Source organism: Diabrotica virgifera, chromosome 7 (assembly GCF_917563875.1).
Source record: "Diabrotica virgifera virgifera chromosome 7, PGI_DIABVI_V3a".
In the NCBI taxonomy this organism is placed as follows: Eukaryota; Metazoa; Arthropoda; class Insecta; order Coleoptera; family Chrysomelidae; genus Diabrotica; species Diabrotica virgifera.
This window is the reverse complement of record NC_065449.1, coordinates 86,374,534-86,433,487: the sequence shown is the minus strand read 5'-3', so window position 1 is coordinate 86,433,487 and position 58,954 is coordinate 86,374,534. Positions and strand designations below refer to the sequence as shown.

The following is a 58,954-nucleotide window of genomic DNA, read 5'->3' as shown; positions in this document are numbered from 1 at the left end:
CATTTGACACCTCATTTGCCTTCTACCTAGTATAATGACGGATGAGTTATATTCGCGGTCGGACTGACAGACAGCCTAGGTCAAATATCTCACCTTTAGTACCATCCTTGGATTATAAGCTTTCATTTGATACCTTATTTGTCATTCTAGCTGGTATATTGACTATTGACGGATCAGTTGTGATCACAGACAGACAGACGGACGTGAGTAATTCAGTTTTCACATTTTTTCAAAATTGGGTGAAAACGAAAACAATACTTTTACTTACAGTAGTACAGTACAGCTGCGTATATTACACTTTCTTTCCACTCTTATTTTAAATTTAAATTGGAAATTTTTGTTTCTCTTTTTGGTCAAAAATGTTGGTCTCTGGCGTCAGATATTTACCGACAAACGGTTGCGATATCGTTTGTCGATAAGCGGATTATAATCAGTGATCATATCCATAATTCATCACCCGCCACAGTGGATCAGTTAAGACCCTACTGAAGACAAATATAACAATTTTAGCTAGGTAAGCTGTAAAAAATCTTAGAAACTAATTTCATTGCACATAAGTGCTGACATCTGGTGAGCAAAAGCTCAAACTTGACAGGTAAAGAATTATGTTTGATCATTTAGGATTATGAACCTATTAGAGGCTATTATTCTGTTGGGTACATGTTAAATATTATTTTATGATTAGATTAGAGCATTGATTGATAAAGATACAAAATAATGCATACGCTTTCGCATCTTCTCTGTATATTTATCAATCAATGATTAGAGGGCGTCCCAAGGAAATTTGTAGGCTCCTACTTCTCTAAAACTGGACAAATTAATGTCTAGTTTTATATCGAAAGATATCAATTTTTTTGCGAAATTCCTTCAAAAGATTCAGACACAATAGTCACATATTAATTATGGTAGGGGCATTAATTATGGTAGTGTAGTCACATATCCCCAAGCGGGGATTTTTGCAGTTACTCGAGCGCGTCAGATTATCATATGGGAGAAACCTGGTACCCTGCAGATGTACTTCTAATACCATATTATTAGCTCTTAACACAGGGAAGTTCGTTAAAAGGGACCCAAAAAAATCTATCCTTAAAAATACTCGAAATTGTCAGATTAAGATAAGGTAAGTTAAGTACATGCAAAAGAGTGTATATTTAAAAAATCTGACGATTTGAGCGGGGCGTAAGAAAATGGGTGAGTCAAAAAGTTTAAAAAAAAGCGAATATTTCGCGAAATGAACGTCAGATCGAAAAACTAAAAAAATACGTCTTCAATATTTTTCAAAAATCTATCGAATGGTACTAAACATGACCCGTCACGGAGAGGGGTGGGGGGTAAATATAAAATTTTAAATACAAATTCCGCGATATTTCGCAAAATAAACATCAGATCGAAAAACTGCAAAATACACTTTCAAAATGTTTTTGAAAAATCTATCGAATGGTATACCAAACACGACCCCCACGCAGGTGGGTGGGGGTTACTTTAAAATCTTAAATGGGACCCCCAAATTTTTATTGCAGATTTGGATTCTTTACGTAAAAATAAGCAACTTTTATTCGAGACATTTTTTCGAATTATGGATAGATGGCGCTATATTCGGAAAAAACGATTATTGGAAATGGAAAATTAAATTAAATAATGGAAAGCGCCCCCCAAAAATGGAAAATTTTACTTAACTCTTTTTGATTTTAGGACCTAATACCCACATAACAATTTCATGTTCTTAGTAGATTCATAGAATATACTTTTCAGAAAAAGTATATACTGAGAATATGCGTAATTACCATTGCGAATGTGCACAGCACATACTGAGTATATACTACATTACAGTACTTAAACGTTCTATGTATATACTTAGAATGTACTACCGCACTTCTTTATTCAGTATATACCAAGAATGTTCTTTTTAGAACATTCCAAGGACGTGCTATAAACCTTCTATGTGTATACTTAGAACATACTACCGCACATCTTTTTAGTTTATACCAAGAAGGTACTTTTTAGAATATTCCAAGGAAGTGCTATAAACCTTCTATTTATATACTTAGAACGTACCTACTGCCGCACATCTTTGTATGGGAAGAATATATATTTTTAAGAATATTCTAAAAAAGTGCTATATTGCTTAGAAGTATGTTTTCAGCATCACCTAATCTCATCTTAGGTTCTACCAAATACTTATTATATTTACGTATTTTAATTGCAAATGAGAATGTAGTTAGTACCTACATTCTACAATATTACTTAAAAAGTAAGTACATATTTATAAATTTTAGTCATTTATATAACTCATTATATATTTAGCTAAACTAACCTATGCATAAGTAACTAAAATTTATATAATACTTATATGTACTTACCTATTTAATGAGTTACCAAAATAGATTATATTTTATGTATTTTGAAGCACCGCAAACAAAATAAAGATATTGTATGTATGTTCTTTAGTCCTAGTACCTACTACATCATTCGTCTTCATCCTCAACACTGCATAGATCCATAGATGATACAAATAATGAAATAATGCCTGTTTTCTTTTTCATATTTTACGGTTTTTTCCTATCCCTGATCCATTCAGGTAAGAAATGGTCAGATGGGGGATATGAATGTATGTATTGTGGAATAACATCGGTGGTCAGTGTTGCCAAACGGAGAGAAATTTCCCTTTTTGCGGGAATTTTCAACATAAAAGGCGATAAAAGGAAAAAGTTAACTCAAAAGGTAACTTATCCATTCCAAATTGTAAAATATTAAGAAAAAATCAAAATATTTGAAAATAATTAAACATATCTTCTCAGATTTTGTAAACAGGAGGGAAGTTTTTTTTATAAAAGTGGGAATTTTTAAGGTAAGTTGACGGAAAAAGCTTACTCGACGGTTGGCAACGCCAAAGCCTTTGGTTGTGCAGTTTGGCACGTTTTGGTTCTGCGAAATGTACCTAAATTCAAATTCCAAGGATATAAAAATACTCATGATTCATGATAAACTCGAAATGGTAAAGTCATTTCAATTATGAAAACGAATTTTTAATAGTATCTATGTAAACGTTAATACAATTAATGTTTAAACTTTTTTACCATACAACAATTTTGAAATGAAATTCGTCCAATACTACCTACATACATAAATTTTATTAATTATTCTAAAATATAACGAAGTTGATAAACTTCCTATACTATACATACATATTATTTTTAAGATATTTTAAAAGTATCTACTTATAAGTATGTGTTAAGAATGTACTTATAAGTATGTGCTAAGAATATTCGATAAAGGTATATTCTAAGAATAGTATCTACTTATAAGTATGTGTTAAGAATGTACTTATAAGTATGTGCTAAGAATATTCGATAAAGGTATATTCTAAGAATAAACTTTTACGAATATACCGAGTTACTACGTACACGAATGTACTCAGTATATTCGGTACGAGAATATACTTTAAAGTATATGCAAAGAACATGAAATTTAGAATGTTTTTTAAGGTACATGCTATGCTTGTACTACGCATATATTAAACAGAATATACTCCGACGAATGTTGGTAGTATATGCTTAGAACATGATACGAACATCATTGTTATGTGGGTAATCACAACCTAATAGGTCCCCATAACGCTCGAGTGACTGCTCCCCTACTATTATAATCCAGTCGAGTTCGACGAAAAAACGCCTGTTTTTTCGTCTATGTACATTTTTGTTTAGGTCCAAGTATGTCGTAAAGCTAATAATAAACGAGATAATTCAATAATTATACTTCCCCTCCCTTTCCATTATTTTCCCCCTTAAGTCTGAAAATAATGACCTCACAAAAAAAATTGTGAAAAATAAATTGTAGGAAATCGCATTTTCAACAATTTCAGTTGCTATCATTTTTGTTGAAAATTGCCGAGATATTTGTCAACAACGGTTGTCCTTTAAAAACAAAATGGCGGCTAACGCAACGGCGCAATTTTAAATTTACCCTACTATTGACCCCCATAAGGGCTAGAATGATAAAATTGGGGCAGATTCAATTCAATAATTTTATACTCACCCCCTTTTTATCATTTTTGCACTTAACACGGAAACCACACCAAAATAAATGTTAAAAAAGAATTTGTAGAAAATCATAAGTATTCGGAACAATTTTCATTTTCTACCATTTTTGTCAAATAGTTGAAAGTGGCTGAGATAATTAAGTCAAACTTTAAAATCAAGATGGCGGCTAACGCAATGGAGGAATTCAGTTAAGATTTTAAATTTATACTACTATTCCTCCCCACCCGCAAAGATTAGAAAAATCAAATTTTGGGCAGCTAGGTTAAATGCTATCCTGACTGGAGTATTATACAAGAGTTTTTTAGCGATGGACAAGTTAAAAGTTAACGACAAAACGTGTTTCAAATTTCAAAGTTTAAAAAACAATTAAATAATTCCCTAATAGCACAAGGACGTCCATAGGACGTCCTTCACGGACTTTAAGGACGTCCCTTGGACGTCCGTTTTCGTCCGAGGAACGTCCTTTATACGTCCTATTTTGGTCCAAATGTCGCGCTACCGAACGTCCATCTAAGGTCCGAGGGGACGTAAATTGGACCTTAATCGGACGTAAATTGGACCTTAATCGGACGTCCTAGGGGACGTAAATTGGACCTTAACAGGACGTCCTAGTTTGGTCCAAAGCCACATTGCCAAATGTCCAATGGACGTTCACCTAACGTCCGAGAGGACCTAAATTGGACCTTAATCGGACTTAAATTGGACGTTAATCGAACGTAAATTGGACCTTAATCGGACGTAAATTGGACCTTAATCGGACGTCCTAGGGGACGTAAATTGGACCTTAACAGGACGTCCTAGTTTGGTCCAAATGCCTCGTTGCCAAACGTCCAATGGACGTCCATCTAACGTCCAATGGACGTCCACCTAAAGTCCGAGGGGACGTTTGGTGGACGTCAATTGGACCTTCATAGGACGTCCCAGTTTGGTCCAATGTCGTACTGCCGAACGTCCATCTAACGTCCTGAGAGGACGTTCGGTGGACGTCTAGCGACGATATTTAGACCTGTGGAGAATGTATTGTGGGAAATAAAAAATACATTTTTTAAGGAACTTATATTACATCTTATATTAAATTACAATTATTGGATATTACATAATTTACATTAAATTACAATTACACTTCTCCAAGAAATTAACGCACCACCTTAAAAATGATGCATTTTTGATGTCTCGAATTTCCTAAACCTGTTGTCCAATCTCAGTGATTTTTTTTTATAATATTATAGCCTAGGCTACAGGTTACCTCCTTAAGCTTGTCATGAACGGGGAGCTATACTGTAATATATTATGTATATTATATCATATCATTCCCTATAGTAATGAGTGAGCCTGGAGACACGGAACTAATGGTTCCGTGCGTGCAGGCTCACTCATTACTATAGAGAGCGATGTGATATAATATACAGGGTGTAACAAAAATACAGGTCATAAATTAAATCACATATTCTGGGACCAAAAATAGTTCCAATGAACCTAACTTATCTTAGTACAAATATGCACAGAAAAAAAGTTATAGCCCTTTAAATTTACAAAATAAAAATCGATTTTTTCGAATATATCGAAAACTATTAGAGATTTTTCATCGAAAATGGATACGTGGCATTCTTATGACAGGAGCATCTTAAAGAAAAATTATAGTGCAATTTGTGCTCCCCATAAAAATTTTATGGGGGTTTTGTTCCCTTAAACCCCCCCAAACTTTTCTGTACGTTCCATTTAAATTATTATTGTGATACCATTAGTTAAATTCAACATTTTTAAAACTTTTTTGGCTCTTAGTATTTTTTCGATAAGGCAGTTTTTATCGAGTTGCAGTTTTTTTTAATATGTTTACATAAAAATTTTATGGGGGTTTTGTTCCTTTAAACCCCCCAAATGTTTGTGTACGCTCCAATTAAACTATTACTGCGATACCATTAGTTAAACAAAATGTTTTTAAAACTTTTTTGCCTCTTTGTATTTTTTCGAGAAGGCACCTTTTATCGAGATATGGCTTCTTTTTTAATACGGTTCAAAATATACCAAAAAATGTAAATCGTACATAAATTTTCATATTATTACCAAGTCTCCATAATCGTACTTAACCATATACAAATATGTGGTGGATTTGACAAATATTCAAAATATCTCGATAAAAACTGACTTTTCGAAAAAGTACTAAGAGCCAAAAAAGTTTTAGAAATATTGTGTTTAAGTAATGGTACTACAATAATAATTTAATTGGAACGTACACAAAAGTTTGGGGGGTTTAAAGGAACTAAACCCCCATAAAATTTTTATAGGGTGTCCAAATTTCCCTATAATTTTTTTTAAGAGGCTACTGTCATAAGAATGTTATATATCCATTTTCAATAAAAAAACTTTAATAGTTTTCGATATATTGAAAAAAATCGATTTTCATTTTGTAACTTCAAAGGGTTGTAACTTTTTTTATATGCACATTTGTACTAAGGTAAGTTAGGTTCAATCAAACTACTTTTGGTCTCAGAATATGTGGTTAAATTTATGACCTGTATTTTCGTTACACCCTGTATATTACAGTATATAGCTCCCCGTGCATGGCAAGCTTAAGGAGGTAACCTATAGCCTAGGCTATAATATTATATAAAAAATCACTTAGATGGGACAACTGGTTTAGGAAATTCGAGACATCAAAAATGCTCAATTTTGAAGGTGGTGCGTAATGGGCTGTTAATTTCTTAAAAAGAAGATATTCTATCTATGTATACTTATTATATAATGTAAAATTATATTATAATATTATAATAATCATTCAACTTTTGTCTAATTTTTTTTCATCCGCCTTCGCTTTCTGTCTTTAGATAATTCAATATTATAAATAGATTATAAAATACTGAGATAAATACTTTTTGCTTACTAGGTACAATAACCAACCCAATCTGTTTGACAAAAGAACCGTTATGGGTAGAGGTAATAAGTTAAGACGAACAAAAGGCGACCGCGGTAGCGAAACTTCCCTTTAACAATTGTAATTCAAAATTCAAGGAAATCTATACTTTATAGAAAATCAAAAAGATTGGCTAGAATACAAATATGTACTTATACAGAGTGTTTGGTAAAGAATAGGCCATAGATGAACCTTAGATTTCGGAGGGTAAAATAGGTCGATTTAAGTTAACTTACGTTAGTACTAAAGTTGATAATAACCGAAATACAAGGTGTCAAATTTAAACTTTTATTTTATTTATTCTTGAATATTTCCTAACAAGCATGGGATAATATCACGAAATTTGGTAAGCGGGCTTTTTTTGGGACAAGAAATCTAAATTCAACACCAAAAATGATGTATTGCCCAGGAAATAATCAAGAATAAAATAAAAGTTTAAATTTGACACCCTGTATTTCGGTTATTATCATCTTTCGTACTAAAGTAAGTTAGCTTAAATCGACCTATTTTAAGCTCAGTAATCCAAGGTTAAGCTATGGCCCATTTTTTACCAAACACCCATAAGATTGAAAAATATACCAGAAAGAATAAGAAATATATATCAAAGAGCATGAAAAAATATGTAAATGTAATAAAAAACGTAAATAATACCAATGTTTGGATACCAGTTGTCCTGGCTGGTGGTTTTGTCCATCATTCTCGGTGAGTTTGTCCTCTAGGCCATCAGGGATCGATAGGCTATGTCCAGACGGTGGTAGCAGCAGAGTCTGAATGCTTCCTCTTTGGCGTTCACTTACCAAGAAGTGACTGGCTGCAACGTGGAGCTCCAGTAGCTCTCTGTGGTTGATGGCTCCGAAAACTCCTCATCTGATCGAGGAATCAGGAACATAGACTGTTTCGGCACTTCAGAAAAACTCCAGGAGCAGGAATCCTCAGGGTGGTAGATTAAAATGTTGTGCGCCTATGTCAAAGGGGCACATAATAATCCATTGGATGGGCTTATGCATTGATGCTCTAAATGGTTCGATGAGGCGGTCGGACTCTGTGTTATGTTGTGAAACAGCGTCTTCATAGTTTTACGTAATATATAGTATATGTATAAGTATATTATACTTTAATTCGTATATAATATAATTTCTTACATTATGAAAATCAGTGGTTAATGAATAAAACTCTACGCGGGAGCCCTAACGACGACAACGACTGAGAGATCAACTCTCCAACTTCGAACTGATATCGGTGGGTGAATCGAAAATCTATCGCCTATCGTTATAGTTTTGTGAACAGAGGAACCAAGTAGTGGGGGTGATTTTCAGACGTCCACAAAAAGTCCGTATTTCGTCCAGTACGGACGTCCAAAGGACGTTCGTATTTATTCCACCATCGGAAGTCCGAAGGACGTACATATTTAGTCCACCGTATTCATATTTATTTCACCCGAAGTACGTCCAACGTCGGACGTCCAAAGGACATCCATTTATAGTCCATAGACATTAGGACTAAGACTGGACCTATTTTGGGCACGGCCACGTATATTCAACTTCAAAAAGATGCTCTTAAGATTCATTTTTAGTACAGATACATCGATAAAAATTATATTTTTGCTTACTAGAATTAATTAGCAAACTTATGTCATCTTGGTAACTAGAATAATAAAACATTGTAACAAATAATTTACAAATAAGATTTTCACACTTTACAAAAAAAAAACAAAAACATATTTAGAATATTAAACTGTGCAATTTTGAATTAAATATAATTATCTTTTCGATGTAAACTATTTTATTAACATAATTAAGTTAATATTTTATTGAATTATTTTGCTATTTTATCCCGTAATTCGTATAATATGTCCAATATGGACGATCAGCAAACGTTCGTATTTCGTCCAGTACGGACGTCCAAAGGACGTTCATATTTATTCCATCCGAAGGACGTCCAACATCGGACGTCCTAAGGACGTACATATTTAGTCCACCGAAGGACGTCCAACGCCGGACGTCCAAAGGACGTCCATTTATAGTCCATGGACGTTAGGACCAAAAATGGACCTATTTTGGACGTCCAGAGGACGTCGTGTGCTATTAGGGTTAGAATACCAAAATGAAACAAAACAACACCTGAACGCAGTGACGTAACTGTAGGGTGGCAGGACTAGCAGCAAAATGCCACGAGCCTGAGGGGGCCCCGCCCGAGCTCAGAAGTAAGCTAATATTGTTAACAAAATTTAGTAAAAATATAAATTTGGTCATGGACTAGTAGAAATAACAGAGATGAAAATACTTCGACGAATATCAGGGAAAAGTCGGTATCAGGGAAAAATCAAAGGAAAAAATTCATGAAAAGGAATTAAAATGGACTGGGCACTTATTTAGAATGAACGACGACAGACAGGTTAAAATGACATAAGAAGCGAGGCCGATAGGGAAAAACAGGAAAGGCCGACCAAGGAAAACTTGGAATACCAGTGTGATGGAAATATTGCAGAATAGAGCAAAATCATGGCAGGAAGCCAGAGAATTATGTAGCTAGGGACCGAAAAAAGTGGCGTAAGTTCGCAGAGAATAATGAGTAAAGAAGGTACCTCTACACCTTACGGTATAAAAGTATCATCGATTATGTTATGTTACAAAGTGGGCGGTTAATTGTGCCGGTGAGTGTATCTCCTTAAATGTAGTCTTTAAACATCGACTGTGTTTTTATGTTAATTAATTATAATACTGTAATCATGTAATTTAAAGATCTTTTCGCCTATTTTGTGGCTAGTTTCACTTACTAATGCTTAGATGTTCTTACTGATTGATGTTATCTGATGAGACCGAAAACGTTATGAATTTTGATCATTTCAAAAAATTAACACAAATTATATGTAAGTAGGTATACCCTTTTACATTCGACGTTTTTACTTCATCTTAAGTTTTTATAACTATGGTATACAGCCAACTACGGGAATTTCCCTTTTACATTAAAAAAAAAATCATCGATACAGTAATTTCTTAGAAATAGACCTATTATTAAAACAAAAACATCGAAATCTTGTCAACGGTTCAGAAGAAAAATCGCTTCAATCTTAAGGTACTTATTAATATAGCACTCTCGACAATCGGCTAGAAAATTGAAACCGAATATAACAAAATTCCGTTTGGTAACATTGTGTGAATACCAAGTTTTTTAGGATATCAACAGAACCGTAATTTAGTCCAGACCAAATAATATATTTACCAACAAAAATAAAATGTGTTTAACCCAATTATAACGTTTCAAATATGACGTGCAACATAATTTTGAATTCGATTCCGCTAATGAACTTGCTTTTTTGTCCTTAAAAGTAGAAAAACGTTCATATCTCTTGCGTAATATTTATTGTCTAATTATTTATTTTTACAGTACTAATATTCAAATGTTTACTCATAAGTTCTAAAATGACTAATTTACAATGATTAATTATTAAAATATTTTATTTTTAAAGCGGCTTCTCGAATTTCTTAAACATATCGAGTTTCATATACCAAACATTAATACCGCCACTTTGTTGCGCATTTTGACCGATTTCCGTTTGACTACACGGTAATTTCGGGGAGCAATATATTTTTTAAATACCTTCATTTCGATCGAACTTAGACTTTTTCAGTAATGCCTAATAAAAAAAACTATAACTTTTGTTATTAGAGTTTTCTTTTTAAAAAATTGTTCCTTCCTACTCATCTTTTTAAAAACTTAATTTCGAACAAGTAAAATTAGCATTAAGCCGGCCCTGACAAATTTTGTTGTAAATAGACGAACAAAAACATTCGTCAAATTACAGAAATAAATATTCGTCTATTGTGATTAATTTACAATAATTTAGTAAAATGAGTACTCCGTTAAAAAAGGTGACAAAACTTTTGTCCCCGAGATTTATATCTCCTGTATCACCAAAGTTTTTGAATCTATTTAATAATCAACATATTTCTAATGTAGAAAAGTAAGTATTAAGATTATTTATCATTTTATTATTTCTAAGTATCAGCCCTTTATACATATGAACATACATGCAAGCTATACGCTCCCGAGGAAGCTAAATCTGTTTTCACTTGAAGATCCTTTTTGTAGAGGATCATCCCATTCTGAGTTTCGTTTTACAGTTGCTGGTGTGACTTCGCTGTTTCCACTACTTTTCTCCATTCTTCTCTCTCTTTGATTTTCCTACCTACATTTCTAATTTTCATACTTCTTAAGCCTTCTTCCACTTGTTGTCTCCATCTCAGTTTAGATCTGGCTCTGGTTCTTTTACCTGGTGGTTTCGGTTCCATTATATGTCTTAACGCATTGTTCTTCTCTTTTCTCATTATGTGTCCATACCATCTAATTATCTGTGCTTTTATTGTTCTATGTTCTCTTGACCCATCCATTCTTGTATTTCGTGATTCATCCATTGTCTTGCATTCTCATCGTTTTGCCTGTTTGGTCCCAGTATTTTTCTTATAATTTTTTCTCAAAAACTTCCAGCTGTTCTTCTTCTCTTGCTGTTAATGTGAATGTCTCCAAAGCATATAGCACTGTTGGTCTTATGGTCGTTTTGTAGATTTTCATTTTTATGTTTCGGCTTATCTTCTTATCTCTAAACATTTTTTATTTCTGAAGATTGCTTTATTTACCGCTTGAATTCTTCTTTTCATATCTACACTTTCATTTCTTCTGTTGACTAATACCCACAAATATTCGAACATTTCAACCTCCTCTAAGCTGCGTGCGAAGCTATTGTGATCTTTGTCATTTTTATCTTCTTTTTCTTGCTTACATTCATGTATTTTGTTTTATTTTCATTTATTTCCAGTCCTCTCAGTTTGGTTTCGTTTTTTATTTCTTGAAAGGTATTCTTTAATGCCCTTTTATCTTTTGCTACTATGGTTATATCGTCCGCATATCCTATTATTTTTACTGCATTTTGATTTATAGTTACTGCATTTGACAGCTTTTTTATTAACTTGTCTAGTGATAAAATAAATAGTACCGTTGAGAGCGCATATTCTTGTCTTACTCCATTTTTTATTTTTATTATTTTTGTTCTCTCTCTTCAGGTGTCTATTATTGCTTCTGCTTCTGAATCTCGCATTATCATTTCTATCATTCTCATAATTTTATTTGGTATTTTGGTGGTTTAATTATCAACATATTTCTAATGTAGAAAAGTAATATAAGTATTCTATATTATTTATAATACTGTTTCTAAGTATCAGTCCTTTAGTTATTTTAATTTTTAGTACAAAGCAAAAAATACCAAAGCGAATAAACTTTCAAGATAATGAAAAGATAACATCAGTATCTCCTATTAAAATTCGTATAACTCAAGCTTCAGAAGATTTACTTCCTGAGGTTAAAAATGATGTTTTAATTAATACACCAAATAAACTGAAAATCACAAAGCATGGCATAGAAGACGACAAACATTTTAATATTATGGGGAAAGGTAGTTTTGGTAAAGTTTTTAAGGCACAATATAAAGGTACGTAACCAGATTATTTTATATCATCTTCTTTAGGCGTATTCAGACGTTGGCAGTCATGAATGGCTTCTGCGCGAAGTAATTCTTCTATTGTGGAACCATACCATTGTCTAATACTTATTACGCAACCATGGAAGTTTCTTTCGACTAATCCATCTCTTTCCATCCACTTTTCCTTGTATTATAAGGCGAAGTAGAGTAGATGGTATTTAGGTCCTTTATTCTGTTCTTCTCCTCTTTATCATCTTTATAAGCAGACGTTCTGAATTCATTATTTGAAAAACATCTTCATTGGAAGTGTGCGAAACTCACGATGCTTTAGGATTCGCCGATAGCACCACAATACGGATGCTTCTAATTTATTTTGTATTTAGCATTATGGTTGTTAACGTCCATGTCTCACAACCATACAATAAGATAGACCACACGTAACATTTCAAGATATTCTTGCGAATATTCATCGACAAGTTTATGTTACATATACAACTGGTTTCCAGGTCATAAAAGCCTTACACGTGATATTGTGATATTTCAATCATGCTTACTATCTCTTCATCACAGTCACAATTTACATTTAACCAGCTGCCAAGGTATTTAAAATTGTTTACCCGTTATACAGGGTGTCTCGAAAAGATTGGTCATAAATTATACCACACATTCTGGGGTCAAAAATAGTTCGATTGAACCTAACTTACCTTAGTACAAATGTGCTCATAAAAAAAGTTACAGCTCTTTGAAGTTACAAAGTGAAAATCGATTTTCAATATATCGAAAACTATTAGAGATTTTTTATTGAAAATGGACATGCATCAGTCTTATGGCAGGAACATTTTAAAACAAAATTAAAGTGAAATTTGTCCACCACATAAAGATTTTATGGGGGTTTTGTTCCCTTAAACCCCTCCAAACTTTTGTGTACGTTCTAATTAATTCATTATTGTGGTACCATTAGTTAAACACAATATTTTTAAACCTTTTTTGCCTCTTAGTACTTTTTCGATAAGCCAGTTTTTATCGAGATGCGGCTTCTTTTTTAATCTATTTACATAAAAATTTTATGGGGATTTTTTTCCTTTAAACCCCCCAAATGCTTGTGTATATTCCAATTAAACTATTATTGTGGTACCATTAGTTAAACACAGTGCTTTTAAAACTGTTTTGCTTCTTAGTCTTTTTTTGATAAGTCACATTTTATCGAGATGCGGCTTCTCTTTCAAAATGTACCTAAAAATGTAAATTATAAATAAATTTTCAGATTATTAACAGGTCTAAAATCGTACTTAACCATATACAAAATATGTGGTGGATTCGACAAATATTCAAAATATCTCGATAAAAACTGGCTTATCGAAAAAGTACTAAAAGACAAAAAAGTTTTAAAAATATTGTGTTTAACTAATGGTGCCACAATAATACTTTAATTGGAACGTACACAGAAGTTTGGTGGGGATGAAGGGAACAAAACCTCTATAAAATTTTTATGGGGTGCACAAATTTCACTTTAATTGTTTTTTAAGATTTTCCTGCCATAAGAATGCCACATATCAATTTTCAAAAAAAAATCTCTAAGAGTTTTCGATGTATGAAAAAACATCCATTTTCATTTTGTAACTTCAAAGGGCTGGAACATTTTTTGGTAGAGAACAAAGTTTCTGGTGAAATCTGCCAAGTTTCGGCGGATATAACATCATTAGAACATAAAGTTTTTAGTGAGATTTCGAAAGTTTCGGGTGATATTTCATCCCTTGAAAGCAAGATGACTAACGAGATCTCTAAAGTCACTTCTGATTTTGACAAAATATCGTCCCTAAAATCTACTTTTGAAGAAAAGATCAAAGAAATGAAAAAGAAAAAGGTTACTTTGTAAACATCTTCGGCGTCTGTTTGTCAGGGAGCTAAAAACAGTCGGGTGACATAATTATGTCACATTGCCCCCTCCTTAAAAGAAGGTTCCTACTGGAACCTTGTCGGGACTCGAACTGGATGCACTATTGTATATAGGTACAGTCGGAAAAATGAAGGAATACCCATGAACGATCACATCAATCAATGATTTTGTATTTGCTGTCTTCTTCTATAACAAACGTTTGTTATTTATAGAAAAAGACAGCAAATACAAAATAAGTGATTAATGTGATCGTTCATGGGTATTCTTTCATTTTTCCGACTGTAAGTGAGGTTCAATCAATTTATTTTTGACCCCAGAATCTGTGGTATAATTTATGACCAATCTTTTCGGGACACCCTGTATATCTCTCCATTAGCGAAAGGCCACACGGGCTATAATTTACGGCGCCGTAAGAGCAGTAAACCCATTGGTTGACTCCACCAATTGTAGATGAAATAGGAGTTAGTCAACCAATGCCTCGTCAGGTTTACTGCTGTTACGGCGCCGTAAATTATCGCCCGTGTGGCCTTAGCCTTAATAGAAAGCGGACCTTGATCTATATTAATGTTTCCAACTACCGTAGAGCGGCATGATACCTGGCCTAATAAGCCAAAGCGCTCGGGTTCGATCCCCGGCACAGACAATCCATTTTTATTTCTATAAATGATACGAGCTGTTCACCGTGCCTCGGAGAGTACGTTAAGCCGTCGGTCCCTCTGGGCTAGTCTACATCGACACTATACTAAATTTAAAATCAAGATGCAGTAGAAATAAACAAACTAAGACACGTTAAATGCTACTAGGAGCACTCCCGAATCATAATTTACAATGTATTGCTATGATCTACTTTCTCTTACTTTTATATTAATTAGTATTTATTTAATTAATTATTCAGTTGACGCAAATCATACATAAAAAAAATTAAGAAAAATCTCAGGGTGCCTTTTTGTCAAAAAAAAATAACTAAATTATCTTAGGTTATACTTATCCTTTCTCGTGGCTTCAGTATCTCTTGGTTGATCCTTATCGGGATAAAATAGGAAAAGGAAATAAATAGAAATACCATAAATAAGCACATACAAATACCTTTATTATCAAAAGCAATGCTCTGAAAATTTATCAATTAAATCCTGTGGGCATCACTGTCCAAATGAAACTTTTACCATATAATTAATGTAATTCAAACAAATATTTATCGCTTTGTTCTTGATACCATTAATAAAACAAGCTAAACAAACAGATTTAGGTATTCGCAAAACTACTTATACTTCCTATTAAATTTTTGAAATGTTGGAATCTTAATTCATATGCTTTTACGCAAAAAAAAATTACTTCTGATTATAAAGAAAATCTATCACATAAGTTATTGACTGACCTTTTTGACTCACACACAATGATGTCTCCTCTTGACCCAAACAGCTCTTCCTTGTTGATTATGTTAGGCTACCAATCAAAGCCCTTTCCGTTCTCAGCATCAATCCAGCAGCATACCAGCAACTATTTCTCCAAAACACGAGCCAGGCCTCTTTTGACCAGTACTCGTTCAATGAACTCCAAAACTCTCTCCTCTCTTTCTCACAATAATAATCTCCTGAGACCCAAGTATCTTTTTACTTGGTATCACAAATAATTTTAATAACTATAGTTCTTGTAACTTACTCTCTTGGACTTTACAGAATCAAAGAGGTATTTCTTCTCAATTTGATTTGTCTCTCGTTCCACATTTCAGCTATTCTTCACTATTAAACAACCACTAGTACTTGCTTCTGAACTACTCACGAAAACTTTTGACTGCTCTTCTCAGATGCCGGTCACATAATAATCTCCTTTTCCAAACTGTCTGAGCATTCAAACTTCTCTCTCCCCATTCCAAATTGTCAAGCCAATCAGAAACATTTCTCTCTCCACATGCCTCTTTTTTCATTTGAAAAAACCCATGCATTCTTTCAACAAATACTTCTACTCCTGATAATTGCTTTTCGGGAATTCTACAAATATTCTTGGGCTTAAACAAAAGGTTTTAAAATTCCAAATTTCTCTACCATATTTTTTCTAAAAACTAATAATTACAATTACCTGTGGATTTTGCCTTTTTTTTTATTTTATTATCAGCATCAACCACTTTGGGTTATTAGCTGTACTGTCATTAATACATGGTTACTTAAATCTAATAACATTTTGGCTATTACATAAGTTCACATTTAGGTAACAATATAATTTACAAATTAAGAATTATAAAATGTTAACAGTGGTTACAGTTTGCTTAAAACATTAATGTCTTTCAAATAATTAAACAAATGTGTAAGCTTACAGTGTGATCCTAAGACTGCTTTTATATTGAGAGGTATGGAGTGTTTTTGTCTTTCATTAAGATATTTAGGACACTCTATTAATATATGTGTTACATTGATGTCGCAATTACACAGGTCACAAATAGGGCGATTTGACTTAAAGATTAGGTAGCTGTGAGTAAGTCTGCTATGCCCTATGCGTAAACGATTTAGCTTCACAAACAGCTGGCGATTTAGGTCTATCTCACACCAAGATTCAATTGAGGGCTTTATTGTGTGTAGAGATGATTGTGAAAGATTCCATTCGTTTTCCCATTTGTTTAACACTTTTTCTTTAAGGAATGGTTTGTAATCGGAAACAGGCACTAAGTTCACTAACACTGAAGACGCACTGTGTATTGCTTCTCTGGCATGGAAATCTGCTTTTTCGTTTCCTTGAAGTCCAATGTGTGATGGAACCCATATAAAGCTTACTTGCTGCATCATGTTCTTCAGTAAATGTAATTGTTCTTTTATTAAAATACTTATAGGATTACTTGTATATAACTGTTCTATCGTATGTAATGCACTGAGTGAGTCGGTAATTATGACAGATTTTGGAATTTTTTGAGTACGAATGTGAATGAGGGCTTGCAGAATTGAATATAGTTCTCCAGAGTAAATACTGCAAGTGGAAGATAATTTAAATTGTAATATAGTGTTTGAATCTACAACTGCCGATCCCACACCATCAGCAGTCTTAGATGAATCTGTATAAATATAACAATGATCTGGGAAAGAAGCAAGTATGTTGAGAAAAGATTGATTAATTGTTGCATGGGGGGTATCAAGCTTATTGTATTTAGAAAGAGTTAGATCACATATTGCAGGAAGGAAGGTCCAGGGCGGAGGAGTAACTGTATTTGTCTGATTAAAAAATTTTGGGAATTGAATATTATTGAGAGAGAGATATTTTCTGATTCTCTCGTAAAAGGGGGGGTTAGTTCTTTTTTTATTTACATAAGTTTCTTTGAAACGTTCTGCAATAGTGTTGTGGAAAGTGGGATGCGATTCTATTGCATATATGGATGATGCGTAGGCTAATGACAAGTACATTCTTCGGAAATTTAAAGGTGGTTCTCCGGTTAAACATTGTAAACTATTAATGGGGCTAGTACAGAATGCTCCTGTGGCTATTCTTAATGCTGTATTTTGTATGACTTCTAGTTGAGCAAGAAGTGTCTTCTTTGCAGATGAGTATACAATTGATCCATAATCGAGTTTGGATCGTACTAGAGATTTGTAAATAAGAATCAAACTTTTACAATCTGAACCCCAATTACGATTACACAGTGTACGCATTAAATTGAGACCAGATTGACAGGATTGTTTAATGTGCATAATGTGGTACTTCCAAGATAGTTTTTTATCAAAGATCATTCCTAGAAATTTTAAGTGTTCCACATAAGTTAAGTTGTTTCCATATAACTGAAGATCTGGAGTTGTAGACTGCCGTTTTTTTGAAAATAAAATACATTTAGTTTTGGTTGTAGAGAATTGCAATCCTACAGCTTTCGACCAGTTTTCAAGGTGATTTAATGCACATTGTAAATTTTTCTGTATAGAAAGAATATTTTTTCCTCTTGAATATATAACTAAATCGTCAGCGTATAATCTCGCTTTAACAAGTTGTGGAAAGTTTTCTAAGATTTTGTTTATTGCTACTAAGAATAGTGTTGAACTAATAACAGATCCTTGAGGTGTTCCATTTGTTTGGTCTTTAGTGCTGGATAGTGTACCATTTATCTTAACCTTAAATTGTCTCTTACTAAGAAAATTTTGAATGAAATATAGCATGTTACCTTTGACGCCCCACTGACTTAGTGTGTTAAGAATGTCGTATCTCCAAGCCATGTCAAACGCTTTTGTTATATCGAAAAAAACCGCAAGACATTCCTGTCCAATTGCAAACGATTCATTTATCTCGGATTCTAGGTCAATTAAATTATCTATAGTGGATCTGTTCCTGCGAAAGCCGCTTTGTTCATTGATTATTAATTTATTATTTTCCAAAAACCACCTTAGTCTATTATTCACCATTTTTTCCAAGATTTTACACATTGTGTTGGTAAGCGAAATTGGCCTATAGGATTCGGGATCAGTTCGTGGTTTATTTGGTTTTAGTAATGGAACTATTATCGCCTGCGTCCATTTTGTGGGAAACTCATTATTAGTCCAAATTCTGTTGTATAGGTTAAGAAGATATTGTTTTCCATTATCTGGTAGATTTTGTAAGAAACTAACAGGAATATCGTCTGGTCCTGGCGCCGATTTTTTGCTGGTACTTAAAGAGTGATTAAGCTCTTCCATGGTAAATGTTATATTAAGAGGATTATCTTCAATGCAATTAAAATCTATTAATTTATTTTCCGAAATCATCTTGGTATTGATAAATTCTTTAGAAAAGTTGTTATTGCTGGAGTTCATTTCAAATTGTTTTGCTAATAAATCTGCTATTTCGTTATTAGATGTTACTATCTGTTTGTTATTGCATAGAAATGGAATCTTTTTATAGGTATTACTTCCAGATATTTTTCTAACTTTTTCCCATACGGTGCTTATAGGCATAGTGGAATTAATAGAGGACATAAATTCTTGCCAAGATTTTTTTCTGTTCTTTTTAGTTATATATCTAGCTTGAGCCCGTAACTTCTTATATTCTATAGTATTTTCAAGTGTTTTGTGACGTTTCAATTTGTTAAAGGATTTTTTATATTTCTTTATTATATCAGTACACTCTGCGTTCCACCATGGTAATGAATTTCTTTTATGTAGAGTTTGTGTTTTACCTATATGATTTTCACCGGCAAGATGGATTAATGATATAAACGAATTCAAAAGTTCATCTATATGATGATTTTCGGTGACTTCTTTTAAGCTATGGCAGTTCTGTTGAATATACTTTTTGAATAAATACCAATCGGCTTTCTTTAGATTCCATTTTGGAATTGGGGTTGTATTAGTATCTTCATAATTACTGTTAAAAGAGACTTTAATAGGATAATGATCACTTCCAAATAAAAACGGAATTACATCCCATGAAAACTTTGCTGACAGTGCAGGATCACATAATGACAGGTCGATAGCTGATGAAGTACCTGTATGAATATTATATCTTGTTGATTGTCCATCATTTAGTACGTTTAGGTTTTTTGAGGTAATTATGTTTTCTAAAATTTTGCCCTTGGAATTTATTCCAAGAGATCCCTATATTGGATTATGGCTGTTAAAATCACCAACGATTATTCTGGGAGTGGGAATCTGATCTAATACATCTGAAATATCTGCTTCTGTGATAGGTAAGTCAGGTGGAATATAAATATTACAGATATTCATTTTTTGTGGAAAGGACACTGATACTCCTACTACTTCTAAATTACTATTGATTACTAATGCTTCTGATTCATATTTTTTGTTAACATACGTAACAACTCCTCCACTAGCGATATTTGCGTTGTCTCGGTTTTTATGGAAACAAGAATAATTCTTCATGTCATAACTATGATATCCTTTAAAGTTTGTTTCTTGTAAACATATTATTGATGGTGAGATTATTGAACATAAATGTTTAAGCATTTCTAAACGGGGATAAAACCCGTTAACATTCCATTGTAGTATCGGTTCGAAGATTTTAGTTTATTTCTGGAGCTGAATTTGTCGAACAATCACTATCTTGATAAGCGGGATCGTCTAGCATTTTTTCGATTTTGTTTATTAATTTAGTGCATTTAGTTTTCATGCTTTTTTCTGTAAAATATGGCTTAATTGTTGTTAACATGTAAATAAAGTTGGGTATATCCGTTGTGTATGTTTGTAATAAACTAATGGGATCAGTCGAGCTAGTATAATTTTCAAAAAAGTCAAGTGTTTCTTCATATGTTAAGTTAAAATTATTTGACGTATCGTGAAATACTGTTTTTGTTGGCATCATTATTTCCTGAATTGATCTGGTAGATTCAGTTTGCTTTTTTTGTTTCTTTTTGGTTTGTGTTGGTACTTTAAATTCTTTATTTAATTCTTCAGTGGGAGATGGAGTAGTATTAATTTCCGAAATTGTTCTCTTATTGGTCGTTGACTGATCCTTAGATATACAGTGGAACCTCGATAACCCGGATTAATCGGGACCGCGGCCGATCCGGGTTATCGAAAATCCGGGTTAGCCGGAGAATATAGTAAAAATTAATAAATAACCTCCATTATAATTACAAAAACATGAAACACATATGCACAGTACACATCTAAATTACGTATAGTTGTATAGAGTGTAGAGTTTTGTTCATTTCTTGGTAAAAAACTCAGTCATACTGTAGAGATGTACCGACACCATAATATGGTAGGTCTGGATCCCGCGTACGAAAAAAAAGTTGATAAATAGCAAGCTGAAAATTTGTTATTAGCTTAAGGGTGTCTAGTCGGACAAACATTAATATATGGGAACACTGGAACAGGGGAAGTTTTAACTGTGGAACAGGCTAAAAATTTGGAACGGTCAGACCACGAAAACGGCACATGTATTTTGTCCGACAGAACAGACTTAAACTCTCCGAACAGAGATTAAACTCTCATGCAAAAATCAGACTGCTATTTATCACCAAATTGGCGTTTTAATGAGTGGAACATGTAGAATATGTCAAATGACAGGAATTATGACAGGTGATAAATAGCAGTCTGATTTTTGCATGAGAGTTTAATCTCTGTTCGGACAGTTTATGTCTGTTCTGTCGGACAAAACAAATGTGCCATTTTCGTGTTCTGACCGTTCCAGATTTTTTACCTGTTCCACAATTAAAACTGCCCCTGTTCCAGTGTTCTCATATATCAAAGTTTATCCGACTAGACACCCTTAAGCTATTAACAAATTTTTAGCTTGCTATTAATCAACTTTTTTTTCATACGCGGGATCCAGACCTATGGTATCATAATATCATATTATGATGCTGCAATAAATTTATTTTAAAGATTCGCCTTTATCAATCCTACCTAATGTTTCTAGTTTCTTTTCCATTGTCACAACATTTTTACGTTTTGTTAACATTACAGTTTTGTTACCATTACGTAGACAAAAATCAGGCAAACACAATCTGAAGCACGATTACAGAACGGAAGTGATTAAAACAATGTTGTTATTTAAGAACAGACTAAGGCCATTGTTTTAAAAAAGAATTTTTAAATAGTCACGTCTATTTTAAACAATGCTAAGACAGTTTGACATAAATAACGGAAAAGGAATACAGACAGGTGCCTGTTCTTTCCGATAAGCTGAGACGGTCGCTCTGCCTGCCGCCGTGTGCATGAATCATTTTTACTGTTGTACTTATATGTGTTCAAATTACACAAATACACATTATCTCTCAAATATTATTTGACCTACATACATTTTTATTTGATAAAATTGTTAAATTGTTTATTTGTTAAATTTTTGTCTGATGAAAATCGGTCCGGGTTAGCCGGACTTCCGGGTTATCGGGGGCCGACTTATCGGGGTTCCACTGTACAATTAGTTTCGATAATTAATACGGGGGGCATTAAATTAGTATCTGTTTGTTGGTTAAGTGAAGGTTCGGCACTAGAATTACTGACTGGATGATTTGGTTCCATTTCTAGGGGTGATGGAATAGACTTGGGGGATTCTTGTGGTTGTTGTTGTATTGGTTGTTGTTGTATTGGTTGTGGTTGTATTGGTTGTTGTTGTATTGGTTGTTGTTGTTGTATTGGTTGTTGTTGTATTGGTTGTTGTTGCATTGGTTGTTGTTGTATTGGTTGTTGTTGTATTGGTTGTTGTTGTATTGGTTGTTGCGGTTGGTGTTGGATATGAGAGGAATCATTTTGTTGATTATGATTTGAACAATTTGCTGCAACGTGACCTGTGTTCTTACAGATAAAACATGAAGGTTTATCTAAACTTAAATATATGCGATACGAAGTTTGATCATATGTCATTAAGAAAGAAGAGGGAAGGTCTATATCTACAAGTGGTTGAATATAAGTTTGCCTTCTAAAACTGAGGACGTGTTGAAATTCTGGAAGTTGACTACCGATTCTAAGGAAGGTTAAAGGTGACATTAATTTAAGACCAAATTTGGTTAACTCATTCTCTATTAGAATATGTGGAATAGAAGGGCAAACACCCGATAGTAACAGTCTTTCGTTTGGAGTTATCAATTTTCGTGCTTTTAGATTTTCGCCTTTAATTGTTATTTCTGCTGGACCGGACATAAATTTTTCCACCAGGGATTCGCTGGAGAGATAAATACATATTCTGTTATTTGATAGCCTTGATGAAAATAAAATATTCCGTGGATGAACAACTTCACCAAGTGCTATTAAGTACTCTTCTATTTTAGTATCAGGTAGCGAATTAAATAAAATTGCTTGCAGCTTTGAAGGAAATTGAATAGAAGAAGCATTGTTAAGCACAGTTGAATATGAGGTTTTGTTTTGAGGTTGTTGATGATCTTCAGTCATGATTGTTGACAAATTAGTTAGGTCGGATCTGGTATCATTTGGTATACTCATTAGTAATTATAAACCAGTTTCAGAACCAGAACTAGTTCCGAGAACTGGCCTTTCGGCCGTCACTTAACCTTACAAACGGTATGCTTTGTAATGTTTTGAATAAATAAATAATAAAAACTCACTGGTTTATTCCGTAAGGTAACTGCACTATATACTATTACTTTTTGCTTATTTTCAAGTTTATTTGGATATAAACTACTTGAAAGAAGATGATTTTTTGGGACTGAAATGTAAACACAGTTTGTGTTACCATGTTCAGGACCGGACTCCGATTTTGCCTTTCCCGTAACAAAACAATCTTTTTAAAATTATAATCCGAAATAAATTGTCTTTTCAGTTCACCTTATTTACAAATGTCTTTAATTCTTCAGGGAAAAACTCATTAAGGATAAACCCACTGCGTAAAAGATACCTTCTAATAAATAGTTACAAATCAATATACAGGGTGAATCAAATTTATGTGCCCACGTTATATTAAAAAAAATAAAGTTTTTATTCTGTCTTTGATTGCCAAAATTTAAATAGTATAGTTACTTGAAACAGGGTTAAAGATATAATTGGCGCCGGAACAATCCGAAAGGATCTCCCCGGCAAAAATGCCATACGATATTATTATTATTATTATCCAACTGCCATCCACTTTGTCTTTGAAATATTGATTTTAAGGCCTCTCCGATAACTTGCTTCACTGATTAGATTTACTAATGTCTGGAGATCTTGTAAATTTTCTGCAAGTATGGCTGTATCGTCAGCGTATCTGATATTGTTGATTACTTCTTCACCTAGTCTTAATGCCTCCGGTCTGCCATCCAAAGCCTCCCTAAAGATTTCTTCAGAGTATAAATTAAAAAGACTGGGTGACAAAACAGAACTCTATCGTATTCCACGTTTCATGGGTAGTTTTTCAGTATAGTATGACTATCTCCAACTTGGATAGAGGCTACTTAATTATACAGGGTGTTTCATTAATAATTGTCCATATAATAACTGGAGAAAGCTTAGCACAAAATACGAAGATTTAACCTAAAACACTTAAATCAAATTTGGTTCCTTACTGAGTTAGTTACAATCTAAAAATTTAAAAATATTTTTGCTCAGAATTTTAAAACTATTCGACGTATCCTTTTCATACTTAACAGAAAGTGCGACTACTAGACATACTACTAAATTACGATAAACAAACGTTTCTGGGTATTACCAGAGGCGTACAACGGGGTAAAGTGAATGGTTAACCCTTTCCAAATTCTCCGCCATGGCGAAATTGCAATTTTAGTTCAATTTTTGGATTCTCCAATACTTTCTATGAAAATAATATACTCTTAATTCGTAACGATAAAGTCATTAGTTTTCGAGATATTTGAAGTTAAAAATGAAACGACACGGTTATTTTGATCAGTGTATTGTGTCGCTTCATTTTAAATTTCAGATATCTCGAAAACTACTAATTTTATTGTTACGAATGAAGAGAATATTATCTACATAAAAAGTATTGCAAAATCAAAAAATTACACTAAAATAGCAATTTCGTCAGAGGCGTAGAATTTGGGAAGGGTTAACCAGCCACTATCCCCTGTCGTACGCCTCTGGTAGTAACTAGAAACGTTTATTTATCTTAATTTAGTAGGGTGTACAGTACCTACACTTTCTGCCAAGTATGATAAGGATACGGCAAATAGCTTTAAAGTACTGGGTAGGTACAAATAATTTTTAAATTTTAATCATATGAATCATATCATAAATTAATCAAAATAACTGTGCCGTTTTATTTTTAACTTCAAATATCTCGAAAACTAATGACTTTATCGTTACCAATGAAGAGTATATTATTTACGTAGAAAGTATTGGGAATTTAAAAATGGCACTAAAATAGTAATTCCTCCAGTGGCGTAGAATTTGAGAAGGGTCAACCCATCCACCATCCCCTGTCGTACGCCTCTGGTAGTAGCTAGAAACGTTTGTTTATCATAATTTAGTAGGATGTCTAGTAGTCGCACTTTCTGTTAAGTATAAAAAGGATACGTCGAATAGTTTTAAAATGCTGAGCAAAAATAGTTTTTAAATTTTTAGATAAAACACCCTGTAACTCAGTAAGGAACCACATTTGATTTAAGTGTTTTAAGTTAAATCTTCGTATTTTGTGCTAAGGTTTCTCCAGTTACTATATGGACAATTGTTAATGAAACACCCTGTATAAGTATTCTAGCAGTCTTAAATCATAGTGGTCAAGCTCTTATATTGTAATATAAGTATTCTAGCAGTCTTATCGTAGTCTTATCGTAGTGGTCAAGCCCTGCCGCCTGCAGGCAATCGAAAAGTGTATGGTGTTGTACTTGGTCGAATGCCTTCTCGAAGTCGATGAAACAAACATAAACGTTCTTTCGGAATTCAGAACTTTTTTGTAAAAGAACTTCTTCTTCTTAACGTGCCCTATCAAGTCCCCTTGACGTTGGCGATTAACATGGCGAAACTGTCTCTGTCTCGAGCTATTCTAAATAGTTGTTCTGCTTTCTTTATCCCAGTCCACTTCCGGATATTCTTCAACCAAGAGGCCTGCTTTCTACCAATTCCTCTGCGTCCTTCGATTTTACCCATCATAATAAGTTGAAGAATATTATACCGGTCTCCCCGTTCTACGTGTCCAAAATAGGCCATCTTTCTATATTTGATGTTATTAAGCAGCTCGCGGGTAGCATTTGCTCTCTTAAGGAATGCCACATTTGTCAGCATAGCTGTCCATGGTATTCTCAGTGTATGTCTGTGCAGCCACATTTCAAAGGCCTCCAAACGATTAATGGTGGATATTTTTAATGTCCATGCTTCGACACCATACAAGAGGACTGACCAAATGTAACATTTAATCATGCGTTTTCGAAGTTGAAGTTGCAAGTTATCATTACAGAAGAATGACCTCATTTTTAAAAATGTCGTGCGGGCTATCTCGATTCTACATTTTATCTCTTTATCTGGATCTAGTTGTTCAGTAAATATGGCAACCAAGATATTTAAAACTGGGTACTCTTTGAATTATATGACCATCAACATATAACCGTGAATCTTGATGGGTCAAACGGCTAAATACCATGTATTTTGTTTTTGAACAGTTTATGTTTAGGCCAAACTCTCTTCCCACTGTGTCAATGGCATTTAAAAGGTGTTGTAATCCATTCATATTATCATCACTTAAAATAACTGTATCGTCTGCATATCTGATTGTATTTATCAGAATTCCATTAACTTTTACACCCCATTCCAAATTCTGTAAAAGAACACTCATACAAAATAGTTCTTCTCTAGTTCCTAGACCATCTCTAAATCCAAATTATTTATTAGGTACCCATTCTACTTTCGTACAGAAGGAATACTCGGTTTTGTATAATTCGTAAAACTATCTTTTTACGCACTTTAAAAAGTGCGAGACTCATTAAACACTTATAGATTATTATATACACATTTATAAATCTATTTTTAACATAGCAATTTCTGAATCTGCCCCGTCTCTCCAGCTTCTTAGTCTTTCATCTTTTCTGGATCCAGCCTGTAAATGCTGCTTAATGTAATATTTGTTTCAGTATTTTTAAAATCTTCTATCGATAACCGTACCACAAATGATGGCCTTTAACACGAAGTCAGAGTCCTTTTCCAGGTCTTTAGAATAAATGTCTTTGATGCATCTTCTTTTCTACTATTTGCATCTTCTTTAGTAGTCTAGGCACAAGCTGAGCACATAAGTACTTTCCTATCATAGACCAGGGCATTTAGAACTAAAAATACTGATATATTTCGATTTTTAAATACAGTACCTATTTACTTTTTTTTGCTTGAAAATGGCTTTGGCAGAGCCAATTAACCAGACTTGTTTGTGATTGATTGCAGATTCATAGTCATAAATTTCATATTTCATAACGTAAGTACTACAATATTATTTTTTTGATACATCTGGGGTGCAAAAAATGACACCTTAAAAATGGGTAATTTTTGATGTCTCGCATTTCCTAAACCTGTTGTCCGATTTAAGTGATTTTTTAATATGTTATAGCCTTATTCTTTAACAATATCATTGTAATAATGTTGTTGCTAAACAGGTATATTTTCATTATATATCGGTTGTACCAATGGAACTGTGTTTTTTTTCTCAAACTTCGCATCACTCTGTGGAATATTCTAGCATTTATATAATACTCAAATTTAAACCCAACTATAGCCTCATATTTTCTCAATATTCTGTTTTTTGAGTCATTCGCTTATATTGGACCGTTAAAAAGTTAGGTACCTTAACAATTAGCCATGTTTTGCATCAATACAGTGTGTTTTTAAATAAGCATGGCAAACTTCAAGGAGTAATTCAATATGAAAAAATATTGACAGTTTGCTTTATAAACCTATGTCCGCAAATGCTTAGTTTCTGAGATAGAGGGTGTTGAAATTTTTCTTACATATTGACGATTTATTTATTGCTTCAAAACCGGTTGAGATAGGCAAATGAAATTTGGTGAGTTTTAAGACGTAGTTATTGTACATTTTTTGACATACAAATTAGAGTTAAATATTCACCATTGGCGCGCATACGTATATGAGCCGTCATGTTACCCGTATGCGCGCCAGTGGTGAATATTTAATTCTTAATTGTATGTAAAAAATGTGCAATAACTAGGTCTTAAAACCCACCAAACTTCATTTGCATATCTCAACAGGTTTTAAAGCAATAAATAAATCATCAGTTTGTAAGAAAAATTTCGTTTGTATATGAGCCGTCATGTTACCCGTATGCGCGCCAGTGGTGAATATTTAATTCTTAATTGTATGTAAAAAATGTGCAATAACTAGGTCTTAAAACCCACCAAACTTCATTTGCATATCTCAACAGGTTTTAAAGCAATAAATAAATCATCAGTTTGTAAGAAAAATTTCAACACCTCCTATCTCAGAAACGAAGCATTTGCGGACATACCGTTTATAAAGCAAACTGTCAATATTTTTTCATGCAGAATTACCCTTTAAAGTTTGCCATACTTATTTAAAAACACCCTGTATTGATGAAAATCATGGCTAGTTGTTAAATTACCTAACTTTTTTATGGTCTAATATAGGCGAATGAATAAAAAAACAAAATGTGGAGAAAACATGAGGCTATAGTAAGATTTTAATTTCAGTATTTTATAAATGTTAGAATATTCCGCAGGGTGATGCGAACTTTGAGAAAAAAACCCAGTTTGATTGGTACACCTGGTATACAATGAAAATTTAACTGTTTAGCAGCAATACTATTACAGCGATATTGTTAAAGAATAAGGATATACCATATTAAAAAATTACTTTATTCGGACAACAGGTTTAGGAAATTCGAGACATAAAAATGACCCACTTTTAAGGTGTCCGGTTAATTTTGCACCCCAGTGTATTATTATATTATATTTTTTTATTATATATTTTAATTTGTGGTAATCACTTTTTTACTTCTATTTTTTTATTATTTTATTATATGTTCTTTTTATATCTTAATTTTTTTTCTTTTTAATTTTTTCAAACCAAATTAACAAATTATTCCTAGTTTACAACTTGTATTTACATAATTTAACATGTTTATAAATGAGATGAAGAATTTCCATATCATTTGTAAATGTATTTACATGTAATGTATTTGTAAAAGTATTAAGAGGAAACAGTAGCGATCAACAGGTAGCAAAAACGCGTTCCAAGATTGCGGCTGTAATTTTGAATATTTTTTCGAGATATTTGGTACACGTATTCGTAATATAATAAAGAATGGCGGTACAGATCTCAATTTGAAAAATATATTAATATGTGGAAATTACTCTGTAATTAAACACAATATTAAAAAAACGAGCCTGTACCGCCATTAAGAAGAACAAAAAAATACACTTTCTTCAAATAAACTTTTTTATCCGATGCCTAGATTTTGTGTCATTTTGGAACTACTAAAATGTTTTATTTCATTAGTAGTTCCAAAATGACACAAAATCTAGGCATCGGATAAAAAAGTTTATTTGAAGAAAGTGTATTTTTTTGTTCTTCTTAATGGCGATACAGGCTTGTTTTTTTAATATTGTATTTAATTACAGAGTAATTTCCACATATTAATACATTTTTCAAATTGGCTCTGTGCCGCCATTCTTTATTATATTACGAGTAGGTGTGCCAAATATCTCGAAAAAATATTAAAATTACAGCCGCAATCTTAAGGTTTATTGGGAAACAACATTTTAAATTTTTGAATTCCTTATAAAAGTCGTTTATGTTATTTATCTTTATATTATTTGCATTTATAGATCACCTGCCTCTTCCGTGGAACTATTTTTTCAGAACCTGCTAAATTTGTTAGATGACCTGCCCCATAAAAGTAGAAATATTTTATGCGGGGACTTTAACATTGATTATGCTGCTGCTTGTGCTACACAAATATCCTTGGTCAACATATTTGAATCGTATGGTCTAACAATTCCCGTTGATTCTCCTACAAGGATTACAAAAACTTCATCTACCATAATTGATTATACAGTCTCAGATTTCTCACCCCTTGATGTCCACTCTACAATTATTAATGCTGGACTATCTGATCATGAAGCAGTTTATACGAAGTTTAATATCTCCAGCAAACCCTCCTCGAAAACCCGACGTTTAGGCAGGATTTTTTCCACCCGGAACTTTCGTAAATTCCAAAATTTATGCTTAACCTCTGAGTGGCGCTTTCCTGCCATGGACGTGGATAATAATTTCAGTGAATTCTTAGATAAGCTTATCTGTATCTTCAATAAAGCATTTCCTTTAATTGCAATTAAGCCAAAACATCACATAGTATGGTATAGTTGATCCAAAAGATGGCATAAACCAGACATATAAAGTGAAAGTTATCCTTTAACACCAAATTGTTCTATATGGTCCACACAATGTCCAGAAAAAAGTCACACCATTTTGAGCGTCGGGTTTGGGGGTGAGGGGGGAGAAATCGGTAAATTCATAGTTTTTTAAGTTTTTCGCCAATATTTCTAAAACTATGCGGTTTAGCATGAACAACCCTCTATACAAAATTGTTCTACATTAAATTTGAAATAAAAAAGGCCCTATGCATAATCTTTCTAAAATGAATGGTTCCAAAGTTACGGAGGTAGTATATAACTGGTCCAAAAAAAGGCCTAACCAAAACATCCAAAGTAAAAGTTTTCCTCCAACACCAAAATGTTCTATAAGGTCCACATATTGTTCAGTAAAAAGTTACACCATTTTGAGCGTCCGGTTTGGGAGGGAGATGGGAGAGAAGCCGGTAAATTAGTAGTTTTTTTTAGGTTTTTCGTCAATATTTCTAAAAATATGCTTTAGCGTAAACAATTTTATATACAAAAATGTTCTACATGAAATTTAAAACAAAATATGTTCTACACATAATTCTCATAAAATCAACGGTTCCAGAGTTACAGAGGGTGAAAAGTCGAAGTTTTCGATACTTTTTATATTTTTTGGGCAATATTTATGATATAACTATACCAAAAATCCAGACATCCAAAGTGAAAGTTATCCGCCAACACCAAATTGTTCTATATGGTCCATACAATGTTCAGAAAAAAGTCACACCATTTTGAGCGTCGGGTTTGGGGGGGGGGGAGAGGGTAGAGAAATCGGTAAATATAAAAAGTATCGAAAACCTCCACTTTTCACCCTCCGTAACTCTGGAACCGTTGATTTTATAACAATTATGTATAAAATCTTTTTTGTTTTAAATTTTATGTATACCCTATTCCACGAACATACGCCTGTTTTGGATTACTTCGACAACGAATATTTTACTGTGCAAAATAAGAAGAACGAAAGTAAATTGCAAATTACATTGTTGTTTATTGGAATAATTATTAGCGCCATTTACTTTCGTACTTCTTATGTTGCACAGTAAAATATTCGTTGTCGAAATAATCCAAAACAGGAGTATGTTCGTGGAATGACCCATAGAATACTTTTCTATAGAACATTCCTTACGATAAAGCATAGTTTTAGAAATATTGACGAAAAACGTAAAAAAACTACTAATTTACCGACTTCTCTCCCATCTCCCCCCCAAACCGGACGCTCAAAATGGTGTAACTTTTTACTGAACAATATGTGGACCATATAGAACAATTTGGTGTTAAAGGAAAAATTTACTTTGGATGTCTGGGTTAGGACTTTTTTTGGACCAATTATACTATACTACCTCCGTAACTTTGGAACCGTTCATTTTAGAAGGGTTATGCATAGTATTGCATAGGGCCTTTTTTATTTCAAATTTAATGTTGAACAATTTTGTGTAGAGGGTTGTTTATGCTAAACCGCTTAGTTTTAGAAATATTGACGAAAAGCGTAAAAAACTACGAATTTGCAGATTTCTCCCCCTCTCCCCCCAAACCCGACGCTCAAAATGGTGTGACTTTTTTCTGAACATTATGTGGACCATATAGAACAATTTGGTGTTGGAGGATAGCTTTCACTTTGGATGTCTGGGTTTGGGTCTAACTATACCATACTAACAAACCCTGGACTACTAAAGGTATCCGAATATCTTCCAAGAATATGCGTTCTCTTCTCTATATCAAGAAATTTACTACCAACGTCTCTATCACTGAATGTATCACCAAGTACAGGGCAACCTATAACTTATAAAATCAGCTAAAAAAGTCTACTACCAGAACCGTCTGGGAAGCTCCAAAAGTGTTGCAAAAGAAACTTGGTCCGTAATAAACGATCTTCGAAATAAAACCCACACTGCTCAAACATTTTCCCTTCCAGACCCTGAAAATCTAAATGAATGCTTTGTTAATGTGAGTAAAAATATTACATCAACTATTTTGCCACAACAAGATCAAATTTCCTATCTCCCTAATTCAAGAAACGTCTCGAATTCATTCTTTATAAAACCAGTCGATAAATCTGAACTGATCCAAACAATCAATAGTATCAAAATCAAATCTTCCTGTAGTACTGATGGTCTATCGATAAAAAATTTTTCTAATCTTCCAGAAAATGTGTTAGAAGTCCTCATCTCACTAATTAATGATTCTTTTGAGAAAGGTAAATTCCAGATTGCCTGAAGACAGCCATCATTATTCCTCTTCATAAGGGTGGTGAAATATCTAATACCTGCAATTATAGACCTATTGCACTACTACCGGTACTCTCCAAAATTATTGAGAGACTCATAAAAGCCCGACTTATGTCCTTTCTAGTTGAAAACAACATTTTATCACAAAATCAGTTCGGCTTTTTAAATAATAAATGCACCACTGATGCCATGTTTTCTGTCCTACATGAGGTTTATCAAGCACTGAACAATAATATTCACACTGCCACCGTTTTTTTGTGACTACGCCAAAGCTTTTGATTGTGTAAATCACAACATTTTGATAAAAAAACTAAATTTCTACGGAATTCGAAGCATTTCTTTAGATTGGTTCCAATCTTACTTGGATGATAGGAAACAACTGGTTAGAGCAAATGATACAGACTCTAGTCTCAAAAACATTGTATGTGGGGTACCTCAAGGTTCAGTATTGGGTCCTCTACTTTTCCTTATCTTTATTAATGACATCACTAATTTAAAAATCGATGGAAAAATCGTTCTTTTTGCTGATGATACCAGTATCACTTGGAGCAACTCAAATATTACAACTCTTCATGCTACTATAACTTCTGATCTACTTACAATAAAAACCTGATCTGACTCAAATTTACTCTCGTTTAACGTAGATAAAACAGTAGCATTGTCTTATTAAGGAGCTGTTCAACCCTTACCTCTTAATAACAGCCAGATCAGTACCGTTGATTCTGTAAAATTTCTTGGTATTTTTTTAGACAGTAACCTTAAATGGTCCCTCCATATCGATTTGTTACGGAAGAAACTCTCTTCAGCTTGCTATGCTATAAGATCTGTTTCGAATGAACTCAATTTAGCATCTTCCAAAATAACATATTTTTCTTTGTTCGAGTCACATCTTCGTTATGGTCTTCCTTTTTGGGGTTCTGGTACAGCTGCCCAATTCGATGTTATTTTTAAATTACAAAAAAGAGCAATAAGATATCTGTTTGGCCTCAGAAGAACAACACATTGCAGAAGTTATTTCAAAGATCACGGAATTTTAACCCTTCCATCTTTGTATATTTTAGAAACTGTTTGCTTAATTCGTAAACATCTACATGTCTTTCCACCAAGACCTAATCATGACTACTTCACGAGAAATTCTACGTTTGACGTCTATTTGCCGACCCCGTCCTCGGAGTTAGTAAAGAAATCGATATTATATTCCGCAAAAAAAATGTACAACCATCTCCCCCTACAACTAAAATCTGCACCATCTTTCCACAAATTCCGTAAACTGACAAAAGCCTACCTGTCTGAAAGACCATATTATTCAGTAGAAGATTATTGTAGTCAATAACTAAGAAATTACAGTACCCTTTTCACAAGTAGTATTTTTATTATTTTTTTATCTATATTTGGGTGTCATATGCAGCAGCTTAACTTTTTAACTTTTACACCTTTTTTATTAATTATTAGGTACACTATGCATTTGCAATTTATTTAAATTTTTGCAATTGATTATTTCTGTTTTAACTTCATTATTATTATTATTATTTAAATATATTGACGATTTATGTAATTTTAGTAAATCGGATTTTTACTGTTTTGTTTGTTTGACTATTTATAAGCTTTGTCGATAAAATCGTAAAATTTTTCAGGGCAATAAAGCATATTTCTATTCTATTCTATTCTATCTGTAAATGACATTCTAATATGACATGTGTTATATCTCCGATTTTGCCACAAGTACAATTGGGAGTGTCTGCCAAGCCGATTCTATGCATGTAAGATGGAGTAAGAGCATCATTTGCTCTCAGCCGATTAATGGTCTTTATAAAATGTCTATTATATTCTGTATAAAACCATCTTCTTGAGGATATCCTAGGGTTACAATGAGCAAAATTTGAGTCAGTATTACATTTTCTGTAATGCAATTGCCAACTATTTTTAAGTTTTTGTCTGCTAAAAGTATCAATATCTGAATAATACATATAATATAATATAATAATATAATACCTACCTAATGGTGTTCGAGGTGACATGACGTTGGGAAAAAAGTCTACAGTAGAAAATGGGTGAAAATGTATAATTGCATTTTAAAGTGCATAAAATGCATCCAAAATTGCATAAACATATCAAAATTAGTATATTAAGAGGCAGATTTTTTCCTCAGGCTTTTTGGGGTCGCTCAACATGAATCCGCCATCAGAATCGACCCCCAGAGGACCTGGTGTCCAGGCTCACTGCTAAGGCACGTTATCTGATGGAATCTCGAGGCTTTCTGACACTAAATTGATGCAAACAGAGTACTCGGGCATAGCAGTCACACTGGGCACAATCCGAGGAACAAAAACCTCCGAGTAATCTGTTTGTATCAATTTATTGCCACAAACTCCCGAAACTCCAGAAGATGACGTGCCTTAGCAGTGAACCTGGGAACCGGGTACTCCAAGAGTCGGATCTGATGGCATATTCGTGCTCAGCGACCCCAAGAACCCCCGAGTAATCTGTTTGCATCAATTTGGTATGGAACACCTTCGAAGCTCCAGATGACGTACCTTAGCAGTAACTAGGTGCTCCCGGGGTCGGTCTTGATGACGTATTTATGTCCAGCGACCCAAACAACCTCAAAATACCAAATTCTGTTCTTAAAAATACCGATTTTGATATGTTAAGTTACTTTTGGATGCATTGTATGCACTTTAAATGCAATAATTATGCATTTACACCCATTTTTCTATTCTGGACTGTTTTCTTGACGTGATCCCAAGCACAATGGTGCTGTATTTAAAACTCGATTTATTTTTCCTAAATGCCCTGGCATATTAGCTGTTTTGTTATAATATCGTCTATAATGGTATGCTCTACCTTCATTATCCCTCTGATACGGATATTCGTTATTTGTTTCCTCTTGGAATTTTCTACGAGTACATCACCAAAAATCCATTTCTGCGTCTCTGAGCATTTGCTCAGTTTTATTAATTATTTGTCCTTGCTCTTAGTTTGTGTCTCTTACAACGTGGTCTAACGTACACTTTTTCATTGTTATTTGCTTACGGTGTGTTATGTGTTGCTCTGTTACTCCACTTTGTAATATTAGCTTGTGTCCATAGGCGTAACCAGAGGTGGTTTGGTGGTTATAACCCCCCCCCATTGGGATGTACTTTGAGCTCTATACGCTTAACACCATACCCCTCGGAGACCTTCCAGTAGTTGTAACCCCCCCTTTCCAGTAGTTGTAACCCCCCCTTAGGAATATCCTGGTTACGCCTATGCTTGTGTCTTGGGAAATAACAGTGAAATTTCTGCACCACATAAAAAGTATATGGGGGTTTTGTTCCCTTTTAAAGTCCCCCCCAATATTTGTGTACATTCCAATTAAATTATTATTGTGGTACCATTAGTTAAACGCAATGTTTTTAAAACTTTTTTGCCTTCTAATACTTTTTAGATAAGCCAGTTTTTATCGAGATATTTGGAATATTGGTAAAATCCACCACATATTTTAAATGGTTAAGTAAGATTGTATTATGAAGAGACCGGTATAATAATAATATGAAAATAATATTCTATAATATTACTTAACCATTTACAAAAATGGGGTGGATTTTACAAATGTTCAAAATATCTCGATAAAAACTGGCTTATCGAAAAAGTACTAAAAGGCAAAAAAGTTTTAAGAACATTGTGTTTAACTAATGGTACCACAATAATAATTTGTACAAATGCCTGACGTTCCAATTTTAAACTGTTCCACAATTAAAGTTTGTCTGTGCATCAAAGTGTGTCCGACTAGACACCGTTAAGCTATTAACAACTTTTCAGCTTGCTATTAATCAACTTTTTTTTGGTACGCGGGATCCAGGCATAAGAGTACAAATAGAAAAACAGCAATAAAAACAGCAATAAAATCGAATACTTCGGTCACATCATCAGGAACAGCGAGAGATATGGACTGCTGCAACCAATCTTGCGAGAAATAGTAGAAGGAAAGCGAGGACCAGGAAAGCGAAGGATTTACTGGCTGAAAAATCTACGTACGTGGTTCAACACAACAACCACAAATCTGTTCAGAGCAGCAGTATACAAAGTACAGATTTCCATGATTGGCGCAAACTTCCGAAACGGATAGGCACTACAAGAAGAAGAAGGTTTCTTTACTATAAATCTAAATGAAATGCATTTAACGAAATCATAAGTAATTTTGCTTTACATAATTGAGCTATTTTGTGATCAACAAATTTTTGACACTCTTGAAGTACTGTTTGGTACTTTTTTTGGTTTCACAGAACTTCGTATTTTTATAAAGTGTCAATTTGAATATCTTTTCAGACCTCTTGGTATCAGAACTCTTGGTATCTTCTTTAAGTTTTCTCTTCAATAATTGCAGAGAGTAACTTTCAAAAATTATTGTTAATGCATGTTTCTTTCAACTATATGTATATTTTTGTTCTAGGAAAAACAGTAGCAATGAAATTAGTAAAGTCAAATTCATATCACAGAGAAAAAAATTCATTGCATTTAAACCATACAAATATCGTAAAAACGTTGGAAATTATTCAAAGAAAAAATGGAATATATTCTCTTATAATTATGGAGTATCTACCAAAAAGCAGCAATCTGCAAAACGTTATTAATAATTCTAAGTTCGATATTGATTATCTAAAGTATTCCCAAGATATATGTAAGGGATTAGAATATTGTCATTCAAATGGAATCTTGCATTTGGATATTAAGCCTGGTAATATTGTTGTTCATGAAGGTATCTGCAAGTTATGCGATTTTGGAAATTCTTTTGATATATCTGATAACATGTCATATATTAACCAAGTAAGTACAATTTAAATATCTTTTAACAAGGTTAGTTTATGCTATAAGCAAAAGCCATAGACATCTAACACGTAGACTTCGCGTTACAATCTAAAACTGTTCCCCCAGTACGACAGAGAAAAATGTTTGTATTTAGGGTAGGCATCTCTTTCTAAGAGAGGAAATCTAACTGATTGTAACGGAAACATCATCTTAGATAAACAGAGTAAAATTAGAACGTGGAAAGAATATCTAGAAAAACAATTTGAAGACCAAATAGATTACACCTTTGAGCTAGAAGAAGAGGTAAATGATTGACCAATAATATTACAGCAGGAAGTTTATTCTGCCACAACACAGCTAAAGGATGGCAAAGCAGCAGGTCCCGGTAATATACAAGCAGAACTAATCAAACTAATGGACAACGAATCAATAGCAATAATCAACAACATATACAACTCTGGATAAATACCAACAGAATGGCTAAACTCTGAGTTTATTGCACTTCCAAAAAAACCAGGAGCCAAAAAGTGCGAAGAATACCGTACGATAAGCTTGATGAGTCATCTCCTAAAATTGTTCCTAAAGGTAATCCATACGAGAATTTACAAGCTATGTGAAAGTCAAATTTCGCCCAACCAGTTCGGGTTCATAAATGCTGTTGGTACGAGAGAGGCTTTGTTTTCAATACAAGTTACAAGTCTTATTCCAGAGATGCAGAGATGTAAATTGCGACATATACGCATGTCTGGTTGATTACGAGAAGGCGTTTGATCGAGTACAACACGCCAAGATGATGCAAATACTAAAAGAAGCAGGAATTAACAACCAAGATCTAAAAATAATTGGAAACCTTTACTGGGATCAGACTGCAAACCTCAGAGTTGACGTTGAACTCATCGAATATGTCAAAATCATGCGTGGAGTGAGGCAAGGCTGCATTTTGTCCCCCCTAATTTTCAATCTTTACTCTGAAAGAATATTTATCGAAGCTTTGCACGAAACTGAAAAAGGTATTCTATTAAACGGGTACCGGCTAAATAATATCAGGCATGAAGATTACACCATAGTATTTGCGGATAACCTAGAAGACCTACAAGTCCTCATGGACAAAATCACCTATTACAGTCAACAATATGGACTCAATATAAACGTAAAGAAAACAAAGCTTATAATCGTCAGCAAGAAAAATATAACAGAAGGTCAACTCTATATCAACCAAACCCCTTTAGAAAGAGTGTGGCACTACAACTACCTCGGCACTATAATAAATGAAGAATGGACCAACAACCAAGAAATAAGAGCGCGCATCGGAAAAGCTAGATCAATCTTCAACCGTATGGGGGCGTTTTTCAAGAGCCACAACCTTTCTCTTGGTATAAAAGTAAGAATGCTGAGATGTTACGTTTTCTCTGTCCTTTTTATGGTGTTGAATCATGGACCTTGAACGAGGATATGTGCCGAAAATTGGAAGCATTTGAGATGTGGCTATATCGGAGAAGTGGAAGTTTTTAGAAGAATGGGGAAGAACCGAGAAGTACTAACCACCATCAAATCTCGAAAGTTGGAATACTTTGGACACATTATGCGAAATGAATCCGGATATGACCTCCTACAGGCCATCCTGCAAGGAAAAATATTTGGAAAGCGAGGTCCAGGAAGAAGAAGAACATCCTTGTTAAAGAACCTCAGAACCTGGTTAAACACAACATCTGTGCAGCTTTTCCGCGTTGCTGCAGATAAAGTGAAGATTGCCATGATGATCGCCAACATTCGTCACGGATAGGCACATCAAGAAGAAGATCTCTTTCTAGTTGACAAAGTCTGTCCAATAATGTTGAATTTATCGACCACGTGACTTTTCTACTGCCACCGATTTGATAAAACCCGATTGGAAAGAGATGCATACCCTAAATCCAAACATTTTTCTTTGTCATTTCGAACCCACGATTCGCTCTCCACCAACCATCTAGCTGCCGTTTGCAGTGTATCAATTGATGACCCTTCTAAGAACATCCAAAAAGGTTACGCATGGCATGCGACGGCGGAATCAATTATTGGCTATCTATGCCAATCCTACTATTAGATGGACAGATGATCTGATCTGAAACGGACTGCCGGGAAAAATTGGCTACAAGTAGCGTACAACAAAAAACAATGGAAAGGAAGGCTTAAATAGGCTTATGTTCAGATGTGGACGTGAATGGCTAGACGAAGAAGAAGAAGAAGAGATATCCATTCACGGGAGTAAATCCATTTACACATATTCATGGGAGTAAACCCGTTCACACACGTTCACGGGAGTAAACTCATTCGCACACATTCACGGAAGTAAACCCCTCTTATCTTTCTCTGTACTATCAGTCTTAGCAGTTCATATCGCTGTTCCCTCATTACGTGGCCCCGATATTGTAACTTTCTTATTTTTATTGTGTTTATTATTTTGTATTATTAGCCCATTTCTCGCAATACTTCCATGTTAGTTTTCTTCTGTGTCCATGCTATTCTAAGCATCCTCCTGTAACAACACAGTTCAAATGACAGTAGTTTATTTATGTGTTCTTGCTTCAATGTCCAGCTTTCAAGTCCATATTGCAGTATCTCAGAGCTCTTAACCTCCGTTCTAATCTAACGTCTTTGTTGCAGATAATTGTTTTCATTTTGACGCATTTCTTGCTATTTCTATCTTGGCCCTTATTTCTGTTGTTTGATCATTATTGTCTGAAATCCAGGTTCCTAGGTATTTGTATTTATTAACCCTTTCTATCGGTACATTTCCCAAATGTATGTTTGCTTGTATATTTGTTTTATATGTTATTATCATGTATTTGGTCTTTTTTTTTATTCATTCTTAGTCCATATTTTTCACAAAACTGTTTGTTTTCTTTAGCAGTAATTGGAGTTGTTTAGTAGAGCTTGCCATAATCACGGTGTCATCTGCATATTTTAAGTTGTTAATAGATCTTCCGTTAAGTATTATTCCTTCACTTTGAGGTAGTAATGCTTCTTCAAAAATTGTTTCATTATATACATTAAAGAGTAATAGAGACATAATACATCCCTGCCTAACTCCACTCCTGATTTCAATTTCTGGACTGGGTACGAGCTCTTTAATTCCAGTAAAGGTTTGCTATTATTCGTAAGTCCTTTTGTCAATGTTTTTTGTCTTTAGAATTTGGACTAATTTTTCATGTCTTACTCTGTCAAATGCTTTCTTAAAATCAACGTAACAAACATGTATATCCAAATTCATAGCCATGCATCTTTGAGGTAACACTCAAAATCATTTATTCATTCGCAACTCATTTTAATTGCGCAGTAATTATTTAAATAATTTTACAAAATATTTTTAAAAAATCCACAAGGAAAAGAAAGAATTTCCCGTAGTTGGCTGTATACCATTAATCACAAGAAATTTTATTGGAAAAAAATCCTTTGTAAAAGGTATAAAAACTTTTATTAAAATCCCTTTAAGAGCTGCATCACAATCACAGCAGAACGCTTTCGATTTTTTTAAAAATTATCATCAGTGTTATAATAAACCTAAAAGTAAGTATAACAGTTTTAATAAATACAGAGTTAATATTTCAATTTTGACTAAATAGGGTTAAATCAAGTTGGCTATACTTACAGGTTGAGTGCTAGCTGAGTCACCAAAGAAATACCAGGGTAAAAACCCTTTAAATGGTGTGTAGTTATATTAAAAGTGTATATTTGTTTAAAATTTGTTTAAGTTGTAAAAAAATTTAAATTTAAAAATAGGATGGATATAATAAAATATAGAATGTAATGTATTGGCCATGTAATTATAAACCCCACTCGCGACGCTCAATTGCTAATTGTATTGCTAATTATCGCATTATATTTCAGTTAGTTTACAGGTAAAAGAATTAACCAAATGTGTTTGATATGTAGTCAATTAAAGATTTGTTTTGGGCTTATAAGTGTTTTTGTACCAAACATCTCATAGAATTATTCCCTTAGGTAAGGTATGAACCTTCCCATCACGTGGGATGTAAATTGAGTTGAAGTCTTTGCATTCCAACAATTTGATGGCAGCTGAATGAAAGTTAAATGATGCTTCTGAAAGGTGTCAAAAACAAACTGACAATGTGAGATGATGTTTTGTATAATCAATGTCACATTGTCAGATTGTTTTGACCCCACGCGTGGGGGGTTTTGACCCCACGCGTGGCCACGTCATGGGAAGGTTCATACCTTACCTAAGTGCATAATTCTTTATTTATTATAGCCATTCTATGGACTTTTAAACAAATATGCACTTTTAATATAACTACATACTATTCAAAGAGTTTTCACCCTGGTATTACTTTGGTGGCTCAGCTAGCATTCAACCTGTAAGTATAGTCAACTTGCTTTAACCCTAGTCAAAATTTAAATATCAACTTTGTATCCATTAAAACGTTTATACTTACTTTTAGGTAACACTGATGGATTTTGTAAGGAAATCGAAAACGTTCTGTTAGCCTTTAAAGGGATTTTAATAAAAGTTTTTATAGCTTTTACAAAGGATTTTTTCCAATAAAATTTTTAAAAACTATATTTTTGAAATTATTTAAAAAGTACGTATAGGATGTATTACGTCAGTTGGTAGTTTAGTTTAGATTTCTTTCCTAGGTGGCACTAGGAGTTTCGCCCCGGACAATCTGCGTTTCCGCTTGACGTGTCATTCTAACCTTTTATTAAATTACAAATAAAGAATGGCTCGTCAAATAGGAAAACATATTTTTAAAAGTTTTTTGTAATATAATTTTGAACAGTCTTTAAAAGTATTTCAATAACAACATTTGCGGTTGTCTAATTATTGATCTATTAATTATATATTTTATACAACTATCTAGAACAGTGATACTCAACCTGCGGCCCGCGGGCCGCATGCGGCCCTCTGGCGTTTTTCATGCGGCCCGAAGGCTCACTAAAGGGCCCCGTAAACTATCGAATTATTTGATGGTGTGCCGATATGTTTAAGGCGTGTTTGTGAGTGAGGCAGACAATTTGATGACTTTAATTGGGAAATTATATTGAAATTTTTAAGAACTCTGAGATTAAAGAGCAGGTATTATTAACTTTTGATAATAAATAATTATTAAAGTTAAAGTTAAAACGAATACTCATTTAAAAAATATTCAACGCTTATTTACTGCATTGGAACGACCCATTTAGTAATCACAAGAAAAATCCAATTCCAGATTAACAAAAAATATAAAGTCATTGTAACCTTGAAACCCTGTATATTAAAATTTTCAAGATTTGTTTGCCCATTTGAAAAGAGCACAAAAAACTGAGTTTACAGGTTCACTTAAATTTTGTGCTCAGAAAATTTAATGACTTTAATTTTGGCATTAAATATACTGAAACTCTAAGGCAAGCTGCACGCTCACGAAACATGAAACGTAAAACATGAAACATGAAACGTAAAACACGTGTCATGAAAATAAAACACGGCTAAACAAATCTTGAAGTCCGCCTACCAATGAAACGAGTGTGATTTATGCTCATAAAACATTTTTATTTTCGGAGAGTTTCATAAATGGCCGGACGTTTATTTATTTAGCAGTGTTTTATTTCCATGAAACGTGATTTACGTTTCATGTTTCTTTGATGTGCGGCCTGCCTAAGAGTAAAAAGCAGGTTTTTAAAGCACTTGGAAAAATAAATTATTAAAGTTAATGAATACATACTCATTTTAAAAATAATCCATACTTATTTATTATATTGGAACAACCCACTTACTTATCATTAGAAAAAGCCAGGTTCGGATTAACAAGAAAATAAAAAATAATTATGAGCTTGAAATAACACCCTGTATATGATAATTTTAAAAAACCGTTTGCACATTTGGGAGGAGCACAAAAAACTAAGTTTAATTGCCAGCTTAAATTTTTTGTGCAGACAATTTAAGGACATTAATTTCGAAACAATTACATATTTATATCGAAATTTTTGTTGAGTTCTTAAAAATTTCGACGTACATAATTTCAAAATTAATTGAAGTCATTAAATTGTCTACGCAAAAAATGGAGGTGAACTATTAAACTTAGTTTTTGTGCACTTTTCGGATGTGCAAACGAGTTTTGAAAATTTCAATATACAGGGTGTTGTTTCAAGATCACAATCACTTTATATTTTTTTGTTAACCTGGACCTGGATTTTTGTTGTGATTAGTAGTAAGTGGGTCATTCAAATGTAGTAACTAAGTACAATTGATTATTGTTAAAATCAGAATTTATTCATTAAATTCAATAATTTATTATTAAAAGTGCTTTAAAAACCTGGTTTTTAATCTCAGAGTTCTTAAAATTTTCAATATATTTCATTTCAAAATTAAAAAGATTAAATTTTCTGCACAAAAATTAAAGCAAACCTATAAACTCAGTTTTTGTGCTCTTTTCAAATATTCAAACGGGTTTTGAGAATTTCAATATACAGGATGTTATATCAAAGTCAAAATCAATTTAAGTGTAATTTTTTTAATCCGGACCTGGATTTTTCCTCCGATTAGTAGTTGGGTGGTTTGGCTTCTAAATATAACATATGTGGACCATATATCAAAAAAATATACAACGTAGTTATAAAGTATGGGTCCAGAAATAAATGGGCAAATTCGATAAAACCGGTTATAAATCGATAAAACCGGTAACTCGGTTATAAAAATCGATGGGGCAATAAATGTAGAATATCTAGCACCATCTCAGTGACCTCTATTCGCCATTTAAGTATTTCCGTGTCCCAATGAAACACCCTGTATACTACTTCATTCATGCGGCCCGCAAGGTGTGGCAGTAGCTAGTATGTGGACCAGGAGAAAAAAAGGTTGAGTATCGCTGATCTAGAATGTAAACGTGGATCAGTTTTAGGGCACCATTCAGTTTACTGCCCCTGAAATTTTGCTAGGAAAAGAACCTACAAAAAAATGTGACGTTTATTCACTTGGAATAACTTTTTGGCAAATGAAAACGCGCCAAACTCCTTATGAAGATTATGATAACATTGAGTGTGTAATATATAAGGTAAGATAAGAAATATAAAGTTTAAGTTATTTTATAGTATATTAAAGTATAAGTGGATATTGAGGTCTGTAAAACACGCTCGTTTTTTTGAGGAGTGCTCGAAATAGAGCAAGTGTTTTAAAAACCAGTCATCCACTAATACTTTACGATATTTTTTTATTGGTACAATTCGAAATCATGTAGTATTACTACAAAAAATTGAAATAAGAGCTAATAATGTAAAATGGTTGAATTTGGTGATGTAGATCAGTATACCTTTCGTTGTTATGGAAATGAGAAAACAAAAATTAATTTGCAATCTGTCACATAATATTAATTGTTACTACTGGTTGTATATTGCTTAAAAATGAGTTCTAACATTAATTACTTAAATCGTAGAGCAGAATCGTGGTTAATACCGCAAAAATCGTAAGATCCAGATTTTTATCTTAAGATCCATTAAATGGATGGAAGAGCAAAAGGTAACAAATACAGATGAAAGAGTTGTGCTTGCTTACCTCCAAAAAATGTCGGAACAGTACAAAGTACAAGCCGTCGACTGTGTGGGCGATCCATTCGAAATTACAAAGTATGATGAGGATAAACAAAGGGGTCGATTTAAAATCATTTGTGAATAGGCGAGCAGCAGCAACCCCTAAAATTACGTTATATCGACCACGAAAATCGACTTTAAGGTGAATGACCAATTTTAGTCATTCTTTATGTTTTCGAGGTCACTGAATCCGAATATGAAGTTTATTTTTTTCTAGAATTGGTGGAACATGTTCAAAAATCAAATTTTATGCAAAAATGGGAAAAATAAATTTTGATGATTTTTCAACTTCGCTACATCAAAAAAAAAAATGAAATCACGTTCTTTTGAGTTTAATTCGCTACAACCCTGTTCTATTTTAATAATTTTTCTGAAATTTTTATAGTAGATACCCAGCAAACAGGTTTGAGCCCAGTTACGTGATGATTACGTTAAATTTACGGCAAATTTCAACGAGTACGTAACTCGGTGATTTATGACGGGAAAAAACGTATTTCAGTGCCAGATCATTCACCTATATATTAGGGCTTCCTTTATACATGTTTGACATTAGAATAATATAAAATCATAATGACGAATATGGTACATGTTTTTTTATAATAGGTGTGAATTTACATCGCAAGGTACGTTTATTTCACGTAATAATCACGAAACAGAAATAACTTCCTTTGGTTAAATTTTGAGAAATATTTTGGAAAACAAAATTTTACAACGGTGTTGGTTAAATACGTATCGCTTGAATTTTACTCACTGTATTTTATGGACGTCGAAAAATTAGATGTATTTCACGTAAAAGTAATGTAAATAATACCAATATTTAAACAAAAAGTTTATGATTTCGCTTTTAAAATCATTTAGCATAACTATTTCAATCCAACCTTGATTTGACGCTATTTTTGCTATTTTTTTCTTTAAAAATATCACAGGAACTAAAATGATGTTGAGTCTAATTTTCAAATCGCGCGCGGTGATGACGTACTACCAAGCCTTTCTCCTCCTTTAAATACTATCACGTGACCACGGTACATGATTTACATAGTTGGTTCGAAAACTAAATTAATCGATTTATCGAATAATAGATACGTTTCGATAGGATTATTTTTTTTACGTTATTCTGGTATTGAAATAGATTTTTAGTAAGACCAATCAGTTAATAGTAGAAGAAATTTAAAAACAAAAAGAAAATACGTAATACTAATTTAAAGTAAGTAGAATAGTTTAACTGTAATTTAAAAATAATCGATTTTTAAAATCGATGATCATAACCTGTAATATCAGCTTCTCACATTTCTCACAACAAAAATTGAAAGTGAAACGTGAACAGCTTGCTTTATTTCCTTCGTTTTATTTTAGGCTGGTTTATTTATAATAATGTCTTTCGTATTAACGTTTACCTCACTGCTCGTGGGTTGAAGTGCCGATGATGCAATTGTGTCCTCCTAGAAATAAAAAGTGACCTGTGTTGTGTTTTATGTTGGCAAATTTTTTAATGTGTCTTTAGGTCGGTATCATTTTTGGTTCATTATATTGTATAATAATTATACAAGACAAATGTTTTAAAGTCTCTAAATTCTACTAAATAAATACATTGTTAAATACTTTATATTATGCTTGTTTTATTTATATCATATGAGGATAATAATTACGTGATTCATAAGTTAATTAAGGTCGAATTATTTACGTGAACCGAGGACGTATCTTTCACGTGAATACTAATATATACATTCCCTAAAAGATACGTTAATCAACACGTATTTGCAACGTGAATTTCCCGAAACATTTTATTGCTATTTAAGGTAAATAACACGTCTATTGAAGACGAGTTATTCACGTAATTTAAAGACGTATTTTCAATGTGACATTCCAACCAAATTTTCACGTGAAATTCACGTAAGCAATTTACGTATATTAGTGACAAATGTACTCAAAATTCACGTAATTAACACGTCGGTCTGTTTGCTGGGTATATACCTATCCCTCACCTTTCTTAAGACTTGTCTTAAGACCTGTTTCAATCTTTCTGTCTTATTATAATAAAAGTTACGAATTGTTTAAAGTAAAAGGTGCAGGTTCCTAAATTGCAAAGTTTATTCGCAAAAGTTGAGAGACAAAATTTGAAATTGAGCTTTTTAATCAAGTTTATGTTAAAATATAGAGTACAAAGAATAAAATGTTTTATAGAAAAAAACATGGTGCAACTTTTAATTTTAAGAAAAACGTGATTTCATTTTTTTTTATATTTAGGGTAAAATTACGATTTTGACGATGTTCCCCGATCTAAATTTCAAAATAAAACTCATTTTCGTTTTCAGCACTATCAAAAACATAAAGTAAGACAAAAATGAACCATTCACCACACCGTGGTCAGTATCTTGAGAAATAAGCGTGTTTTGTAGAAATGCCACTCGTCTATAAAGTCACATAACTTTTTTTTTATTGCATATTTTGACTTGAAATTTTCCAGAAAGCTTCTTCATGGCTCATTTTTAATTGCTGTTTTATTTAAAATTATAGTCACACAACTTTTTTAACACGTTGAGACGTCAAATTTCCGTTGATGTAATGTGACACAACGTCTATAGACGTTTCATTTTCCCTACCCTACTTTGCAAAATACATATAGTGTAACAACACGTGCTTATACGTTTGACGCACTGTTCTTCAACGTGTTAAGTAAACATGAAACTAACGAAATCTGACGACAAAATTGAAAATTAACAACTTCTTTTCTAATTTGTTTAAGGTACATTCCATGTCAAATCACTCAGGTAAAAAATTTTGGATCTCCGATTTGTCTGAAAATTGGTATATAGCTTCTACGGGACGTAAAAATAAGATATTTAAGGTCAAAAAATCTTCTTCTTCTTTTTTTCTCAAAATGTTATTTTATGCGATTTTACAGTGATTTGGTGTTTATTTAAACAAATTTGCATTTTCTGTCGTAAAGTATCAATGAAAAACATAATATTTTAATAGAAAGGACTCAAAAATATCATTATATGGCATTATAACAAGTTATTTTTAATCAAAACAAGTTTTTGATCAAATTTTATTGTGTAAAAAACGTTAAAATACCGTTTTTTACATTTTCCTCCATTCCCAAAATACATCATCATCGATTTGGCTGAAAATTTGCCCACAGATAGCCAAAAGATAGGACTTTAAGTGGTTAGAAGGATTTGAATTATATTACAATATCAAAAAAGTTACATGCAGTAATACCAGACTCAAAAGTATATATTAGTCCAGTCGGGATAGCATTTGACCTTGAATGCCGAGCTGCCCAAAATTTTATTTTTCTGATCTTTAGGGGAGTCAATAGTAGCCTAAATTTAAAATCACTAATAAATTCCTCCGTTACGTTAGCCGCCATCTTGATTTTAAAGGTGAACCTGTTTTGCTCAATATCTCCGCCATTTTTAACTTTTCAACAAAAATGGTAGGAACTGAAATTGTTCCAAATAAACCGTATTTACAATTATTATAATTTATTTTTAATAATTTTTGTCGTGAGGTCGATATTTTCGATTTAATTTTACGTACAGTAGACGCCTATATTTTTGACTATAATATTGCATGTAACTTTTTTGGTATTGTAATATAATTCAAATCCTTCTCACCACTTAAAGTCCTATGTTTTGTCTATCTGTGAGCAAATTTTCAGCCAAATTGATTATGATGTATTTTGGGAATGGAGAGAAATGTAAAAAACGGTATTTTAACGTTTTCTACACTATAAAATTTGATCAAAATCTTATTTTGAAACAAAGTAACTTGTTATAATGCCATATAATGACATTTTTTAGTCCCTTCTATTAAAATATTATGTTTTCCATTGATACTTTACGATAAAAAATGCAAATTTGTATAAATAAACACCAAATCACTGTAAAATCGCATAAAATAATATTTTGAGAAAAAAAGAAGGAGAAGATTTTTTGACCTTAAATATCTTATTTTTACGTCCCGCAGAAGCTATATACCAATTTTCAGACAAATCTGAGGTCCAAAATTTTTTTTGCTACAAAATTGAGTGATTTGAAATGGAATGACCCTTAAACATATCGGACAAATCTCATTGTTATCTAAATTCTTCAAAGATGACAAAATAAAATTTTCAAAAGGAAATATTTACAGCGACAAAAGATATAGCGAGGTAAATATGAAAAATCATCAAAATCTATTTTTCGCATTTTTGCATAAAATTTGATTTTTGAACATGTTCCACATAATATAATATTGTTGTATGTACTTATGTTATGAAATAAGAAATTTATTACTATGAATCAGCAAACAATCACAAACAAGTCTGGCTAATTGGCTCTGCCAAAGCCATTTTTCAAAAAAAAACATGTTTCACCTATTCTAGATAAAAATATACTTCATATTCGGATTCAGCGACCTCGAAAATATAAAGAATGATCAAAATTTGCCATTTACCTATCACGGTCGCTATTTCGAGTTCTAAGCCTCAAATTAGGGGTGTGCCGCTCGCCTAGAAAGTGAAGGCAATTCACTGACATTCGCATTCATTAAGGCAATTAGCAAGAATGACGTAGCCAAGAACCCGTATGTATTCAAGGAAGACGGTTTGTGGTTTTTCACAGGAAGTTTTTCACAGATGCACCGGACATTACGTATTTATTTTTAATGGTGGTAACCATTTGCGGTATCTTTACATTCATTTAATTTAAAAGATTTTCAAATATGAATAAAGCTTTTGAAATATTTGTTAATAATGTTTTATTAAAATTTTATCTATTTGACTTTACAAGGTATGTAAGTATAGATTGGGAGTTGGATGTGCTGTATATATTCAGGATCACCAAGAATCCTTGATGTTCAAATTAGATAAACAATGCTCCATATACTCTGCAAAAATGTTCGCGGTTTATCAAGCTCTAGAATGGGCTGTCAACAAAAAAATTTCTAACAAGCAAGTTGTAATTATGTCAGATTCAAAGTCCTCGTTATCAGCTCTAGAAAACTCACGTAAACATTTATTTAAAAATAGCCTTGTCAAAATTTTAGAAAATCAACTAAAGCTACTGAAAAAACAGACTTCTCTAACTTTCGTCTGGGTAAAGGGACACATTGGTATTTCCGGTAACATGAAAGCAGATTTTTTTTTTGCTAAAGAGGCAATCTTAAAAGGATCGGAAATAACTTGGCTAGATAGAAGCGATCTAACAGCTACTCACAAGAAAAATCTGAAAGAAAATTGGGATATTGAGTGGTACGCTTTCTGCAATCGAAGCAACAATCTCTACACCAAAATTCATCCTATTTTACCTACTGAGCCTTTTGCGCTCAGAAGTTATCCCAATAGAAATATATATTCCATGTTTATTAGATCAAAAAAAACGTCAAAATAACTGTCAAAGTGTGGACACGAATTTTTATTCTCCGCAGTTTAATAGTTTGATTTTAACGATACAAACGAGCAGTTCTCGGTGTATTGTGTGTTATTGTGTTAATTAGTGTTCCTTTTGTTAATTTTCTTTATTGTTTATAATAGGTAGGTTAGGTAAGTGATTAAAAAAAATATATAATGGATGAGACCTCGGGTGGCACTTCGCCACCCGAAAATAAGGACGCAGAGGAGGATAGGTATGTAAATAATTTTATAGATTTAAATAATAGATATAGAACCGAGGATAAAGGTCCATATTTTGTATATATTGAGAGTACTGATAAGCATTTGGGAAGAATTTTCCCAATCCGGATTGGTCACGTTTTGTTGACTGACAATTATATAAAATCCGATGTTCTTGATATCAAATCGATTGGTCTTAATCGCGTTAAAGTTATTTTTAAGTCTTATGAAAAAGCTAATTATCTAGTTAACAATAAAATTATGTCTAATAATAACTTAGTAGCGTATATACCCAAATTTTTTACACACAAGAAAGGTGTGTTGAGGAATATTGACACATACTTTTCTGAGGAATATTTAAAAAATGCCATAATATCTAATAAAGAGGTGGTTCAAGTTCAACGCATGAAACGAAAGGTAACAGATAAAGACGGGAATATTTCATATGTAAACAGACAAATGGTTATTGTTCAATTTGTAGGAAATGAACTTCCTCAAAATATAACAATTAATTTATGCAATTTCTCTGTAGAACCATATATATTCCCCGTTGTTCAATGTTTTAATTGCCTGCGATATGGGCATTCTGCCAAGCAATGTAAAACCAAATCTACTCACTGTCGAAACTGTTCTAGCCTAAATCATACTTCAGACTCTTCTTGCGAAAAATTCTGCATTTATTGCCAAAATAATGAGCACTGCTCTACATCCAGAGATTGTCCAGTATATAAGAAACAAAAAAATATCAAACAACTCATGGCCAGGGAAAATATTACATTTAAAGAAGCTGAAAGATTGCATGATAATCCATCTTATGCCAAGATTTCTACAAATAATAGATTTTCTGTTCTTAATAATTCCACTAATTTTCCCTCTCTGCCACTCCCCAGTACGTCCCAAACTCCAAATTCTAGCTTTTTGCTACGTAAACCCATTGTTCGAAATACTTCACCCAAAAGACAAGTGAAAAAACGTAAGCCATCTGCTCCGGAGTCTCCACCTATTTCTCCGTCTCTGCCTACTTCTTCCCATTTTCAATCAAAAAAAACCAAATCTTCACATAATCCCATCATACCAAATCCTCACAGAGATGACTTTATCCAATATAAGGAAAAACTAACAAGTCAGATAATAACCGTAGTTAAACACGTAGTTAATTCAGATTCATCCGAAACAAATTACAATTTAGAAGAAAATATTAGAAATATGATCTCCTCTATATTAAGTCCTTCAAATCTAATTCCAGAAATCGATATTGAATCTTGTTCTGATGATTCAATCCACTAATAAGATAAGTACACCCAATAGTAAAAACATTAAAGTTATCCAATGGAATATTCGTTCTTTCTCTAAAAACCATCCAAGTTTATTAAATTTTTTACACAATGATCCTGTAGATATTATAGCTTTATCAGAAACCTTCAAAAAACCAAACCATTCTTTTAAACTAAAAGGGTATAAGATTATCCGACAGGATCGTGCAAATGGCTTTGGTGGTGTTGCCATTGCAGTTCGCCAAGACATTAAATTTATAAATTTTCCTATTACTTTTGCATATAAAAAAGATTTAGAACTTTGCGCAGTTAAATTTCCGTCCTTAAATATCATACTAGTATCGGTGTATAAACCACCTAAATTAAATGTTTCTAAATCAGATTGGTCAAATATCTTTCGGCAATTTAATTCTCCTGTTATTTTCTGTGGCGATTTTAACAGCCATCATACACTTTGGGGATCTCATATTAATAAAGCTTGTGGTAATCAATTAGTAGAAGCCTTAGATGACAATAACTATGTTGTTCTCAATAATGGTAAACCAACTAGAATTTCTCGTCCAGAAGAGCTACCTTCGGCAGTAGACATTACATTTTGCTCTGCTAGTTTGGCTAGTGATTGTTGTGTATGGGATGTCGTACCAGATGCGTTAGGTTCAGATCATTGCTTAATCAAATTTGAAATTATTAGGGATAGAGTTATAATAAATAAAAATCCAGCATCTAAATGGAATGATAAATTAGCTGATTGGTCTGCATACTCCACTATACTGGAAAATTCGTTAATTAGTACAAACCAAAATCTAAACTCCAATCTACTAAGCTTCTCTATTTTTATGGAAAAGGTCTCAGAGGCAGCATCCGCAACTATTCCCCTAAAAAGAGCAAGACAACAAGTAACTCAACGTCCAATATGGTGGGATACCGAATGCTATGATATGTTTCGTCGCAGAAAAGAAGCCCTGAACCAGTATAAACGTGTCTCAAACTATACAAACTATTGTCAATATCAAAATGTAGCTAGTCAAACTAAATTACTATTTTCTAAAAAAGCTCGAGATAGCTGGATATCTTTCATAAGCAATATTAATAAAAACACGCACCCTACTAAAATTTGGCAATTTATAAAAAAAATATCAAACAAAGACTCAACGGGATCGGACAGTATATCAGCTGATATGGTGGACGATTTTTTTGAGTTTTTTATTCCCAAATTTGCATCAAATAAAATCGACTTCAGTAAATTCAATAGTAATGTAGCATGCAATGAATCATTTTATATGCCTATCAGTTTGGAGGAATTACGATTAGCAATCAAACAATCTAAAAGTACAGCACCGGGATTTGATAGCATTACATATAAAATGATTGAATACTTGCCTGAAATTGCTAAAGGAATTCTTTTAAATATTTTTAATAGTTGGTGGTTGCAAGGATTATATGAAAAAAGTTTAAAAAAAACTGTAATTTGCTTACTTGCTAAACCCAACAAAAATTTAAGTCTACCTAACTCTTACAGACCAATTTCATTAATATCATGCATTACAAAAACATTTGAGAGAATTATCAAATTAAGAATGGAACTGCATTTTGAAAGTAATTGTTTATTACCTATTAATCAGTTTGGATATCGCAGAGGCAAAGGCACCTCTGAAGCATTAGCTCAATTAGTTTCCGACATTCAGAATGCACTTTCCGTTAATCTTATAACGGCATGCTTGTTTTTAGATATTAAAGAGGCTTATGATACTCTGGATATTGATATTTTAACTGTTCAGCTCATAAAATACGGTCTAAATTATAAATTCGCACAAAGAATCACAGATTTGTATAGGGACAGAGAAGTTTTCATTCGAGATTCAGAAAATCACATTTACGGCCCTCGATTATTATCAGTCGGAATTCCGCAAGGTTCAGTCCTAAGTCCAGTACTTTTTAATATCTATACTGCAGAATTGCATGACATGTTAAATGAAACAAATAATACAATTAAAATTATTCAGTATGCAGACGATTTCTGTATATACAGCAGCCGTAAATCATATAATGAGTGTTTATGCGATTTGGAACTGATAATGCAATGTATAAAAAGATGGTCTATGGCTTTTAATTTCACGTTATCCCCTGAAAAATCTAGCATCACCTTTTTCACTAGACATAGGTTAAGTTCCCCTACCAGTATAAATTTAAGTAATGTTGATATAAATGTATCCTCTCACCATAAGTGTCTGGGCGTGGTTTTGGACAAAAAACTAACCTGGACACTCCATGTGAATCACATTATCAACAAATGCGAAAAAGGTTTAAACATGCTTCGTTGCATATGTAAAGCTAGATGGGGTGCCGACCCAAAGATAGCATTAATGTTCTATAAATCGTATATTCGGTCAATCATTGATTATGGATGCTTTTTATATGGTTCATCGTCAAAATCTAATTTATCAAAAATCGATCATATTCAGTATAAGGCAATACGTATATGTATTAGTGCGTTTAAGTCAACGCCATGTGCTGCAATTCTAGCAGAAGCGCAGGAACCTCCTCTAAACCTTAGAAGAGAATTCTTGTCTAATAAGTTTCTATTAAAGACCAGGACTTTAGACTCACATAAATTATTAAGTAAAATTAACAGTCTCACTGAATATAACTTAACAAATTCTTATTGGAGAATTAAAACTTCTCCCCCTCTTACAGATGCTTATCTAGAAACTAACAACTTTAGCATTAACACTAAACAAATATTACCCATATATAACCTTTCTATTGAGGAAATCGCAATATTTCCAAAGATCATAAAACCTACATATAGAAACTTACCATGCCAAAACAATAAAATTATAAAATTAATCTTATCTGAATTTTCTAATTATAAATACATCTATACAGATGGTTCAAAAACATGTAATAGTGTAGGTAGCGCTTATTATGTTTCTAATATAAAAAGTGGTAATTCTTTTAGACTACCTAAATGTACATCTATCTTCACTGCCGAACTTTATGCTATTGAAAGAGCCCTAACTTACGCGGTTGAACAGAACTTTGGAGACACGGTTATACTATCAGATTCTTTATCTGCTCTTGAGGCAATATCACAACCAATAACCAAAAAACACAACAATGAGTTGTTATGCCATATTAGAAAGACAATCGCTCGATTTAAAAATAATAGTAGTGACTTGGTCTTTATCTGGGTAAAAGGACATGCTGGAATCAAAGAAAATGAGATAGTGGATGAAATGGCAAAGAATTCGGCAACTTTAAATGAAATAGTAGATTTAACAATCTCCAGCGATTACATTCCAGAATTGCATAAAAAATTAAGAAAGAAATGGGAAACTATTTGGCTTAAGTTTGTACAAACTTCGAGGAATCCATACACTTACATATACCCACAACTTCCGCAAAATATCCCACATATATTTGATTATCACGTTACTCGGTTTTATTCCACATCCCTAAGTCGCTTAAGATTAAACCATGGCAATTTTCCTGCACATTTAGCTAAAATAGGAATGCGTATCAACTCTCTCTGTTCATGTGATAACTACTCTACTGCAGATTTAAATCATATAATCTTTAATTGTGAACTTAATAAAAACCATACGAAAGCACTAATTGCTAGACTTCAGGAGCGGAATGTAAATTTACCGCTGAATATTTCACATCTACTAAGCTTCAATACCAAAACTATTAATGATATTATCATACAATTTCTTAAAGATTCTAAAATAAAAATTTAATATGACATCTTCAATCTTCAACTTTCAAATATATGTGGCAAAAAGTTTATCTAATGCCATCCCCTCTTTGTGAACACACACACATGTTTATTAGATGTCTCTTTAATCATGCCACTGTCAAGACATACCTCTATCGATTTAACCTATCCTAATCGGATCTTTGCGATTGCAATGGATATGTTGATGACATTAATCATTGGTTGTTTGAATGCAAACATAATGATGATGCAGTTAAGTATTTGATGAACAATCTGATTCAAGAACAAATACCTTTCCCACAAAATAATGCTTCTCTTTTATATTTGTCTCGTCGAAATTCTAAGATTAAACAAATCATCTGGGAGTTTTTAAAAAGGACTAAGAGGAAAATTTAACTTGCACTGAATAAAGTCCGGTTGAATATGTTTAGCAATAATTATTGTTTGTTTTATGTTTATACTTTTGTAATATTGTCTCCCTGTGAAATTTTATTAAGTAAATTTTACAGGGAGGTAATAAGAATAAAATTGTATAAAAATTTATATTGAAAAAATTAAAAAATAAATAATAAAAAAAATAATATGTATACAAAAAATTAAAAAAAAAACAAGAAAAAAGAAAACAAAAAAAATAACAAAAAATATTAAAAAACAAAAAAAAATATAAATAAAAAAATATAATAAATTATAAAATAAAAAAGAGAAAGAGATTAAAAACACAAAGAAGGTCTAAACCTCCGCGGTGTCGAACCTGAGCCTTAGCGCTGTGTTAAAAAAAACTTATATATTTATTAGTATTAAGTATTAGCATTTAGTTTTTTTGTCAATTTCATTATTTGTAAATTAATTTAAGTTGGTTAGGGCCATGAATAAAGGGTATACCTGCCGGTCAATTTAATGTTTCCACCCCCCTTTTTGGTTTTTTTTTTGCTTTTTATTGATTGCAGTATCTACCTATGTATGTATGTGCGTGAATAAGTATTATATGTGCGCATATGTACGTAATCTTATTATATTTGGAATATTGTAGCAAACAGTAATTTAGTATCTATCGTGGCTGAATGGATCAAGTAATCCAAAGCCAATAAGGAAAGAAAAAAAAGGTGTGTAAGTACTCCTGTCAGGTCAGATCAATGGTTGTTCGAACGCTAATCAACAATGATCACTATCAAATATTTAATTACTGTCACAACTGTCAATGTCAACTTTGGTTGGGTTGCTGAAAACATAATTGATCATAATTATGAGATTAGTTAATCAATTAACATAATAATTATTAACATAATTGATTAACTAATTTCATAATTGTAATCAATCATTATGTTTTCAGCAACCCAATAAAAGTTGACATTGACAGTTGTGACAGTAATTAAATATTTGATAATGATCATTTTTGATTAGCGTTCGAACAACCGGCCCTCTGTTGATGTTCATATGGTAACTTTAAAACCTAAACTAAAAATGTATTGGCTGTGAGTTTCGGCGGTAGCGCCGATAGCGCCGCTAGCGGTTTGAAACTTGTTCTTTTCTGATAAAATTGGTGTATGTGATATATTATACAAAACGAGAAAAATAGATATTTATCTAGAAAAACACAAATTATGAACTGAAATATTATTGTAACCTGATTACTGAACTAATACACAAAATTAATAGTAAAAGTAATTATGTTTTTTTATTTTATTCATTATAATTTTAATATTTAATATATAAATTCGTGCGACTGGATGACTGCTTGCGCAAGAGGCCATTGAGAAAAAGAAGAAGTTTACGTGAAATTTAGAGGTTACCTCTGTTTTTATTGGCTGTGGGTTTCGTCGGTAGCGCTCTCTCGCAGTTTGAAACTTGTATTTTTCTGATAAAATTGTCAAATTTATTACACAAAACTGCCACTAACAGCGCTGGTGAAAACTCAAATCCCTTCTACTCGTCGGCTCACAGCGAATAGGTACCTACCTATTGTATTGATGTTTATGTATATTCTGACTTCTGATCTGGAAGACGAAAGTTTACTATATAATTGTAGGTTATTTCCAATAAAGTATTATAAGTTATGTTATGGAAACAACTTTTTCAATTATTACATTTAATTTTTTGTAGGTTGTCAAATGTAATTTACGTCCAGATTTAAAGGAACCTGTAGACAGTTTTTCGAAATTATATCAACAGTGTTGGGACCAAAATCCTAATAACAGGCCAAATGTTGCGAATGTATTAAAAATGTTAAGGTGTTAATTATTGATATACTTATACTTTTATTTTGGTTAGTTTAATTCTTATGTAAATTAGCATATTTTGTAATATTGATATTGATTATTTTTATATTATCTTTTTATACAATTTTTAAACGTTAACGGAATAAATCGATTGTTTAAAAACACTCTTTTTTTTCTATGGCTTATATGGATGAAAAGAGAATAACTTAGATATCTGTTGGTTTTTGTTGGTTTTCTATACACATGAGTCCCATATCTTCTTCTTATGGTGCTGTACGCTATACAGCTATTCTGCTTTTCTTATTATTGTATTGATATCAAGTATGTCGCACCAGTTTCTTATATATCTGAACTATGAGTATCGTTTGCGACCTGGTCCACTCCGACCTTAAATTTTTCCCATTAAAATTATTTTTAAAATATATTTGTTGCCTATTAAAATATGGTCTAGATACGGGACCTTTCGCTGTTTAACGATGTTTACAAGTTCTGTGTGAGTAATAGTTGTTAAAATCTCTTCATTTGTAATATGGTCGGCCAATGGAATTTTAAGCAACCTTCTGTAATACCACATTTCGAAAGCTTTGATATGGTTTAGCGATCTTACTTTATGTTATCAGTCCTCGATACCGTTCACTATTATTGGCCATAAGTTACATTTTAGGACGCGAATACGGAGATCCAAAGGAGTTTGGGTAGATCCAAAGGAAGTTATTAAAATTGGTAAAAGTATTTCTAGCTATTGCTACTCGTATTTTTACGTTTTCATCGCAGACCCATTTAATGTTTAAGGTAACTCAAAGATCTTTAAATTTCTCAACTATATCTTCAGTTGGTTGCTTATTTTCCTCTGTGCTTGTATGTGGCATTGGTTGCTGCTTATTTTTAATTTGTTTTTGCGATTTTATTGTTGAGACCGTATTCCTCTCCCACTGTTTTAATAGTATTTACTATCTCTTGTAATTTTTCTGTGTTATTACAATTCTGTTATCTGCTATGACAATTGTATCATCGGCATATAGCAAATTATTTATGGGAATTCCATTTATTATGAGACCTTTTTCATTCAGGTGTGCAAGTTGAAAGATCTTTTCTACGTAAATGTTAAACATCAGAGCGTAGAGGATACATCCTTAACTCACGCCTTTATTTAGTTCTACTTGTTGTGTATATAGACTGTTGGAGATCCTTAATTCTTTTTTGATTCCAGTGCACCTGTTTGATTTTCCTCATATATTTTCCATGAAGTCAAATTTCACTTAACGCCTGTATCAACACATTATGTCCTACATTGTCAAAAGTTTTTGGTAATCTATAAAGCAAACAAAGGCATCCCTTCTCTGGCCGTAACATTTTTTCACCAATAACTACATGCCAAAAAGTGCCCCTTGTGTTCCTAAACCGTTTTTGAAAGCAAACTGAGAGTCTCCCGTTCTTTCTCCACATTTGTTATAAATCCGCTTATGAATTAATTTTAAGAATGCTTTGAGTACGTGGTGCATTAAGCTGATTAGGCGATGATCTTCGCAGCTACTGGCATTGTAATT

The 58,954-nt window shown here is 32.8% G+C and overlaps 1 protein-coding gene across 1 annotated transcript; it reads left to right on the top strand.

The window, feature by feature from the left end:
- Positions 1–12,200: 12,200 nt before the first annotated feature.
- LOC114328880 (serine/threonine-protein kinase mos) lies at positions 12,201–57,531 on the top strand. The gene is made up of 3 exons (XM_050655378.1): positions 12,201–12,436; positions 36,688–37,061; positions 57,292–57,531. The coding sequence occupies exons 1-3, from the start codon at positions 12,391–12,393 to the stop codon at positions 57,424–57,426; spliced, it is 555 nt and encodes a 184-aa protein (XP_050511335.1). The 5' UTR covers positions 12,201–12,390; the 3' UTR covers positions 57,427–57,531.
- The last annotated feature ends 1,423 nt before the right edge of the window (positions 57,532–58,954 follow it).

Excerpts from the sequence above, each read along its gene's own strand:
- LOC114328880 (XM_050655378.1), top strand. The coding sequence starts at position 12,391 with ATGGGGAAAGGTAGTTTTGGTAAAGTTTTTAAGGCACAATATAAAG. Across the intron at positions 12,437-36,687 it reads TTTTAAGGCACAATATAAAG|GAAAAACAGTAGCAATGAAA; the intron begins GTACGTAACCAG and ends TTTTTGTTCTAG. Across the intron at positions 37,062-57,291 it reads ACATGTCATATATTAACCAA|GTTGTCAAATGTAATTTACG; the intron begins GTAAGTACAATT and ends AATTTTTTGTAG.